Genomic DNA, 72,089 nt, shown 5'->3' with positions numbered 1-72,089 from the left:
GCTATTTGTGCAAAGAATAGCAGGAGCAGTGCCTGGATTGGCCTAAAAGGGTGAGACAGTTGGAAAGAGGAATGGCAAAAGAATTTTAAAAATAGTATTTAAAATAAGGAAAAGAGAGATGACTGCATAAAGACTTAGTGACAAAGCCATAAAACTAGAATCCACAGCATGTGCAGTGATCATAGCTAATACTTAGCTCTTAATACATGCAAGGCACTGTGCTAAAGACTCCACATAGATTACCTTATTTTGCTCTGTGAAGTAGGTACTATTAGTGGTCAAATAAGGCAGACAATGCACACAGTGGTAATCTGCCCAATGCCAAACTCCTTGTAAGGAGATTAGCCCTAGAATCAAATCTGGCAGAGACCATATTTGTAACTAGTAGGCATCACCTGCATTACACACACAGTAAGAGGAGCGAAAAAGCAGAAGAGAATAGCATGAAACTTATCATGACAGTAAGACAGCCAGGACCCTGTCTACCTCTAACTAAGGAACACTTGTCAACTCCTTCTTGTCGTTACTCACTCATAACAATCCTTTTCCAAAAAGAGTGAAAGTGGCTCTTAGTTTGATGTCAGGAGGGGCAACAATAAACCCATATAGAATTTCATTATTGATAATGCTCTCCATACAGTAAATTTAATGATTTAATTATTGGATGTGACTTAGGCAAATACTCTTTATTGCACGTCCAAGTTTGAGAAGCCTATGCTAAAAAAGTTTATTCAAGAAGTCCAGGTAGAAAAAAATGTGGCCCTAGAAATGGAGCCCATAGAAGGATACGCAGCCTCTTGTTTACCTGCTCCCCAGCCCGCAGCCTCCCTAACACAGGAAGAATAAGAGCAGTTAGGTTCAGACAATTAAAGCCACGTAGCAGAGTTGTGTCAGTCAGATATTTGAAGTCCACAGATCAGATCAGCATTTTTTTGGTACCCAGAAATTATGAAAGCCGTCATTGAAATCATGGAATTTATAACCAGTAAACAAATATCCCAAATTGGGTGAAAGGTTTGATAACTCATGTCATCTCTCCAGGAAGATCAAACTATTAAAAACTTACCAATCAGATATATATATATATATATATATATATATATATATATATATATATAATGGAACTAACACAACATTGTATATTAACTATACATCAATTTTAAAAAAAACTTATGGATCAGGAAGAGCTTTACAGACATAAATGTTCCCCATAATTAAGAAAAATTATCTGTTTTCACTGTATTTCCTGGCTCAAAATTATATTAAATTACCTACAAAATGTTAGTTCCATTTAAGTGATGATTCCCCCATTTTGAATCTAAGCAAACAAAGGGTTTTTTTGTTTGTTTTTTGTTTCCTTTTTGGGGGGAGGGGATTATTTTTCCTTTTTCTCTGATTTACCTTGTTCATTTTAGCATAGTAAATAAAAGTCTCTAAGATTTTTAGGTTGTATTTGAAGAAGAAAAGGTTTTTTTGGTTTTTTGTTTGTTTGTTTTAATATCAGAAGTGAAAGGAAGAATGGATATCCCACTATTAACTTTTCACAGGAAATGACCAGTTTAGTGATACACTTTCTCCATTCACTCATGAAAAGTTTATTGAGGGCTTTTTATTTGCTAGACCTTGGAGATACAGATGTAAGTAAGGCAAACATATTCTCTTCACTCATTGAGTTTAGGTTTTAACCAGGGAAATATATCTAAAGCAAGTGTGTACACATATTAATGATTTTTATATCACTTGTAGTGCATATCATAAAGGAGAAGAATAGTATGTTTCTAGCAATGGAGACTGATCTAGACTGACCAGTGGAGTGGAGTATAATATGTTAGGCAAGGCTTCCTAAAGAAGAAACTGTTAATGTAAAATAATGGAGGAAAAGTAAGTGCAGAAAAGGAAAGAGCACAGGCAAAGTCTACGAAGGCCGGCAGGAAGTCGAAGAGGTAAACCTGCTGAAGTGGAAAACAGGAGAAAGTGCTGGTGGAGGAGACTGGTGGACAGACAGAATCATACAGTAGTGACTTAGAGTCACCAGTAATCCAAAAGTAGAAAAGGGGTTGAGTTTTGACTTAAAGACCCCTGTTGGCAACAGTGATCTTAAAAGCATAAGTCCTGTATTGTTAATAATTGATTAATTAAAGAAAAATTTATTCCCTTCCTAGCCCCACTTCCATTTTGCTGGTAATCAAACCAGTGACGAACTTGGAAATGAAAAAAAAATTAGTTGCTAAATGTATTGTGTTTTTGGAGGAATCAATTTATATAAAGTACTTGAAGAAACCTTGAAAGTGGTACACTTTTCGTGCAGTAGAGTTGTAGATATATTTCTTATAGCAAAGAGGATTAAAATTAAAGGCCTAAAACCTGAAATGAGGACAGACTTACCAGAATGCCAGTTGCTTAGGTTTAGAAATAGTACCACTAAGTGCAGAGCAGCTTGAAGAAATGCAATTACTTAAATTAGGATGCACCAGTAGACATTAAGATTTTAGTTTTTTTTTTTTCCTATTAAATAATGTTTAAGAGGCTTCCCTGGTGATGCAGTGGTTGAGAGTCCACCTGCCGATGCAGGGGACATGGGTTCGTGCCCCAGTCCGGGAGGATCCCACATGCCGCAGAGCGGCTGAACCCGTGAGCCATGGCTGCTGAGCCTGTGCGTCCGGAGGAGACTATGCTCCTCAATGGGAGAGGCCACAGCAGTGAGAGGCCTGCTTTTGGCAAAAAAAAAAAAAAAGTTTAAGTGATGAAGGTAGAATATGAGTCTTACCACAAAACTAGCTTTAACTTGACTTTCATCCTGAGAGCATAACAGCCAATTGCACTAACCTGTCCTGCCAAACAAAATGTGCTTGAGTTTTTATCCCATCATAATTAGATATTGTTCCAAGAAAATCCAGAAGTTCTCTAAGCTGGCACTGAGCAAGACAAGGAACATATAAAAACAATGATTCACTCAAAAAAAATGTTGAGAATCTATCATGTATTGACACTTCTAGTTGGTATGGAAGACAGGTAAAAGACACAGTTTCTAACCCCAAGACATTTTGGGAGGACTTACATTTCCTATATGTAAAATATAAGGGATGGCAGGTTATAACAGATGCCATGTAAAAATGCTATACTACAGCAGAAGAGGGAACACTCAACTGAGATGGAAAATGACATAAGCCTCATAGAGAAGGTAGCATTTGGATTCCTTTAAAGAATGAACTGAAATATTAATAACAAAGTCAAAACAATACAACAGAAGCTGTCTTTGTTGACTGTCATGTCCTAAGTGCTTTACATATATTTTCTCATTTATTCCTCACAAGAATTTTTTGAAATAGCATTGTTATCCCCGTTTTACTGATGAAGAAACTGAGGGCAGAGAGACAAAGCAATCTGCCTTAGGTCATAACCAGCACATTTGAATTCAAGCATGTCTTGCAATAAAGCTTGCCTCATTATTTATTTTGCATCTCAGGTGAAGGGTCCAGCAAGGAATAAAGATATAAAAAGTCAAAGCATATTCTGAAATACCAGGTGTCTTATTTGTCAATGGAGCATATGGTTAAGAAAGCAAATCCTAAAAGACCAGGAGTCCTATTTGGCAATGCAGGGGATCTTACAGCAAGAAAAACAAGCTAAAGCTAAACTTTACAGGGCCTTGAATGTCAAGCTAGGGAATGTGAACTCTGATAGAGCATGGAGAAGATTTTACAATCTCTGATTAGAAGAGTGTTGAGATGAGCACAGCATTTACCAGGATTAGTCTAGCTGTGGTAAGAAAGGTGTATTAGAGCAGAAAGGAAACAGAGAGTGAAGAGAACACTTCAGTAGCCCAAGAGAATGATATTCAGAGCCTGAGTCTGGGGTAGCAGCAGAGGAACAGAAAGAGAAAAACATATATATGAGAGACAGAAAAAAATAAAAGGAGAAATAGCAGTGAGAAGCTTTGAAAGGTTTTTAATTCAGGAACCCATCATTTTTTAATGTTTTGGGAGATATAAAAGGTCTCTAAGCAAAAAAGAAAAAGAAAAAAATTCTTCCAGGGCTTTTCCTTTCCATCTAAAGATTCTGTTTACAGAGTAGTCCACTTATTTGTGGGGGAGGGGGAAATGTCCACTGCTGTGCATGCTGGGCCTATGCTGGGCTACCTCATTATTGCTCCAGCCTTTGTGCCTTGCATCTTCAGATGGATGGCTTTTTCCATCATATATCATCACCATGACAGCACAGGGATGATCTACTACAGCAACGCATGGTAACCCTGATGATGTGGATGGTAGTAATAACACAGTCTATTCAGGGAAGCAAATGCAGTGTGTTTTTTTCTTAAAGGTGGAGAGGGGAAAATCGAACTAAAAAATTAAATACTGCCTTTTCAAAGATTCAGAATAACTACTGCAGCGTTGGCAAGAGGCAGTGTGATAAGGCAGAGAGCATAGAGAAATAGAATGCTGTGGCTAATACTGAAATTCACTCTAGGAATCATAGATGTAGAAATCAATTTTAAGATTAAAAATTGAATTGGTAATTTTTGACCCACACTGTGACTGAATCATGTGGATCATGGATCTTAATTAGAGTTGTACGCCCATCAAGTAAAACTCTTGGGTGTGTATAATGAAAAAATAGCATTTAAGTGGTTTTTTTAAAATAAAAGACCGTAAATATGACTTGGAAAAATTATTTTTCTAAGAATTATCTTATTTTCAGTTTTATTTTTCAGACCATGTGAAAATTCCAAGTTCTGATTGATAAATTAAAATATTGTTGCAGCATACCAGTTAAATACTAGCCAGGAAAATTAATGATGCTGTAGGTCTCAATTTTTCCATTTGGAACATTGACAAAAGTCAGATTAATATTTTAGGGTAAAGGCTAGCCTCTTTAATTCAGTCTCCCTGCATATCTCCTAAACAGATTCAGTTTTTCCCTTAGCTAAACATCTTGGATTACTTAATTTTCAGATTTACAGCTCTGGCTTGTAAAGAGTTTTTCTTCCCTCCCTTATACACAGATCGATTCTCCCTGGGTGCTGGTATCTTAATCATATAATCATTTGAGTTGGAAGGACCTATGCTGGGGCACTAATCTATCCCTGTGAATCACAGCAGGATTGATTTTATTATTGCTAAGTCATTCTTGATCAATGGGTATGGGGTTTCAGCCTTGAACCTCTCCAATGATAGTGATTCCACAGCCTCCCCTGGCAGCTGATGCCATTCCCAACTACTTATATTGTTATAACGTTAGTACTTATATTTAACCTAAATTTTCCCTTGTGGAATTGAAGTCTATTACTTCTTGTTCTGTCCTCATTGACTAATGAGAATTGGTCCCTATCCTCTTTATAACATCCCTTAACGAATCTGCAGACAGTTATGTCTCCCCCTAGTCTTCTCTCCAGACAGAACATGCCCACTTCCCTTAACATGTCCACATAGGTCTTATTTTCCTTTATCATCTTTGTGGCTCTCCTCTGAACTCTCTTTATTCTATGTCTCTTTTGAAATGTGATGCTACAACCTAAATGCAGTGTTTCACTGGGGGCCAAAACAAGAGAGGGAAGGGCAGAATAGCAGCTTTTTGCAGTGTATGACAATTTATTTTAACTACTATACTGCCATTCAGTAGAGCTAGTAGAAATGTAATGTATGTAAGTAGAAACTCACCAAAGTCCTGTTAATTACATAAGTTAAAATAGTGGCAAATCCATTGGTATTTGCTTGTATGGTCCTTTGAAGGGTTCAGTGATTGTAGAAGTATTGTTCCATGGTAGAAGCATCCATAAGATTCTCTGAACTTGGATTCTTCTTAATGTCTGACTGACCTCCACTCCCAACATCAGCAAAATAATAATAAACAAAAGCAACAAAATAAAACACTCAACAAATTAAAGTCCTAATTATCATTCACTTTTAGTCTATTTATTATTTCTGCCTTTGTTTACACATGATCAAAATCAAAAAGGAAACCATGCAAGGAAATGGACAAATATATATGTATATTTTTTAAAAGGCAAAATAGTTTTAAGTTTTCCTTTTCTAGTTGGCTATTTATGCATCACTTAGATGCAGACTTATAACAATTTGCAGTGTAATACAGTGGTAACTTTTCCTTAAATGTCACTGCACAAAACAATACCAGAACTCACAGAATCCTAGAATGTTAGATCTGGATGATGTTTTAAAAATATTAAGTTTATTTTAAGTTTAATAAAAACTAAAACCCAGTGAGATTAAAGGATTGCTTAAGATCTACTCTTAAGATTGATTCATTATCTAATAATTTTTTTAAGTGTAACTGTATACTTACTAAGTGCCAGTCAAGGAGCTTAGCACGTGAGATATAAAATCAAATATGAAGTATGTCTTATGCTACTTAGTTGAGGTTACAGGTCCAGAATCCATGTCTCTTGATTCTCATAGTTTATGTTGTGTGACAAAGCCTGCCTCACACTGGTCCAATGACATTCCATTCTTGTCAAAATCCTAGAGGATTAGATTGCCAAAGCTCAAATTCCAAATAAAGATTTCCTCAATTCTATCTGAAGAGAATCTAGTAGGACTAGTACAAAAAGATAGTAGGGCTTGAAGAGTTGTCAATGATCGTGCACTTCCACTATGACTGGAAGATAAAATCTCATTTTGGGGAACATAGTCGAGTCTTCCCACAGACTTAGGGCTGTGCTTTTAAAACCATGTGATTTAGCTCATGTCTCCATTGTCCAGTGTGCACTCTGTAGTTTACACTCAGAGGTCATCTCTGTTTCATTAGAAAGCTCTATATTTATTTAAATGAAGGAGGAATAAGAAGGAAAATCCATACTATAAAAATTAATGTGTATACACAACTTCCAGGTATCTTACTAAAATGCAGGTAATGATTGAGTAGGTCTGGGGTGGGGCTGAAATTCCACATTTCCACATTTCTGAAAAGTTTCTAGATGATAACTTGTCCTCAGGACACAGTTAAAATATAAAGGTTCTGAGAGAATTAATTTAAGATCTATGTTAGCTTGGCTGGATTTCAACCGGTGGAAATATCAATGTCCTGAGGAAAAGTAACTAGGACACAGAACCTTCCCAGGCCATGCAAAGGTAATCACATGATATCTTCTCTTGTTTAATATGCTATTTCAAAAAGTGGCTAAGTAAAATGTGGCTTTTCTATATCTGCCTTAAGAGAAAATTAAAATAGTTAAATATCCTTTCCTTATCTAAGGACAATAAGCAAGGCATAGCAGAATTTGTCTGATTTAATTATTGGCTTTTTAAGACATCATTAGGGTCATTTTTATATATCCCACATAGAGGCTATTCATTGATTTACATTAATTTCAATGTGTTAATTTCTAAATCAGATGAATCTTGCAATTCTTGTCACTGTCACTTTTAATTTTATTGGTTTCATCCATGTGAAAATCACTTCATGATTTTGTGCCATCTGTTATTCTGGATATTTTTACAAGGTTAAAAAAAAAACAAAAAAAAACCTAGGCAGTCAATTTGATCAAGTCAGTCAACAAAACCACTCAACTGGGTCAAAAAAAGATCAATATAATGGGTTATTTTGCTCAATTTCCAAGGCATTTTTCTAAATTTACAAATTGGTTAGTTAAATGAGTTAGATTATCATCCATTCAGACACAAGAGAATGTGCTGTTCTCTGGAGCAACATATTCATGTAAGGACTGGATAGAGTTCACCTAAAAAGACTTCTTAAAATGCTTGATTTCCTTCTCATTCACCCACTTATTCATATCATAAAATGGTAGGATATCTATTGAGTAAGAGATTTATTTTAGTTTTAGTAATAGAAACTGCTATTTAAAAATTGTTCAGTGGAGGGCCTCCCTGGTGGCGCAGTGGTTGAGAGTCCGCCTGCCGATGCAGGGGATACGGGTTCGTGCCCCGGTCTGGGAGGATCCCATATGCCGCGGAGCGGCTGGGCCCGTGAGCCATGGCCGCTGAGCCTGCGCGTCCGGAGCCTGTGCTCCGCAACGGGAGAGGCCACAACAGTGAGAGGCCTGCATACAGCAAAAAAAAAAAAAAAAAAAAAAAAATTGTTCAGTGGAGATTTGAAGTTACTTTGGAAAATATCTTTTTATTATGGGAGAATCATTGGAATTGTAATGAGACAGTGTTTGACTTTACAAAGACCAAGGGCTTTGTAGACTAGGAAGATGGAATCCTGACAAGTCTCCTTACATAGCCCATCATTGGTATAGAGAAACATTTGCAGAAGAGCTAAGGAGCTAAATGATAGAAAAGAAACTCTAATGCCTACTGTTCATTTCATGGGCTCTGTTGGATAGTATTTAAATTAATAATTATAGAAACAGTTTTTAAGACATAATCAAAATCTATGCAATAAACATACTTTAGTAATCCTGAAATTTCTTCCTAACCACCCAAAGAGAGTTTTAAGACTGGATTGAACTTCACATATTTCAGACTAATGTCCCAAAGACCATACACTCCTGAGGAGCAGGTTCCATGTCTTCCTTGCTTAATACAGTGTCGCAGTCTCAGTGCATGCAGACATACAAAATAAATAGTTGTTGAATGGATTATTAATTACATCACAATCTCTTTTGTCAATTTTATTGCCAACTGAAAGGTTCAGGCTTGCCACAGAAAGTATTTATGGTTTTGTTTTAATAGAGTAAGTCCAGAATATTGAGGGACCAAAGAGAGTAGATCCAGGATTTCTAGGACAACATTCTAAAAGTTGGAAAAGAACCAAATGCAGTTGGCATGCTGGGGAACTGGACAAATGACTTTTTTTTCTTCTTCTTCAACATTAGGTATTATAAGAAACCTTGATTCATATTCTTAGATTCATCACAGATATAAAGAAGCCATTTTGATACATATACCTTTTTCTCTCGTTGCCTTTACGAGATTGTTACCAGAATTACTGATGAGGAGGTAACTGTCAGGTGTGGTACTCAGTTGTTTTTCAGTCTCCGCAGTGCACTTCCTTCCACCACCACTCTGGAGACAGTTGTACCTCCATCTACCAGACTAATCTTATCCCATACTTAACTTTGCTAGAAAATATTTTAGGCATCAGAATTAACACTATTACTGTTAGCATTAAGGCATTCTTGTTCTTTGCACCCAAAAGCTGAGAATCATCAGTCCTAAAGATTCCACTTTTGCCTTGCTTTGAGACGTAATATAAATTTTTGTACCTCAGGTCATTTGTTTAAAAATTTCCTTAAGTTCACATTTTTCTAATTACAGTCATAATACATGTTAATTATGTAAAACATAAAAAATATACAAATGTATAAGTAGAAGTTAAAATTTGCCTGTAATTCTAGTAATTGTGCCTGGAACTTTTCCCTTGTACCTAAATGTGTCTTGATAACTAGACTTATACTCCAGTCATGTTAAGAATGGAGTATTGCCTATTCTTAGTGACTGAGAATGGCTCTGTATTTAATCCAGTTCTTTGATCCCTAATCCCCACTAAAATAGCTCCCTGAAGTTGCCTGCTTGTGTCTCTGAATATAAACTGCTTTTAGACTCTCCATCTCCAGATTAAGTTTGTTTTATCTCTCAATTATTACAACTTCTTAAAATTGCCATCCTAGATTCCCACAGCATTCTAATCATGCTGCTTATTAACATATTCTTCTTCCTTCTGAGTAAGTGCCTTAATATGAACAAGAGATTGGAGTTTTGGATTAGCTACAAAACAGATTCTAAAGAATACAGGACTAGCAGCTATATGGAGAAGCCACTACCCCTAGGGCTGATGCAGAGCACCCAACAAGGAACATATCTGCAAGAGGCAGGACACCAGGGCTGAGATCCAGACCTCCATGTAGAGGGTACAGTTGTGGTCTCCTAGAAGGTGGAGAAGTTAGTGAAGTGCTACATCTTCAGTATTTGCTGGAAAGCTACCCATGGGGAGGTTTCACACTTTAAAACTCATTGTGAAGCCATCTAAGTAGGTGCCAGTGGAAACCATCCATGGGGAGATACCAATGGGATTAAAACTCACTGGGAAACCACTCTCTCGGGTGATAGAGGCAGCTACCCACAGGGAGGTGAGGAAGCCTGCCAAGAATATCATACATCAGAGTGCCTACTAATGATGAAGCTTAACATCATGCCAGCTGGTGAGGGAGAAATGTTCCAATATCACAAGCAAGACAATGAAGTGTGGATTTGGAGTTAAGAGAAAATAGATTGGTAACTGAGACAACATTTAAATGCCAGACTCTCCCAATCTGTCCCTTTCTGCTGGCTATTTCTTAAGATATAAAAAAGATAACAGAATAACAAAAGGTAGAAATCTAGAACACCTAAGCAATATTAGATATTGCTATAAATCTAATACAATTTTATTGATCCAGTATTTTGTGGGTTTTTAGGGGCATGAATTGTTTTATATTTGCCTTACTTCTAGCTTTAGTTTATGTATCTTCTCTTATTTTCTTTTCTCTTTGAATGTTTTGATTTGTTAGGCTTTTAAATGTTTTCTTAAATACATAAAGAATGAAATAAGTACATATCATGAATTATTTCAAATTAGATCTAAATGGATATGAAGTATTTTCAAATTAATGTTGAATATAATTTTTCTAAAATCTCCATAACATTTAATGTAAAAGTTAAGAAACAAATTTTCCACATATAATGTTGGTTGTATAGTCATTCATGTTCTTTTCAATTCAGAGTTTGAGACTTTTTCTAAAGTTTGTAATAAATATGAGAAATAACAGTTTCATTTTTTTCAGAATGTAAACATTTCTTATGATTAATTAAGTACAGAAAACAAACAGGAATCTGGGAATGATGGTGGTGGTACAAGACTAGATTTTTAATCTTTTTATGCATTCTCATAAGACCAGACAAAACAACTGTATAAGAAAACTGAAGCCCATGGACACAATTCTGTTCCCAGTTAGAATATTTAAAAAATCAAATGGAACTGTTGTTTCTGTACTAACAACAAGAACAAACTGAAGACAAAAATCATCTAGCTTTTTGTTTCGTTTTACCATAACTGAGCAGAGTAGGAAAAGAGTCTAAAATAACTACCTTCCAGAAGATGCAGAAAGTTGCCTTCCCTAGAAGAAAAGATACCCATAACTGTTTTCAGGCAGATAGAGGAAGGATTGTCTTAAAAGGGGTTAAGGAAAAACCAGCCACACTTTTAGCAGTTGTGTCCAGAACTTAATGTCAATGTGTAGCCTGTCTTGAAGGATTAGCCTCTAGAGGTGCCTGAGTAACAATGTCTGCATCTACAACTTCCCACAGGCCTTCACTGGATGAATAAAAGTTTAGTGAATTTAAGCCTGGGAAAAGGTAAGAGAGTTGAAATAAATTCCTTCCCTGCAATGTATTTCCCCATGTCCATGCATGGGACAGGTCAAGAGATGAAGGAAATCTCTCGGGGGCACACAGCACTGAGTAAAATGTGGTATAGCTCTGAAGGCTAGGGACTCATGGGTAGAGCTGAGAGAAATCCCTCTGAGGCCACCGAGCCTTCACCAAGGACATAAAAATGGCCCTCCAAAGGCTAGGGTTAGGGCAGCAGCATGAAGACAGTTCTCCTAAATCAAATGAAAAAAGCCCAGGGGAAGTTGACAGGGAGCAAAGATAATTCCCCACTAGAGCAAAAAAAGCTGGTATGTAGGCTGTAATGCAGAGAAAGGTCTCCTACAAGTTTGAAAGTTAGTTGCTGAGCCGTAAAGTATAAAGAGATAGGCAAAGTCTCATAAGTACTGAGACTCAAAGCTCTACTGAAAATAAAACCCTGATCCTACCCTCAAAATATTTGAACTGTGTGGTGAAGTGAATCTAACTACAGCTGTAATAAAGCTCAGACTCAGCTCAATAGCAGCTTAGATTGACTCAGCCTTTGGCACTAGCAGCGTGTCAGGAAAACAGCCATGTCCTTTTCTGGAGTGTATATTATTTTCTTCATCCATTTTTTTTACAGATACTGTCCAGCATAATATCACATTATAATACACATAATATCAAGTTATAATATAAGAATATATGAGGGGCTTCCCTGTTGGCGCAGTGGTTGAGAGTCCGCCTGCCGATGCAGGGGACACGGGTTCGTGCCCCGGTCTGGGAGGATCCCACATGCCACGGAGCAGCTGGGCCCATGAGCCATGGCCGCTGAGCGGGCCCGTCCGGAGCCTGTGCTCTGCAGCGGGAGAGACCACAACAGTGAGAGGCCCGCATACCACAAAAAAAAAAAAAAAAAAAAAAGAATATATCACACATAATTAACAGAGAAGAAAGAGTTAATAGAAAGAGACCCAGAGATCTGCGGGTGTTGGGACAAATTGACAAGGACTTTACTATAACTAAGACATATATGTTAAAGGTTCTAGTGGAAAATTGGACAACATATCTGAATAGATGAGGAATTCCAGCAGATAAAAAGAAATCATGGTAAAAAGTGGAGAAAGAGAGTCCTGCTTCTGTCTTAGGGCAATGATCTACTAAAAAAGCTGACCCTTCATGGATAACAATTATAACTTCTGTCAAGATACACATGTCAACTACTGGAGGGCTCTGGAAAGTGATCAAAGCATGTAGACTTTGGAAAAGAGTTGAAAATGGAGTAAGTGAAACGTACATAGTGAGTTATTTGTTTCTGTGGCTCTGCAGTTTGGGTGAGGACAGAGGGAAGCAAAAATTCCAATAGAAAGTTCAGTGTATTTCTGTGTGGAAAATCTATGGGAAAATACCAGATAGTGGGGAAACACTGGAAAGGAGAAAGCCAAAAAAGGAAAGCCCAAATTCTGTGTATAAGCAATGTTCATTCTCAGACTGATGCCTAAAGCATGCTAGAGTGGGACAAACTGAAAGCATTCTTAACAGAGATATGAATCATCACCAAGAGAAGCATGACAGAATGTGAAGTTTAAGCCCAGACAAATTAATTGCCTGCTAAAATAAAAATATCAATAGCAGCAATTATTGAAAGATTACTATAAAATCCAGAGTCAGTACAAAACCAACTAGTCATAATCAAGCTGCTGATCATCAATAACAAAGAATATACTTGAAAGCATCCAGAGAAAAATGACACATTACATATAGGGAGACAATGATTTGGGTAACTGAAAAGTTCTCATTAGATTTGTAAAGGCCAGAAATCAGTGGAAGAGCATCTTTGAAGTGCTGAAGAACTTTTAAGTCATTACCTGTATACGAGTGCAAAAAACTCTCACTATACCACTATGAGTTACAGAGGTGTTTGGCTTAGCATCTTATCTGCCTTGCATGCTAAGCTTCAGAATATAATAAATGTATTAAGATAAACTTTCACAATAACTGGAATCAGCTTTCCAACTTCTAATCTTGTGTCTGCACTTTTCCCCGCTCTCGTCCTATGAGACTTACTATCTACTGCTCACTTCTTTGTCCTTTTTTATTACCTGTCTTCCTGGATTTCTCATAAACCGTTGGCTCACCTCAAACTCACAGTTCTTTCTTTTCAAAATTTGTTCCCTTAATCCTTGGTTTCCTTGGTAGCACTCCAATGTCTTTGGAAAATTTTTAACTTATTTCAACCACTTTTTAAATTGTTCTCAATGAGGACATTGGACTTCATCATTCTTAGAACTGTTATAAAACATAAAATTTTATTGAATGAAATTTAAGAAAAACTAAATAAATGAAAATATAAGTATATACCATAATCACAGACTGAAGCATTCAATATTATAAAGATATCAGCTTTCCCCAAATTCATATTTAGATTTCTAAAATATACGCAGAAGTTCAAAGGCTAAGATACTGTTGGAGAAATAGGAAAAGATCAAAGATATTTTAGCAAGTTTCAAGACAGGGCATAAGATGAGCTATAGTTATGAAGATAGTATAGTATTTGGAACTAGGTCCATGAACTTAAATATTGACTATAAACTCTCTTACATGTGTATGGAAACTTCATTTATGACAGACACTTTATTGCAAGATCAGTCAGAAAGAGGACTTTTCAGTAAATACTGCTGACAAAATTGAATATCTGTTTGCAAAATAATGAGATTGAAATCTTGCACCATACCATACATAAAAAGCAAGTTGAGGTGAATTATAGACCTAATATGAAAGTCAAAACTACTTAACTTTTAGAAAATGATATGAAATAATATCTTAATGACCTCTATCTTGGTATGTTTAATTAAAAAATGAACATGCCAAAAGTCCCAAATTAAGATTTTTTAATCAATATATACCATAATGAGAGATAAAAGGCAAGCTACAACTAGAAAATATTTAAGACACATACAAGGCTAACATCTACAAGTCTGTGAAAAAAGACAACTCAATGAAAAATTGGGCAAAATATTCCAGTAGATATATACAGAAGAGATTCAAATGCTTACTGAACATATGAAAAGGTATGTACTCAATCACATTAGAAATTCAGGAAATGCCAATTAAAACCACAAGTAGAATTTATTTCACATTTATGAGTATGGCACATAGCCACACAACTCAAGTGGCCACATGGGGAAGTCAAGGCAGAGTGTGGACAGAGAGAGGCAGGACCCGGGGCACACGCCTTCATCGGGGTCTGTGCAAGTGCTTTTGGGTTCCTGGGCTAAAGCCAGTTTGGTGAATTCAAACCAGAAAGAGCGAGATTTTGGTAAGTTTCACAGGGGTCCTACTTCAGGGGCACACAAGGAAAAGCCCTGGAAAGTAGGGGATAGAGCTTATCACAAGGGCAGTTGGCAGGTCATATCAGAAACTTGTATTTACTTATGACTCTTCAGGCTGTTATCTAGGGCATGTGCTCATGGGAGTAGCTAGTGTCAGTTCAATGCCTCTGCAGGCTACTTGGCCACACAAAGTGGATGCCAAGGCAGCAATATTATGGAGTAGTTTAGCTAAACTCTCAACGGTCCATCCTGTGATGCCTTGGCATCAAGAATAGCAATCACTAGTGTAACAAATATGTTAAAGGACATAGGTATTGTCTTCCAAAGCCATTGTAAGGCGCATTTAACCAAAGCAATAACGATGATGCCTCTGATGAATAGATTCTACTGCTTGAAATCCTGTTCTCAGTCATTGTCCCCTTGCAGATGTCGAGAGCCATGGGAACAAATCAGGGACCTCAGAGAGTGTGAGGCAGGGTCATGGTGTACAATGGGGGTTATGAATAAGATGTGGGGAGGAGTGGAGGTGGCAATTCAGATATCTGCCATACCCATTAGCAGAGTGGACCCATATTACATCAGGCCATGGGGGGAGTAGACAGCACTCACCGACCGACTGGTCATAGAGATGTGGCATCCCCTCATCCCAGCTTTATTAAAAGGGATAGTAAATAATTGCCTCCTTTGCTCCCAAACAAAATTCTGGAAGGCTCCCTGGTGGGAACATGTGCCCCAGGGAGACAGACCTTTTCGGGATGGCAGATTGATTTTTATCTGTCCACTGCCGCCCTCTGCTGGAGCTGATAGGTATGCAACACTTTCCCTGGACTCCAGGTTGTCGCTCCTTCTAGTAATGCTGTTTCCCGTCATGTAATCTTTTTCTCAACCAGGTATGTACTCCTCCCCTTTGGCCATCAGCCGTTATAGACTCAAATCAAGGTACCCATTTCACCTCCCAAGCAGTTCAATCCTGGGCTCTAGAACATGGAATCTTGTGGAATTTCCATCTGGCTTACTTGCCCCAAGCAATCGGATTTACAGAAAGGCACAATGGCTTACTCAAAGAAATGCTCCTCAAGCTTTTAAACAATAGATGGTTCCCTAAATGGGCAGAAGCTTTACCCCAGGCTGTAATACTGCTTAATTCCTGGTCCTCGGTCCTCCAATCCCCACACACCAACTAGTGGAATTCTCTAAAGATTCTCCTGTTAAAACTGACAGGGGGGCCTCCCTGGTGGCGCAGTGGTTAAGAGTCCGCCTGCCGATGCAGGGGATACGGGTTCGTGCCCCGGTCTGGGAGGATCCCATATGCCGCGGAGCGGCTGGGCCCGTGAGCCATGGCCGCTGGGCCTGCGCATCCGGAGCCTGTGCTCCGCAACGGGAGAGGCCACAACAGTGAGAGGCCCGCATACCGCAAAAAGAAAAAAAAAAAAAAAGAGAAAAAAAAAAAAAAAAAAAAAAAAAACTGACAGGGAACCCCTTTGGCATTAGAGAAGTCATCATTCACATCTGCTCACCAGGTAAATGTTCCCCTTACTATTTTGATTTTTTGGTAGTCTCACCATCTTCCACATACTTGCAACCTGACTGAGGGCAGATTGAACAGTAATAGGCTCTCTTATAATAGAGAGCCCAAAGGGACAAACCTTAATCAAATAGCTTTGACAGCATGATTATACAGATTTTACTGACCGAGACATGCTTTATAAATACTGTACCAATAGACACATCTGGCTTAATTTGTACTCCCTTTAAATTTTTACCTGCTTTGCTTTGTAGGCTGTATGAAGTTCATTTGGGGGAATTTAGTGGAGTTACCGGAATTATGGTGACTTGGGCTCTTGTGTCCAAAGGAGCCAGAAATATCAGGTTATTGCTTTTGTCCTTCCAGAGTGGTAAATGGGCAATTGTCCTTGGGAGGTGGGATAAGCTCTGGGGAGCTGTGAATCCCTAGGGTAATACTCTAGGGGTCTTTTAAAAGGTTATGCATTTTGGGGGCCTTGGAAATACCAGCAAGTTGCCTTATTTCTGTGGTGGTGAGTAGTAGCTCAGATCCTGTACTAAATACTGACAACAGCCAGTCCACCCTTCTTTTCCTACTCTGTAAAGTCTTTAAAAATATCTTGACTCTAGGGCATCCCTGGTGGCACAGTGGTTGAGAGTCCGCCTGCCGATGCAGGGGACACGGGTTCATGCCCCGGTCCGGGAGGATCCCACATGCCGCGGAGTGGCTGGGCCCGTGAGCCATGGCCGCTGAGCCTGCGTGTCCGGAGCCTGTGCTCCGCAACGGGAGAGGCCACAACATTGAGAGGCCCGCGTACCACAAAACAAAAAATACATATATCTTGACTCTTGAGATACATAAAGTTTTGAGTTTCAGTTTTTAACTCTCTATTATCCCCACTGATATGACCTTAAGATTTGTCACTGGAAAGACCTGCAGTGGACTTGTAGGTGGCCGTGTCCCCCTCCAGTGTGTCCCAATTGACCTCACTGGAATTGGGATCAGCCTCCACTAATACAATGATGGCAGGATCATTAGGGCTGGCTCATGGAGCATGGAACCAATGTCTTGACATGCTGGGCCTCTTCAGTGTAGAGCAGCTCCTGGGCTGCTTCTGTGGGCATCTTTCATTTAGGGAGGAAGCTAACTTCCCCACAAAAAGGATGCCAAAACAGCAATATTATGGAGTAAAATTAACCAAGCTCTCAACAAGCCAAAATCTAACATTATCAAGTATCAATGAGAATGGGAAAATAGAAACACTTAAACATTGATGGAAGAAGCATAAATTATAGAAGTCTTGGAAAAATCGTTTGTCATTATGTAATAAATTGAAAATCTGCCTATTCTATACTTAGACAATTCTCTCATAGATATGACTTGAAAATAATTCTGTCCCTGTTCTTCAGGATACATATACAAGATTATTCACATTAACATGTTTTAGAACAGAAAAAAGAAAACTGTAAAAAAGCCCACATATCTACCAACAGTGGGATGACTAAATCAATTATGGCATAGAGAATGCTATACAACAAAAATGACTGAGTCATAACTAAATGTACAACTTGGAAGTTTCTCACCCACAAGTTGAGTGAAACAGAAGATTACAAAAGGCAACAAAACTATGGTTACATTTACATGAATTTAAAATGTATATAAATAAAATTATCAGTAACTCTACAGAAATAACTATCACAAAAATCAAGATGGCAGTTAGCCTTTATGGGGATGGGAGAAAGGCAAAGGGATGCTTCTTGAGTCCTAGCAATTTTCTCTTTCTTGATGTGAGTATTGGTTAAATGAATGTCAGCTTAAAGTTTTACATACCTGTTATATGTATTTTATGTATGTATGATGTATTTCATACTAAAATATTTTTTAAAAGCTAAGGTACTTTTCCTTTGAATAAAATATTGCATGTTTAGTAATTTAGCCTAGAGTTTCATGAGTGGAAAATATATATACAAACATTGCAGCAGTTTTGTTAATGACAAACAATTGGAAACAATATCTATAGAAGAAGTGTTATGTTAACTATTTCATGGTACAGCTGTATTTAGGTTGATATGAGAAGAGAAAGTTTATCTGTGCTGATATAGAAAGATTTCTAGATACAAAAAAATCATGGTGTAGAAACAAATAAGTGTGAAGATGTATTTGTGTATGGTGTGTTTCACTGCAGTTTTTCTGGAAAGATATATCATAATCTGCTTTTTCTTCTCTTCTTCTTTCTTCTCTCTGCCCTTGGAGGCTGGTCAATACAGATTAAATCAATGAACTTCCTTGCACTTTGGATTCTTATTGAATTTGATCAAAGGGGATCCAAGAAATGAAGGAGAGTGAATTCAAGATGTGTGTTCCCTGGTTCCTTCCTCATCTCAGGCTCCCTGAGTTTTGGGAACTGCTACCTCTCCTCTTCAGATTTCTGTTTTGTCTTTTCTCGTTTCCTTACAACTCAGCTACACTCTTGCAAATAGACCCTTTATTAAGCCCTTTTCAAATTATTGTAATTTGATTGTGTAATTTCTTTTTCTTTTTTTTTGCAGTACACGGGGCTCTCACTGTTGTGGCCTCTCCTGTTGTGGAGCACAGGCTCTGGATGCGCAGGCTCAGCGGCCATGGCTCACGGGCCCAACCGCTCCACGGCATGTGGGGTCTTCTCAGACTGGGCACGAACCCGTGTCCCCTGCATCAGCAGACGGACTCTCAACCACTGCGCCACCAGCGAAGCCCGTGTCATCTTTTTTCATGCTGCAACCATAATAAACATTTAGTACAATCATACTAAGGACCATGGTACTATTCAAAAGAATAAGCAAAGACCATTAATTCTATTAAAGAACACTTTCCAAGATATATTGTTAATGGGGAAAAAAGGCAAGTGAGGAATGGTTTAATTCCAGTCATATTAAAGTATTATATATTCAGACCTAACTATGTAAATATAATAATGCTTTGATATACTACCTGGTAGGTTTTGTTTTTTTCTGTTATTTTATACTATACTGTGATTCTTCCCTTAATAGTGGCTAAGAACTTCTATGCTTCTTCATTCATTCAAAATGCTTCACATATAACAAAGTTTTTCTGAATAAACGAGTCAATCTTGGCTTTTGAATTTGAAAAGCCTGAGTCCCTACACACTCATGACCAAAAGAACTCAGACTTTCACCATCCCCCTTCTACTAAAAACATTCTAGGAACTGCAAAAGGATTGAAAGTTAGGAGAATTTGGATGGTAAAAGTTTCCTGAACTAAGGCTCTGTGGTTGCATCTTTTTCAAAATGATATAATTACTAGACATGTTTAGCAAGTCTTAGGAGAGAAGTGATCTTTAGCCATTTCTAGGGAAGTTCCCCCAAAAAACAAGACCTTAACTGATTTCTACTCAGCAGAGTATGAAAGTAATGAAAATACCTATTTAGTTAAAAAACAAAAACAAAACCAAATCTGAGATAACTTTGAAGCATTTTCTAGGACCATAGCATAGGGTTTGGAGTAGTTGTAAGTCTCCCATCATTCATTTGTTCATTTAAAGGACATTTATTGAAGGTTTTCCATATGCCAGACACATTACTAAAGCCTTAGAATATAGCAATGAATGAGATTACTTGCCTTCACAGAGTTTACATTGTAGAGTTGGAAACATATGATAAACACAGTAGAACATAAAACACGTTATATTAGTGAAAACTTCTAAGGGATATATCAAGTATCAGTTACAGAGGAACAAATTTTTAGATAGGGCAGCTATGGAGCATCTCAGTGAAGAAAGTGATTTTTGAATGAACACTTTAAGGATATCTGTGTGAGGAGCTTTGTGAGCAGAAAAAATTAAGAGGCAATAGAAAGGCCTTAAGGTAGAAACACGCCTGGTGGGTTCATGGAACCAGGAAGAGACTAGAGTTCTGGAGAAGAGTAAGCAAGTGGATAATAGAAGAGGATGATGAGTCATGTGGGTAAAGAGACCAGATCACGAGGGCTTTGTAGATCACTGTAAGAACTTAAGCTGCACTTCGGATGAGGGGAGGAATCCATTGGAAGGGTTTAAGCCGAGGATTCGCATATTTGGCTCCTGCTTTAACAATTGCTCTGACTGATTATAAAATGGTCTGTAGGGAAAAGGAAGTTAGCAGGAGAATGGATAAGAGATCATTGCAGTTATTTAGGTGAGAAATGTACCCCGAACCAGAACGGATATGACAGAGAACAAGTAGAAATGGAGAGAACTTGAAAATGAAAATGAGGGGAGGCCTGGGAAAGATCTCAGTGAAATGAAGGTCAAAGACTGGATGGAAATTAGGATTCTTTTGTGGATACAGGTGTGCCCAGGTGACAGCTCTCAGCTCTGCTCTTGATGACTTGATACCAAATAGGTCCTATGACACTACCCCAGATGAAACATTGAGGAATTTAGAACCAATGGAGATTAGGTTTCCAACTGGGGCACTTTATACAATTTTAGTCCAATTACAGAAAATAAAAGTTATTTTTCTTTTATACCTAAATTTGTGAATGGAGATTTATATCTGATATGTGTATGTATTTGTGGTCTGTGTCTAAGACTTTAAAAATGTCTAAACGTATTTTAAATTGTCAGAAATGTTTACCTGATGGTTAGACAGTGGAATTGTTCAGGAAATGAGAAGATCTGAAAAAAGTTGTATAATGAAGGAGAATTTTTATTTTTTACTAGATTTTTACAAGGCTTATGTAAGAGTTTTATAATTTAAAAAGAAAAAGTTTAAAAAACTAAACTATAGTTTTCTAGTATGTGTTGTAATGATTCTATTGCTAGATTTACCTTCTTTAAAAATTAGTATTCTATAAGTGGGTATCACATACTCTGCAGATTTGAATACATTCCAAGTAACTTAGATATTTTTTCAACTAAATATGATTCGAATTTTGCCCAGTTACATGTTTTTCTCATTAACTCTTATTGCCCTGAGCATCCTGTTCCTATTATAATTGTTGTCAGTGACTGAGGCAAAGTAGCTATTGAAATTCAACCCTCACCTTGACACATTCTGCTTTTTCTCATGTCCCTGAAAAGTAGTGAGCCCACCCTTCCTTGCGTGTGCTTCGACTTTGTAATGGCTTCTAATCTCTGACAAGCTTCCCTTTATATCCTTTGCTAATGGTAAACTGTTATAGCTTTGCTGTTTTATACATCCCCTAGATGCCCTTACTAATTATTTTTTTCTCCGAGCATCATTTTTTTTTAACTCACATTTATTCTCATTAGACAATTGCCTTCCTTCTGTTATTCTGTTGCTTTTTTTTTTATCTGCTTCTTAAATAGAGAGGAAATCTAAAAAAGAATAAAAATAATACATTTGCCGAAGAGAAATTTCTTTCTTCTTTGTTTCTTGGGTGAAAAAAAATGTAGGTTTATTTGGTTTTCTTGAAGGACTAGGTTCCCTTTCCTATGCATTGCCTTTCAAGTCAGTGAGACAAGTTTTTCTCATTTTGTACCCCACACCATTCTTGTGACTTAAAACATCAGTAAGAAATACTCATATGGTGGTGAGGAGAATGGTAATTTTGTTGTGAATGAAAAAAATAATAAAGCCATGGGGGGGAAAGGGGTTTTTTGAGCTGCTTATAAGTTAGTACAGTGTGAAGTTTGGATTCTCACTCAAAAGGCCTTCTGGGCCCTTCCAGTCTTTTAGGAGATGGAAAAAGGGGGTAAAAAAAAAAAGAATCTGGAATAGGCTGGTATTATAAGGGTTTTCTGTTACCTAGCCACAATGCACAAAACCTAAGTAGGGTGTAAGGAGTTGGAAGAATCCAAACAACTTAAATAGACTAAAAAATGAGGAGGGTCGAAATTTTTCCTATGTACCTGGCAATGTATGTAATCTTATCCACATATAATATATATATTATATTTTTTACCTCTCTATGGTTATTTACTTTCATTTGAGAGATTCTGAAATAGCTGTTTTAACTTTGATAAATAATATTTAATAATTTTCAATTAATGTAGAAGGCCAAGTAAGAAGATAGTTTCATAGAAGGGTATGTATTTTTTTTAATGGACATTAAATTTTAAAGCCATTTTAGGTGTACAGCAAACTTGAAGGAAAGTACAGAGAATCCCCACATACTCCTGCCTCCCAACATGCACAGCCTCCCCTACTATCAACACCCTCACCAGAGTGCTACATTTCTTGTTAATACAATTGATAAACCTACATTAACACATCATGATTACCCATAGTCCAGAGTTACATTATGGTTCACTCTTGGTGTTGTACATTCTATGTGTTTGAACAAATATATAATGACATCGATCCATCATTACAGTATCTTACAGATAATTTCACTGCCCTAAAACTCATCTGTGTTCTGCCAGTTCTTTGCTCCCTCCCCTCTAATCTCTGGCAACCATTGATCATTTTTACTGTATCCCTTGCTTTGCCTTTTTTTCCAGAATGTCTCATGGTTGGAATCATACAATTAGTAGCCTTTTTCAGACAGACTTCTTTTACTTAGTAATATTTATTTAAGGTTCCTCCATGTCTTTCTGTGGCTTGATAGCTTATTTCATTTTAACACTGAATTCCATTGTCTGGATGTACCAGTTTATTTATCCACTCATCTATGGAGGGACATCTTGATTGCTTCCAGGTTTTATCAATTATAAGTGAAACTGTTATAAATATCCGTGTGCAGGTTTTTGTGTGAACATAAGCTTTCAGCTCATTTGGGTAAATACCACAGAGCATGATTGCTGGATCATATGATAAGACTATGTTTAGTTTTGCAAGAAACTGCCAAACTCTGTTTCAAAGTGCTGTACCATTTTACGTTCCCATCAGCAAGGAATGAGAGTTCCTGTTGCTCCACATCCTTGCCAACATTTGGTGTTGTCAGGATGTTTTTATTAGAACTTCTTAAAGTACATTTATTTTTCCTTCCTCGATGTTAAGTGTTTCTCTCTAGTGAACAGACATTTTTTGTCAGTGTGGAGAAGGGAAAAGAATGAGTGCAGTGTCACCAGCGTCCATGCTGTTGAAGAAGCTGTGGCTGAGCTTAACAATGTCCAATAGAAAACACCAGAATATGTAAATTTGACTGAGTAAAAACACTCACCCATGCTGACTAGTCTCATTTTATTTTATTTTTTTTCAAAATTCAAAAGGTTTATTATTCGTCTGTTAATTCTAATACATGTATTTATTCAGTTTTATTGTTTTAAAATATATCAAAATAAATGGAGAAATTTATACCTATCTTATCTATATATGGAAGAGCAGCTGGTACCCAAGGTGGCACCAACAATCCTAGCAGCTCTTACTTTAAATATCCATAGTAGTCAGCAATTTCCATTTATTTTTCCCTCTCAATGAAAAATTGCAGTTTCCCCAAAGAGGTGTATTTGGCAGCATTCTCACGTTCCTGTAGAGCCCGCCTCTTCATGGCCTCCCACTCTGACCTCTGCTCTTGTTCGATGGGCTTTGACATTACTGGCTCAGGAACATTGGGTTCCCTCCATGGAATCCGTTGCTTGCTGAAGTCTTGGAGTACAAATGGGGTTTGGAGCTTGGGTGGAGACTGGAGCTTAGTCACAGCAGGGAAAACAGGCTCCTGCTGGAGAGAAGTGCAAGATGAAGTTTTGTAGGGTGCAGGCCTAGGAGCAGGAGACTGAGGGACACTAGGCTGGGTATGGTCAGTCCAACCCGGTTGGGTTGGGTTGGTCACAGTTGGCTGAGCTGGTTTGGCAGGACCTGGCTAAGAGGCAGGAGCTGGCTGGGATGAACTGGCTGCAGCAGGTTGAGCTGAGTTAGTAGAAGCAGGCTGGGCACAGTCCACCACAGCAGGCGGATGTGAGGCCAGAGACTGTGGCCTCCAAGGAACAGGTCGAGCTTGAGGCTTGTCTCAGGCAGAAAAAGGCAGAGGTATCAACTTGACCTTCCCAGGAGGAGGCAGCTCATACTGGGATGGAGATGGACACTCTTTTTCAGCACTGCTGTCTGGTTTCTGGGCTTCGACTAGAGTTTTCTCAGGACTCTTACCCTCACGTGGGGTACGCCGCCATGGCTGGATAGGTGGGGATGGCTGGGGGTCTTTAGGGTTGCTTGAATTTCCCAAGACCCGACAGGAAAAGAGCCCAGTTTTCTTATCATTCTTCTCCCCGAGTGCATGGAAAACCTTCACAGACTCCAGCATGTGCATGCCTAGGGACGTTCGAGGCTTTTTAAAACTCTCTTGGATAAGCTCAATTTGCTGTTCCTTTCGCTTCATCTGGGGAATTGTTGGCTTCACTTCTGCCTTGACTTTGTTCCCTGACTGCTTATTCTCTTTAGCCTTTTTTCTTCCTCTGGTACTTGTGGTCTCTTCCTGACCGTGGCTCTTAGTTTTGCTGATCTTTCTGGATGCAGCTTTCTTCTCTTTTTTTTTAAATAAGTTTCTGCTTTATAACAAAGAAAATCAGTTATACATATACATCTGTTCCCATATCCCTTCCCTCTTGTGTCTCCCTCCCTCCCACCCTCCCTATCCCACCCCTCCAGGCGGTCACAAAGCACTGAGCTGATCTCCCTGTGCTATGCGGCTGACTCCCACTATCTATCTACCCTACGTTTGGTACTGTATATATTTCCATGCCTCTCTCTCTCTTTGTCACAGCTTACCCTTCCCCCTCCCCATATCCTCAAGTCCATTCTCTAGTAGGTCTGTGTCTTTATCCCTGTTTTACCACTAGGTTCTTCATGACATTTTTTTTTCTTAAATTCCATATATATGTGTTAGCATACGGTATTTGTCTTTCTCTTTCTGACTTACTTCACTCTGTATGACAGACTCTAGGTCTATCCACCTCATTACAAATAGCTCAATTTCATTTGTTTTTATGGCTGAGTAATATTCCATTGTATATATGTGCCACATCTTCTTTATCCATTCATCCGATGATGGACACTTAGGTTGTTTCCATCTCTGGACTATTGTGAATAGAGCTGCAATGAACATTTTGGTACATGTCTTTTTTGAATTATGGTTTTCTCAGGGTATATGCCTAGTAGTGGGATTGCTGGGTCATATGGTAGTTCTATATTTAGTTTTTTAAGGAACATCCGTACTGTTCTCCATAGTGGCTGTACCAATTCACATTCCCACCAGCAGTGCAAGAGTGTTCCCTTTTCTCCACACCCTCTCTAGCATTTATTATTCTAGATTTCTTGTTGATGGCCATTCTGAATGGTGTGAGATGATATCTCATTGTAGTTTTGATTTGCATTTATCTAATGATTAATGATGTTGATCATTCTTTCATGTGTTTGTTGGCAGTCTGTATATCTACTTTGGAGAAATGTCTATTTAGGTCTTCTGCCCTTTTTTAGATTGGATTGTTTGTGTTTTTGATATTGAGCTGCATGTGCTGCTTATATATTTTGGAGATTAATCCTTTGTCAGTTGCTTCATTTGCAAATATTTTCTCCCATTCTGAGGGTTGTCTTTTGGACTTCTTTATGGTTTCCTTTGCTGTGCAAAAGCTTTTAAGTTTCATTAGGTCCCATTTGTTTATTTTTGTTTTTATTTCCATTTCTCTAGGAGGTGGGTCCAAAAGGATCTTGCTGTGATTTATGTCATAGAGTGTTCTGCCTATGTTTTCCTCAAAGAGTTTGATAGTTTCTGGCCTTACATTTAGGTCTTTAATCCATTTTGAGCTTATTTTTGTATATGGTTTTAGGGAGTGATTTAATCTCATACTTTTACATGTCCCTGTCCAGTTTTCCCAGCACCACTTATTGAAGAGGCTGTCCTTTCTCCACTGTACATTCCTGCCTCCTTTATCAAAGATAAGGTGACCATATGTGCATGGGTTTGTCTCTGGGCTTTCTATCCTGTTCCATTGATCTATCTTTCTGTTTTTGTGTCAGAACCATACTGTCTTGATTACTGTAGCTTTGTAGTATAGTCTGAAGTCAAGGAGCCTGATTCCTCCAGCTCCATTTTTCGTTCTCAAGATTGCTTTGGCTATTCGGGGTCTTTTCTTTTTCCAAACAAATTGTGGAATTTTTTGTTCTAGTTCTGTGAAAAATGTCAGTGGTAGTTTGATAGGGATTCCATTGAATCTGTAGATTACTTAGGGTAGTAGAGTCATTTTCACAATATTGATTCTTCCAATCCAGGAACATGGTATATCTCTCCATCTATTTGTATCATCTTTAATTTCTTTCATCAGGATCTTATAATTTTCTGCATACAGGTCTTTTGTCTCCTTAGGTAGGTTTATTCCTAGATATTTTATTCTTTTTGTTGCAGTAGTAAATGGGAGTGTTTTCTTGATTTCACTTTCAGATTTTTCATCATTAGGGTAGAGAAATGTCAGAGATTTCTGTGCATTAATTTTGTATCCTGCTACTTTACCAAATTCATTGATTAGCTCTAGTAGTTTTCTCATAGCATCTTTAGGATTCTCTATGTATAGTATCATGTCATCTGCAAACAGTGACAGCTTTACCTCTTCTTTCCTGATTTGGATTCCTTTTATTTCCTTTTCTTCTTTGATTGCTGTGGCTAAAACTTCCAAAACTATGTTGAATAAGAGTAGTGAGAGTGGGCAGCCTTGTTTTGTTCCTGATCTTAGTGGAAATGGTTTCACTTTTTCACCATTGAGGACGATGTTGGCTGTGGGTTTGTCCTATATGGCCTTTATTACATTGAGGAAAGTTCCCTCTATGCCCACTTTCTGCAGGGTTTTTATCATAAATGGGTGTTGAATTTTGTCAAAAGCTTTCTCTGCATCTCTTGAGATGATCATATGTTTTTTTCCTTCAATTTGTTAATATGGTGTATCACATTGATTGATTTGCATATATTGAAGTATCCTTGCATTCCTGGAATAAACCCCACTTGATCATGGTGTATGATCCTTTTAATGTGCTGTTGGATTCTGTTTGCTAGTATTTTGTTGAGGATTTTTGCATCTATGTTCATCAATGACATTGGCCTTTAGTTTTCTTTCTTTGTGACATCCTTGTCTGGTTTTGGTATCAAGGTGATGGTGGCCTCATAGAATGAGTTTGGGAGTGTTCCTCCCTCTGTTATATTTTGGAAGAGTTTGAGAAGGATAGGTGTTAGCTCTTCTTTAAATGGTTGATAAAAATTCGCCTGTGAAGCCATCTGGTCCTGGGCTTTTGTTTGTTGGAAGATTTTTAATCACAGTTTCAATTTCAGTGCTTGTGATTGATCTATTCATATTTTCTATTTCTTCGTTGTTCAGTCTTGGCAGGTTGTGCATTTCTAAGAATTTATCCATTTCTTCCAGGTTGTCAATTTTATTGGCATAGAGTTGATTGTTGTAATCTCTCATGATCTTTTGTATTTCTGTAGTGTCAGTTGTTACTTCTCCTTTTTCATTGCTAATTCTATTGATTTGAGTCTTCTCCCTTTTTTTCTTGATGAGTCTGGCTAATGGTTGATCAATTTTGTTTATCTTCTCAAAGAACCAGCTTTTAGTTTTATTGATCTTTGCTATCATTTCCTTCATTTCTTTTTCATTTATTTCTGATCTGATCTTTATGATTTCTTTCCTTCTGCTAGCTTTGGGGGTCTTTTGTTCTTCTTTCTCTAATTGCTTTAGTTGCAGTGTCAGGTTGTTTACTCGAGATGTTTCCTGTTTCTTAAGGTGGGATTGTATTGCTATAAACTTCCTTCTTACTACTGCTTTTGCTGCATCCCATAGGTTTTGGGTCATCGTGTCTCCATTGTCATTTGTTTCTAGGTATTTTTTAATTTCCTCTTTGATTTCTTCAGTGATCACTTCATTATTAAGTAGTGTATTGTTTAGCCTCCATGTGTTTGTATTTTTTACAGCTCTTTTCCTGTAATTGATATCTAGTCTCATAGCGTTGTGGTCGGAAAAGATACTTGATACAATTTCAATTTTCTTAAATTTACCAAGGCTTGATTTGTGACCCAAGATATGATCTATCCTGGAGAATGTTCCATGAGCACTTGAGAAAAATGTGTATTCTGTTGTTTTTGAATGGAATGTCCTATAAATATCAATTAAGTTCATCTTGTTTAATGTATCATTTAAAGCTTGTGTTTCCTTATTTATTTTCATTTTGGATAATCTGTCCATTGGTGAAAGTGGGGTGTTGAAGTCCCCTACTATGAGTGTGTTACTGTTGATTTCCCCTTTTATGGCTGTTAGTATTTGTCTTATGTATTGAGGTGCTGCTATGTTGGGTGCATAAATATTTACAGTTTTTATATCTTCTTTTTGGATTGATCCCTTGGTCATTATGTAGTGTCCTTCCTTGTCTCTTGTAATAATCTTTATTTTAATGTCTATTTGTCTGATATGAGAATTGCTACTCCAAGTATCTTTTGATTTCCATTTGCATGGAATATCTTTTTCCATCCGCTCATTTTCAGTCTGTATGTGTCCCTAGGTCTGAATTCGGTTTCTTGTAGATAGCATATATATGGGTCTTGTTTTTGTATCCATTCAGCCAATCTGTGTCTTTTAGTGGCGGCGTTTAGTCTATTTACATTTAAGGTAATTATTGATATGTATGTTCCTATTCCCATTTTCTTAATTATTTTGGGTCCATTATTGTAGTTATTTTCCTTCTGTTGTGTTTCTTGCGTAGAGAAGTTCCTTTAGCATTTGTTGTGAAGCTGGTTTGGTGGTGCTGAACTCTCTCAGCTTTTCCTTGTCTGTAAAGCTTTTAATTTCTCTATCAAATCTGAATGAGATCATTGCTGGGTAGAGTAATCTTGGTTGCAGATTTTTCTCCTTCATCACTTTAATTATGTTCTGCCACTCCCTTCTGGCTTGTAGAGTTTCTGCTGAAAGATCAGCTGTTAACCTGATGGGGAATCCTTTGTGTGTTATTTCTTGTTTTTCCCTTGTTGCTTTTAATATGTTTTCTTTGTGTTTAATTTTTGACAGTTTGATTAATATGTGTCTTGGTGTATTTCTCCTTGGATTTATTCTGTATGGGACTCTCTGTGCCTCCTGGACTTGATTAACTATTTCCTTTCCCATATTAGGGAAGTTTTCAACTATAATCTCTTCAAATATTTTCTCAGTCCCTTTCTTTTTCTCTTCTTCTCCTGGAAACCTTATAATTCGAATGTTGGTGCATTTAATGTTGTCCCAGAGGTCTCTGAGACTGTCCTCTGTTCTTTTCATTCTTTTTTCTTTATTCTGCTCTGCAGCAGTTATTTCCACTATTTAGCTTCCACATCACTTATCCATTCTTCTGCCTCAGTTATTCTGCTATTGATCCCATCTAGAGTATTTTTCATTTCATTTATTTTGTTTCTAATCATTGCTTGATTCATCTTTAGTTCCTCTAGGTCCTTGTTAACCGTTTCTTGCATTTTGTCTATTCTATTTCCAAGATTTTGGATCTTGGAAATAGAATCGTGGATCATCTTTACTATCATTATTCTGAATTCTTTTTCAGGTAGACTGCCTATTGCCTCTTCATTTGTTAGGTCTGGTGGGTTTTTATCTTGCTCCTTCACCTGCTGTGTGTTTTTCTGTCTTCTCATTTTGCTTATCTTACTGTGTTTGGGGTCTCCTTTTTGCAGGCTGCAGTTTCGTATTTCCCATTGTTTTTGTTATCTGTCTCCAGTGGCTAAGCTCGTTTCAGTGGGTTGTATAGGCTTCCTGTTGGAGGGGACTGGTGCCTGTGTTCTGGTGGATGAGGCTCGCTCTTGTCTTTCTAGTGGATGGGTCCACATCTGGTGGTGTGTTTTGGGGTGTCTGGCCTTATTATGTTTTTAGGCAGCCTCTCTGCTAATGGGTGTGCTTGTGTTCCTGTCTTTCTAGTTGCTTGGCATAGGGTGTCCAGCACTTAGCTTGCTGGTCGTTGAGTGAAGCTGGGTGCTGGTGTTGAGATGCAGATCTCTGGGAGATTTTCGCCTTTTGATATTATGTGGAGCTGGGAGGTCTCTTGTGGACCAATGTCCTGAAGTTGGCTCTCCCACCTCAGAGGCACAGCACTGACTCCTGGCTGCAGCACCAAGAGCCTTTCATCCACCTGGCTCAGAATAAAAGGGATAAAAAGTAGAAAGAAAGAATTATTAGAAGAAAGAAAGAAAGAAGGAAAGAAAGGAGGGAGGGAGGAAGGAGGGAATGTAGGAAAAAAGAGAAAGAGAGAAGATAAAGTAAAATAGAATAAAGTATGATAAAATATAATAGTGTTATTAAAATAAAAAAATAATTATTAAAAAAATTAAAAGAAAAAAAGGTTGGATAGAACCCTGGGACAAATGGTGGAAACAAAGCGCTACAGACAAAATCTCACACAGAAGCATACACATGCACATTCACAAAAAGAGGAAAAGGGGAAAAAATCATAAATCTTGCTCTCAAAGTCCACCTCCTCAAATTGGGATAATTCGTTGTAAAAAGAGGAAAACGGGGAAAAATAATAAATCTTGTTCTCAAAGTCCACCTCCTCAATTTGGGATGATTCGTTGTCTATTCATGGATTTCACAGATTCAGGGTACATCAAGTTGATTGTGGAGCTTTAATCCACTGCTTCTGAGTCTGTTGGGAGAGATTTTCCTTTCTCTTCTTTATTCTCACAGCTCCCGGGTCTCAGTTTTGGATTTGGCCCCGCCTCTGCATGTAGGTCGCCGGAGGGCATCTGTTCTTCGCTCAGACAGGACGGGGTTAAAGGAGCAGCCGCTTCGGGGACTCTGGCTGACTCAGGCTGCGGGGAGGGAGGGGTACGGAGTGCCGGGCAAGCCTGCGGCGGCAGAGGCCGGCGTGACGTTGCACCAGCCCGAGGCGTGCCGTGCGCTCTCCTGGGGAAGCTGTCCCTGGATCCCGGGACCCCGGCAGTGGCGGGCTGCACAGGCTCCCCGGAAGTGGGGCGTGGGCAGTGACCAGTGCTCGCACACAGGCCTCTTGGCGGCGGCAGCAGCAGCCCCAGTGTCCCACGCCCGTCTCTGAGGTCTGTGCTTTCAACCACGGCTCGCGCCCGTCTCTGGAGCTCCTTTAAGCAGCAATCTTAATCCCCTCTCCACGAGCACCAGGAAACCAAGAGGGAAGAAAGAGTCTCTTGCCTCTTCGGCAACTCCAGACTTTTTCCCGGACTCCCTCCCAGCCAGCTGTGGTGCACTACCCCCCTGCAGGCTGTGTTCACGCCGCCAACCCCAGTCCTCTCCCTGTGCTCCGACCGAAGCCCGAGCTCAGCTCCCAGCCCCCGCCTGTCCCGGCGGGCAAGCAGACAAGCCTCTCGGCTGGTGAGTGCTGGTCGGCACCGATCCTCTGTGTGGGAATCTCTCCGCTTCGCCCTCCTCACCCCTGTTGCTGTGCTCTCCTCCACTACTTCGAAGCTTTCCCCCTTGGCCACCCGCAGTCTCCGCCCGCAAAGGGGCTTCCTAGTGTGTGGAAACCTTTCCTCCTTCACGGCTCCCTCCCACTGGTGCAGGTCCCGTCCCTATCCTTTTGTCTCTGTTTATTCTTTTTTCTTTTGCCCTACCCAGGTACGTGGGGAGTTTCTTGTCTTTTGGGGGGTCTGAGGTCTTCTGCCAGCGTTCAGTAGGTGTTCTGTAGGAGTTGTGCCATGTGTAGATGAATTTCTGGTGTATCTGTGGGGAGGAAAGTGATCTCCGTGTCTTACTCTTCTGCCATCTTCCCCTAGACCTTACTAGTCTCATTTTAAATTAAACACCATGAACTTCAGGTGGGCCCATGGTGCTTCTGGACTACCCTACTACAATTCTCCGAAACTAAGGAAAGTTTCTCACTCTCCCAGATAAGTATTTTAAACCTCCCCTCTATTTTGAAACCCCCGACACCATTTCCTATTTCTCTTTCTCAGTCAAGGACATTGCATCTTAGTTTTCTGATTGCTTAGAAACAATCAGGGGAGAAATTTTACATTCTCCAGTCATCAAGTGTAACACCAATCCTCATCTGAATGCATATACCTAAATTCCTCTCAGTTTTTCTAGGTGAACTGTCTATGCTTGCATATAAGGCCACATTCTCTTTTAGGCATTAGAGTACTTTTCAGATATTCAAGGATTTTACTTCTATATGTGTCCCTGTTCTCTCTATCTTGAATCATCAGTTTTTCCTATTCTGATAAGTCTTTACAGGTAGTGTGTGTGTGTGTGTGTGTGTGTGTGTGTGTGTGCGTGCGTGTGTGTATATATATATATAAAATATATAATATAAATATATATAATATATATATTTCAAGTATATACATATACTTATATATAAGCATATATATATATATATCTTTACAAGATATATAAAGCTATATGTTATATAGGTATATATTTCCCATCTTAAACAAAACAAAACAAAACAAAGCTCCTCAGTCCCACACACATGCCATTTCAACTACCCTGCCCTTTTGCAGCAAATTCTTAAGAGAATTGTTAATAGTAGTGGTCAGTTTTCAATTCCTCTTTTTTCCTTCTCTCTTGAACCTACTCCAACCTGAGCTTCTAGCTTTATAGCTTCATGAAAAATATTCTTTTCAGAGTCAATGACCTCTATAATGCCCAGCCCAATGGTCAAATTTCAGCCCTCTTTTTGTGTAAACTATAATTAACATGACACAATCTCACTTTCTTGAAATACGTTCTGCATTTGGCTTCTGCTTGTCTTAACTCTCTCTTAGTTTTCTTTTTAACTTAATGGCCGCTCCTTTTCAGTCTCATTCATGGCTTATCTTATATCTATCAGACCTCTAAAATTTGAGTTCCCAGATCTATGATCTCTTTCCTTTCCACTCAATACTTCTTTTGTTATCTCCTCACTACTTTCGTATCTCTACCAAATTGTTGTCAGATTATCAGAGAAATTGTCTTGGACCACACTATCTAAAATAGACTTCTATCCCAATCCCATCACTCTCTCTCCTCTTACAATCTTTAGTGTTTTTTTCTTAATCTCTTTATTATTCATCTTAACACTCACCACCACGTTGTGAGTCATTCTAGAATATAAACTCATAGACTATATAAACTATTATTTACTATTGAATCATTTGATTTTTTATTATCCCCTGGCCTATAGTTGTCATGCAATATATATTTATTGAATAATTAATACAGTATTTGCTGAAACATCTTCCCAGACTTCCTTGAGTCTTCATTGAGTATAAGAGTCCAAGCAATCTGGAAAATGTTGCCCTGTTTTCTACTCACTCAAAAATGTTCCTTTTTCTAAAGAAGACAATTGCTCACGACTGCTCTGGTAACCATCTTTAGTGAAGATGGTCATTGAAATGGGCATCAGCCTGGTCTCTCACTATTCTCCTTTCACCCACTAGAAGACATTACAAACAAAGGGGAGAGCAAATGATATGGAGACCTGATGACCCAGATACTATATGTGAGACTCAAAGAGCTGTGACATATGGGTGCTTGTGATCACATGTTTTATTATTGCTAAGGACACCTAAGAACCACTTCCCTAGACCAAAGAGAAGATCTTATTTATGGCATAAGTTATGTTATGAGAACTTCAGTACTTGGACAGTTCATTGTTAGGGTTGAAGGAACACTGAAGAGGTCAATGAACACAGATTGTAGCCAGCCAGATGTGGGTATAGGAGATGGTTAGAAAAGTTTAACTCAGACCTAACCCATGTCTTCATAGATATCCAAATGGTTGATTCTCTGGTAGTATCTCCAGGAGACACAGCCCTCACAGGACAACATAATCATGTATGTACTCATCACCTAGGATGTAAAAACCAAAAACAAACAAACAAAAACAAACAAATAAAAAAAGACTGAGAAGATGAAGATGAAATTTAGAGGGAAATGACTCAGGAACTACAGATCAGTTTAAAGTAGAGTGTCCTGGAGCAGCTGAAGAGTCCTGGGAAGTTTCTTTCTCTCTATTAACCCCAATATTTCTTTATTCATTCACTCAACACATAATTATTGTTCATCTATTATGTGTCTGGCATTGTGTTCAGACACTGGGAATAGAGAAAATAAAATATGAACAAAATCTTCTGATTTTAAGGAATTTACTTTCTATTGGTAAGAACAGACAATTAAAAATAATCTCATTATTCTAGATGAAGACAAATGCTAAAAAATAAAACAAAGCAGAAGTAGAGGGATGGGTGTGGAAATGTGTGAGGAAAAACCTCCTTACAACTAACATTTGAGTGGTGACCTGAAGGAAGAGGGGTAGTGAGCCATGTGAATAAATGAGTGAATAGGATTACTACATGGAACACTAAGGCAGCTTAGGGTAATGTCCCACTGACTTGTAATTTTTCACACAACAACTCCTCTATTGAGATAGTTCATTAATGATAACAATGTGCTGAGAAAAAGTGGTATTAGAAGTTTTACTTTTATTGTTCTTGGAAGTAAAATCTTCAGATGGCTACATGTAGAAAATATTGGTTTCTGGAGACTCTTTAGATGCATAGAGCCATGATGTAAAGTAATATATCTATGGATCATTTTCTTTGTTACCTTTCCATAAAATGAACTTCTAATCATTGTCAAGCTGAAATGAGGCGTTGTATCACCACTGACATATGATTGTGTTATATGAATTCAGGTATGCATATTTTCAGTAATGGATATATTTTCTGCTCATAAAATAAAAGGGAACATTTAGGGAATATATTAAAAACACAAGAAATTTGTTTCCATAAGCCTACATATAGAGAGAGATCCAAAGGTTTAAATTACATCATCAAGTCTGCTCACTAGCACTGTCTCTTGGCTTTGCTTTCTTATATTGTGGCTCTATTTTCAAGCAGCCTCTTTCTCATGACGACAAAATAGTTGCCATCAGCTCTAGCCTTATATTCTACTTCTCAGTGTGCTCAGTAAAATAAAAAGAACACTTCTTCCTTGTTAACTCCAACAACTGTCTAAGAATTAAGTCTCAGGCTCTGATTGCTCTGGCTTAGATTTTGTACCCATCTCTGAAACAATTACTATGGCAAGGAGGTACAGTGCTTCAACTGGCTGGAAATATATGCACTTAAGATAAGCTACATCAAAATTCTTGGACTGAGAATGAATTACTTTTGGTTCCAAGGGAAACCAGGTGCTTTTACTGGAAGGGTTAATGTATGTTCATATTCTTACCCTTGGTACATTATATACAGAACACTATTCCCCAGAAACTAATGGGCCCAAAAGATTCCCCTCTCTCACCACCCCCCTCTCTCACATACTCACACACAAACAAACACATACTACCATCTCCCTACCAGCATCCCTTTACTATCTCCCCATTTGTTTCTAGGAATGGAAACATATGATTACATGTCAAAATACATCTAATTTAAGGGTGAGAATGGAAAAGGGAGAGTATTATCATTATGAGTTCTTCAATATCTCAGCCCTCAAGTAGTAAAGGAACCATGCCATAATTTTTGGTAGTTGTAATTCTGTCTGAATAAAGAGTATATCATGAGGAACTAAATGTTTTTATAATTACTTTAACACCAAAAATTTAAGTAATGAATATTTTATTCTGAGCCATAGATTAATACTACCCACCATTTGATTTTAACCTTTGGTATGTATGTCTAGCAGCAAACTGATGGTAAAAGCCTTACCAAAGAGCATTTGCTCCCCTTCCTCTGCCTTTTCTTCAGATTCCACTGGTTAGGAGTTCATTCCTTTAAGACTGCCCTTCCCCCCACTTCAGACACCAGTCGCCAACCCAGACTATCACCTGTGCTTCTGACCAACTGGCTACAGATTGGAGGTTCCAACATTTACCCCTGCCACCATCCCCTGATCTTGGACTTCAGATGCCAATCACAAGTCAAGGTTGTTACCTGTACTTGTGACTGACCAGTTGTAGATCCAAGGTACCTTTGACTTCCTCCTTGGGTTTGATTACTTTGCTAGACTGGCTCACAGAAAAGCTTTCTCCAGTACCACAGTTTAGATTATTTACTGTTATAAGTTTCCCTAGTCCCCTTACCTCTCTTCTCAAACACACAAATTTCATGTAGGCATGAATTGGGACTAAGATGTTCACCTCAGTATTGCCTTAATTGTTCACCTCAGGGGCTTAATCAAAACTAGTTGAATAAATATTAAAAATTAATAAATTCAAGAGACAAATATGACAGTTATTTTTCTTTACCACAGACTCCCACACAGCTTCAACACTATAAGGGTCATTTTTGCTGGATCAGTGGTGTTGAGCAACATCAAACCCCACGGCTATTCCAAAGTGCTGTGGTAACTGGATGGCAAAGTATGGAATAGACTTAGTATCTGGTGGGATAAACTCATGGTAGACCAGTGACCCCAAATGCAATTCCAGGCAATGGGGAGATAAGGTGATCATGGAGCCACAGGAAGTAGGGTTAGTATCCAACACATGCCATCCCAGTCGGTATGGGTAGTAGACATGCCAGGGTGCATGGCCTTAATCCTGAGCAGATACGTGATGCTTTCTGAATACTCAGTTCATAATTTGGAAGTACTTTGGAAAGAATTGGAGTAACTCTGAGTACATAGAGGCAGAACAAACCCTGTTTGAGTTATTACTCATAATATAGCTTCATGTGAGGGCAGGAATTTTTTATTAATTCCAATTTCTTTATTTTTTCTTTTTTTTCCAGTTTTATTGAGATATAGTTGATATATAACATTGTATAAATTTCAGGCATACAACATCATGATTTTATATATTAAAAATTATTAAATGACTGCCACAATAAGTTTAGTAAACATCCATCACCTCACCTAGTTACAAAGTTTTTTCCTTGTATTGAGAACTTTAAGATCTACTCTCTTTACTTTCAAATATACAATACAGTATTGTTAGCTATAGTCACCAGGCTGTACATTACATCCCAAGAACTTATATCTTATAACTGGAAGTTTCTACCTTTTGACTTCCTTCACCCAATTCTCCCACTATCTCCTCTACCCCTCAACCTCTGCTTCTAGGAGCTTTTTTTTTTTTTTTTTTTTAGATTCTACATATAAGTGAGATCATAGAGTATTTGTCTTTCTCTGATTTATTTCACTTAGCAGAATGCCCTCAAGTTGCATCTGTATTGTTGCAAATGACAGGATTTCCTTTTTATTTTTTAATAAATTTATTTATTTATTTTTGTCTGTGTTGGGTCTTCGTTGCTGTGTATGGGCTTTCTCTAGTTGTGGCAAACAGGGGCTACTCTTTGTTGCAGTGCATGGGTTTCTCATTGCAGTGGCTTCTCTTGTTGTGGAGTATGGGCTTTAGGCACATGGGCTTCAGTAGTTGCAGCACGCAGGCTCAGTAGGTGTGGCACACAGGCTTAGTTGCTCCATGGCTTGTGGGATGTTCCCAGACTAGGGATCAAACCCATGTCCCCTGCATTGGCAGATGGATTCTTAACCACTGCGCCGCCAGGGAAGCCCAATCGCCTTATTTTTTTTTTTTTTTTTTTGAATTTTTGAATTTTATTTTATTAATTTTTTAATACAGCAGGTTCATATTAGTTATCCATTTTATACATATTAGTGTATATATGTCAATCCCAATCTCCGATTCATCACACCACCACCACTCCCCCCTGCCACTTTCCCCCTTGGTGTCCATATATTTGTTCTCTACATCTGTGTCTCTATTTCAGGGCAGGAAATATTTGACTTATAGTTTTCTCTGACTTCAGTGTTATAAACTAGAATAACCAATTTCAATTCTAATCCCATTTGCCTTGCAGTTACCAAAAAGGAAATTTCTCCCAGATTCTAACAATAGGTTTGCTGTTATTTCTAGTTCCTAGTTTTCAGAGTGGTGTGTTTTTTAAACTTTTTTTTTCTATGATTGCCACTTTCTTAAACATTATTTTTGACCATGCAGTGGGGCATGTGGGATCCTAGTTCCCCTACCAGGGATAGAACTCGTGTCCCCTGCAGTGGAAGCACTGGAAGTGCAGAGTCTTAACCACTGGACAGCCAGGGAAGTCCCTCTGTCATTGCTATTTTAGATGAAAGTTAAGTGAAATTGCATTCAGCAGACAATGGTTATTGTTTTTATTTTCCTCATTATATAAGTATTATAGACTCTTTGTAGAAATTTTAGAAATAAAGTAAGTAAAAAGTTAATAAGAATCACCTCTAATCCCATCACCAATATAAAGTTAATAAGAATCACCTCTAATCCCATCACCAATATTTACCATTCTTAATATTTTAATCCTCCTCTTTTTTCATAAACACGCAGTAAGACTGGGAGAAAATATTTTTGAAAGTCACATCTGAGACTGTTTCACAAAACATACAAGGAACTCTTAAAACTCAACAATAAACAAATAATCCATTTACCATACGGGCAAAAGACCTGAACAGACACCTCACCAAAGAAGATATACATATGGCAAATAAGAATATGAAAAGATACTCAACATCATATGTCCTCAGGGAATTGCAAATTAAAACAACAATGAGATACCACTACACATCTATTAGAATGGACAAAATCCAAAACACTGACAATGGTGAATGCTGGCAAGGATGTGGAACAATGGGAACTCTCATTAATTACTGGTAGGAATGCAAAATAATACAGCCACTTTAGAAGACAGTTTGGCAGTTTCTTACAAAACTAAACATATTCTTACAATACAATCCAGCCAACACACTCCTTGGTATTGAAACCGAGAAGGACCCTGTGGGGCTTCTGAGCATGGAAGCCTTTCTCTCCCCCATTGTTGACTCCAGGCTCCATGACCTTCCCTGAGTTCCAAAGGGCAGATTCTAACCATGGCTAATCTGGGAAGGGAAGGGATAAAAAGACAAGGGAGGGGCACCCAAGAAACAATAGTGCAGCCTTGGGACAAGGTCCTGGTTCCACCTTGAGAGATACACATAACAATGTCTTTAAGCTCTTTAAGATGTCAGCATTTTTCCTATCAGAGAAAGACCACCTGAAGCTACATTAAAGGAACTAGAGAAGCTCATCAAGAAGATTACCTCAGACCAGATTAGAGGAGTGCAGGCCCTGCACACACCATAATTTTATCAGCAACCTCACCCTTGAACCATTGCTATAAAACTCCTCATCAAATCCTGCCAGGTTGGGACACATAGTTTTTGAGGGCAGGAGCCTGCTGTGTCCCCCTTTGCTTGGCAAGGCAATAATGCTATTCTTTTCTACTTCACCCAAAACTCTGTCTCCAAGATTCGATTTGGTACTGGTACACAGGGCTGAGCTTTCAGCATCAGTATTACCCAAGTAAATTGAAAACTTATGTTCAGATAAAAACTAGTAGATGGATGTTTATAGCAGTTTTATTCATAATTTTCAAAACTTGGAAGCTGTCAAGATGCCCTTCAATAGGTGAATGGATATATTTATTGTATATATCTAGTTTGTACATATCTACTGTAATCCATACAGTAGAATATTACTCAATGCTAAAACAAAAAATGAGCTATCAAGCCATGAAAACACATGGAGAAAACTTAAATGCTTATTACTAGGTGGAAGAAGTTGATCTGAAAAGGCTACAAACTATGTGATCCCAACTATATGACATTCTGGAAAAGGCAAAAACAATAGAGACAGTAAGAAGTTCAATGTTTTAATGGGTTAGGGAGGAGGGAGAGATGAAGAATTGGACAGAAGATTTTTATGGCAGTGAAACTATTCTGCAAGATACTGTAAAAAACTTAATAAACAGAAACTTCAACTAAATAGAGTTGAGAGGCCAGAAGGAGAGCTGGCATGCCCTGCAAGTATAACAGAGCCCAACAGGAGGAAGAAAGACTCATCTTTCCTGGCAAGGGCTTGGCCAATGAGAAGCCATGGACTCTGTATACTAGAGCACTGCCCACTTCCTTTTCCCCTCTATAAAGTGTTCTTCCCTTGACATGAGGAACTTACCCCATGGTTGCAGATCCTGAATTGCGATTCTCTGATGATTCCTAATAAACACATCTTTGTTATTTATTTTAGGTCAACAGTATTATAATTGTGAATATATGTTATTTTACATTTGTCCAAACCCAAAGAATGTATACTACCAAGAGTGAACCATAATGTGAAGTATGGGTCCTGGGTGACAATGACGTATTAATGCAGATTCATCAATTGTAACAAATTTATCACTGTGGCATGGGATGTTGATAATGGGGATGCTGTGCATGTGTAAGGGCAGCGGGTATATGGGAAATCTCCGTACCTTCCACTCAATTTTGCTGTGAACCTAAAACTACTCTAAAAAATAAGGTCTATTAAAAAAAAAAGAAGAAATGAATTTCTGCTATTCACTACAACATGAATGAACCATGAAAATATTATAATAAGGGAATAAAAACAGACATAAGAGGACAAATATTATGATTCCACTTACATGAAATATATAGAATAAGCAAATTCGTAGTGACAGAAAGTAGATCAGAGTTTACCAGGGACTGAGGAGAGGGGGAAACGGGAAGTTATTGTTTAAGGTGTACAAAGTTTTTGTTTGCAGTGATGGAAAAGTTTTGAAAATAGACAATGAGGATGGTCACACAACATCATGCATATAATTAATCCCACTATATTGTACACTTAAAATGGTTAAAATAGCAAATTTTGTGTTATAAATATTTTACCACAAGAAAAAGTTTTAAAAAATTTTAAAATACAATGAGAGGGACAGTCAGACTCTGACATGTAATCTAGAATTATTTGGCAAGATAATACCATAAGGAAAAGTCATGTTTTCCTTAGGATTTTTAATTCTCTTTTTCTTCTATATATTTTTTTATTGTGGTATAACATTTATGTGCACAGTTCGCTCAGTTTTGACAAACATATGGACTCTAACCATTACCCTGTCAAACTATATAATATTCATATGAAAAATTTCTATTAAAAATTCCTTTCTGAAATTTTCCAGTCAAACACCACCACCACCATTGGAAGCAACTGCTCTTCTGTATTTTTTTTTCCTGTTCTGTTTTGTATCACAATTGCTTTAAATTTCCTTTTAGCATCCTCATTAGCATGTCAGCAACAAGACAGACTTGAAGGTTGTTAAGGCAAGTTTAAGTCAGGAATAAATAGGATAAACTGTAAAGAAGTAAAAGAAAAGCCCATCTACTTCTTGATGGTCCAGGGGCACTATCCACCTGGGATGTGGCATATTAAAAAAAAATTTGGTGCATGACTGTTGCCAAGAAGAGGAAAGCACTGAAGTTAGCCCTCCTAATCTACTATAATATATGACTCCATGTCATATATAGGATTCAGAAATAGCTCAGAGTCTGGATGGCTTGTCAAATATAAGATAATGGAGTAAAATATATCTATATAAAAGGCTACTGAAAGGGCTATCAAAGCCAAGGCAAAACTGAGAGCAATGCTTGACCTGAGGGGATCAACAGTGCTACCCGGAGCCAATGTGAAGCCCGATGAGCTAAGGAGGATGAGAGAAAAAACCATTCAAGCCAAGAGAAACAAAAACAGAGCTTGTAGAGTCACAGAGTTCAACTACAAGTGGTAGTAGAGCAGACTGACCCCAGTGAGCAGGTGCCATTGTCTCTGAGAAGAGCAGATGTTGCAGCCAACGTACAGCAAAGAAGAGCAGTAGGACTTTGGGAAGGAGATGCTTCTGCTTTGTGCCACAAACCCACATAAGTATTTCTTTCCTTCTGATCACCTAAATATCGTTTAAGGTAAGAAGTGGCCAAAAGATATCCATCTGAGACACTGTCTAAGGGCTTGTTTAATAGAAAACAAACTTATGGGGAATTCCCTGGTTGCCTAGTGGTTAGGATTCCAGGCTTTCTCTGGAAAAGTTCAATCCCTGGTCAGGGAACTGAGATCCCACAAGCCTTGCAGCACAGCCAAAAAACCATCAAACATAAGGATACCAAAGGGGAAAGGAAGGTAGGGGGAGGGATAAATTAGAAGGTTGGAATTAACAGATACACACTACTATATATAAAGTAGATAATCAACAAGGACCTACTGTATAGCACAGGGAACTATTCTCAATATTTTGTAATAACTGATAAGTGAAAAGGATCTGAAAAAGAATATATATGTGTGTGTATATATATATATATGTATGTGTGTGTGTGTGTGTATATATATATATATATATATATATATCTGAATCACTGTGCCATACAACTGAAACTAACATGGTGTTGTAAATCGATTATACTTCAATAAAAAAAGAAAATAATCCAAAAAAGAAATATATACTTTTAAAAGTCAAAAAAATAAATAATAAAGGGGGCTTTCCTGGTGGTGCAGTGGTTGAGAGTCCGCCTGCCGATTCAGGGGACACGGGTTCATGCCCCAGTCCGGGAAGATCCCACATGCCACGGAGTGGCTGGGCCAGTGAGCCATGGCCACTGAGCCTGCACGTCCGGAGCCTGTGCTCTGCAACGGGAGAGGCCACAACAGTGAGAGGCCCGCGTACCACAAAAAAAATAAAAAAATAAATAAGTAAATAAATAAATAAATAAGAAAGACTTGTTTAAATCACTGGCAACATATTAGACATTTAATTTAATTATCTCCTCTGCTAACCAGTGATATGGGAGATTGGAAGGAAGGCCAGATTAGTTACTGACAAAAAATAAAATAATTCTATTTTCTGTGAACATCTGAGTAGCTGTGTGAGTTAAATTTGTGGCCTGCTGCCATTGCATTTAAGGGCCAGGTTCAATAAAAATTATGAACTCTAGCTTTAAAAATTGCGGTCATATCTAGCAAAGATGACATCACCAAACTACTTAAATTGTTCCTACACTCTTTTCTGAACTACTGTTTGTAGTAGAAATTTTGAGCATTCATACTATTCTCGGGCTTATACCCTGGTTATTTTCACTTAACATTATGCAATGAAAATTTTACATGTTTAAATATTCTCTAAAAATATATTTTTTAATATCTGTACAATATTCAAATGGATTTACTGAAATGTGTTTACATATTCTCCTATATTTGGACATGAAATCAAGTTTTGCAATTATAGGAATAATACAAATGTATAGCCAGTTTGTACTATATCTCTAAATACTAATTTAGTATGTTTTTCCTAAAATTGGAATTTGTGAGTCAAAATAGATGAAGATTTTAAAAGTTAGCATATACAGCCAAATTGCTTTCCAAAAGCTCTGTGAAAATTTATACAGCTACTAGTAGGAATGAAAATGCCAATCATAGAGAGTACCCTTGCCAGGATTATATAATATCACTGTGAATCTTTTCTAATTTGACAGGTCAAACATGGTATCATCTTTAATCAGAACTTTTTATTATCATTGAGCAATAAGATGATAGATGGTTACTGGAAGGCACCAGCAAAGATCTACTTTCTGGACCTGGAAATCCTAAGGATGCCATTTAGAACAGGACCACAAGTTCTGGATTTTAATCTAATATTGTTCTAGGGTTCTGTTTACTTAGAAGAACATTCAATGGTCAAATTTTGTAAAATGGACTATTTTTCTTTTTCAAAGTATAACATTCATTGCCCAGATTCTAGGTCATTTAATGATACATTTTTTAAAATGGGGCTTGATTTATGTGAATTACATATCTTTTGAAATAGCTTGAATATTACTATTCTTTCATTCAGGGAACACTTTTTTGTCACTTATGTGTCAGACACTATGTTATGTGCTGGTATGTCAAACATGGCTTCTGTTTTCAAGAAATTCATAGACTTGGGGGCGGGTATAGGAGAAAGCAGGAGACCTGTGAATATATAGTCAACTATAGTATAATTCCCTGAATATTCATTAGAAGTAAAGAGAGTTATGGACTTATAATAAAACAATGGAGTTTGAATCTCAAGAGGGAAGTTTACCTCTACTTCCCACTGAGAAAATCCAAAGGCAATTTTTCGAGGGACAACTTAAGTTTATCAGCTTTTTAGGGCTATTCACATGGAGGGAGATTTTAAGATTCACAAATTACAAAAATTATATCTTTATTGACAAATATTACTTTTTTCCTCTTCTATATTTTATGAAACAAGCTTATTTACCTCTTCACAAATTAACTTTGATATGTGTCATCTTTTTTTTTATTACCAAAGCCACATTGGTGATATATTATCCAGATCACTTTGCCTTACTTCTATTTCACTTGGATACTCTTTGAGTTAGTCTGTACCTTGATTGCTGGAAACTTTACTCTAGGCCATAAGTATCCATTCTCATAGTTTTAAGGGAGCTGGCTATGCATTTTTCCTATAGGTGTATATTTGTGATTCCTGCAACTTGACCACTGATTCTATCACTTATTTCACCTTTTTATAAAAAAGTTATCAAATTATTATGATTTTACATCATATCTCAAGAATGAAATGAACAATAACTAAATTCACATTAAATTTCTTCCCTCTCTCTCCCTATTCAAAGTTCCATCATGGAGACTCTGTAAGCATCCAACACTGTTATTTGTTGAACAATTTTCAAGTGAAGTTGTCTTCAATAAATAAGACTTTATTTTCAAAATAAAGGAAAAAATGAGAGTACCCTGTAATACTAAAGGTTTCATAAGCAGAAGATTTCCTCTTTACAACAAAGTAATTTGGGGGAAATTTTGCCTTACATTAAGATTTAAAATATTGTTCTGCTTGGGGGACATGAAAATTGAAATTGGCCTTAATGTGTGGATTAAGCAGGAATTTTTTCATGTAGGTGATAGGCAGTTCAGGAACAGAGGTCTGTAAGTTCTTGTTCTGTTAAGGTGCTGGAACTATTAAAACAGGGAGGAGGCATGGGGCATTACATCAAACCTGAAGCGCTGTGAGAGACAATGTGAAGGGTTCTGAAGTTTGTAATTGCTGACTAGCTTTTCTCAACATTTAAAAAGTATGAACAGTGGGAATTATGTACAATATCTTGGTACAAACTCTAGACAGTAAACACCTTAAAAGAAGGCCCTTCTCTTACATATCTCTTTTGAACTGATGAATTAACTAGATATTTTTGTTTCCTCATTTTTTGTTGCTTCTTTGTTTGTCTGACAAAGTTCTAAATATTACAGACACATATTTCCCCCAAACTTTAAACTTCCTACACTCACAGCAGTGGGAAGTGAAAGTGCAGGCCCAGTATCTTCCTCTATCTATTTTAAAGCCCTTAAACCCCAAAACTGTGCGCTCAATCAAGGATGTTAATTGTATGAGAATCAGAAGATGGCATTTTCTTGAGTTGATATTTCATTAGATCTTCGTGAGAGTGAATGGAAAGGGTGGAGAATGACCTAAAAATGTAGATTAGATTTGTCTGGAAAGGTAATGAACTTCTAAGTGAGCATAAGCTAAATTCAGATTCCTAATAAAATGGAAACAAGCCAGTTTTTAGCACTCGCTAGCAAAATTTTGTATGGCTCCAATCTTTATTCATTTCATTCTGCAAAATGTCTATTCTGACATATCTCGGAGTCTTATGTTTAAAAAAAATAACTAAGTCCTCTAAATTTTATATATTCTGTCATAGGAAATTTAGAAAAGAGTATCTTCATCATTTATTAATTATGTTTAATTTGCATTTATATTACTAATATAATAACTGATAGTTATTGTATAAGCCTAATTTATAAGTGATACAGTGTGTGATGAATGTACATATTTTGGAAAAAATGAATGAATAATTATGTTTATGATTTTGATATGTATATTACTATTCTAATCAATGTAAAAATGGACTAATTTTTTTATATTTTTAAATATTTAAGGACACTAATAAGAATAAAATTTAATTAGAAGTTTAGATTACTGTTGGTAAGCTATAAAATTACCTTTGCAAATGGATAATAATTGACCTTTATATATTAATATCTTTGAAGAACATGAAAAAAATACTGTAATATATACTAATAAAAAGAAGAGAAAAAGCTTATAATAATATAAGTTGTTAACTATAGCTCTCATTTCAGTAGAGCTATAGTTAAAAGCTTATATTATTAAAGCAATACTTAAATTAACACAGGATGCAATAAAATACTAGTGCAACCATATAATTTGGGCAATCCTATAGAGTTTATTGTTCATGAGAATTAAAATTGTTTCACACAAGAAACTTAGAGGTTAAGATCAAGGCATATTTTATAATAATTGATTTAGTAATTAGGATGATTTTCCCTCAAGGCTCTGCTGGTTTTTGAAGAGAAATGGGGTATTCACATAAACTTGGTTAGAGGGGGACTGTGGACGTGTACTGTTGTCTATTCCATATGAGTGTGACCTGTTTCTCACTCTCATTTTGATGGGAATAGAAAGGATGCATTCACCAAATCAACAATGCTACATCATAATGGAGTTCCACTGAATATAAGACTCCACATATTACCTAGTCTTTGGACTACTCAGAAAAAGTGTTTCATCCTCATCGTCATATGAAGCTAGGGTTGCTGCTAGAGAAGTATGACAGAAAGGAGTGTGCCTGGGACTGTGGGAATTCACATGAGCCTCTCTTTTTGCTTCTGTGATCAGTGATTAACATAAGGACAGTTATAGCAAGTGTAGCCTGATAATGTCAAGGCAACCAAAAGCTCAGACCTTCAGGGTGAAAACTGGCTCACCACACCATGAAAGCAACCTAGACCAGTCTAAGAGCTGGGTCAGTGTTTGGGAAATCTGATTGCATAGTGGAGGGAGAGGGTGATAAATATCAATTATGGCCTCAAGACCAGTTGCCATAATAGAGACTATAACTTACCTAAAAACCTTCCTGTTGTAAGTCTTTTTCTTTCCTCAGAGATCTCAACTAGGCATCACCTTGAAGTGTCAGTAACAAAGTGGTTTTCAGTTACAGCATAAGTTGATCTGAGTAGTGCAAGAAGTTGCCTAACAAATGCATGTTCTTATTTAAAAAAGAAGAGATGCTTTCCCTCCCAAAGCTTACATTCTAACAGAGAAAGGCATGATCATTAATGACAGTGTATCTTTATCTGAATATGTAAGCTTCATGAAGAAGACTATTTTTTCTTCTAGATCTAAGTATGGCATATGGTTGTCACCTAATATTTTTGAATAAATGAATATTGACACACTCCTGATTATAACATTCCAACAGCTTCATATTATTTTCAAAATTAAAATTCACAAACTCCCAACTATGGTGCAGGAGGTCCTAAATGATCTAATACCTGCGTACTTTTCCAAAAATCATTCTCTCTCTCTTCCTCTCTCTCTGCCCCACCCCCTAAACACACACACACCCCTCTATCTCTTTGTACTACTGTTCAGCCACACTGGCTTTTTTGTTGTTATTTTCAATCACACCATACTTGTTCCAAACTCAAAGCCTTTATGTGTAGGTGTGAGACTAGCTTAGGTATGTGAGGTATGTGTAAGTATGCTCTATTGCCTGTGAATTTTATTTCATAATGGAATTTTTATAAAATGCTGGTTATGGGGCTTCCCTGGTGGTGCAGAAGTTGAGAGTCTGCCTGCCGATGCAGGGGACACAGGTTCGTGCCCCAGTCCGGGAGGATCCCACATGCTGTGGAGCAGCTGGGCCCGTGACCCATGGCCGCTGAGCCTGCACGTCCTGAGCCTGTGCTCTGCAACGGGAGAGGCCACAACAGTGAGAGGCCAGCGTACTGCAAACATAAAATAAAATAAAATGCTGGTTATGAAAATGTAGTGTTGAGTCTAACAGTATGAGAGCCACTGACAAAGGGAAGAACTTTCTTAATAGTGTTGTGGTTTCTCAAAATGGCTGTTACTGATATTCCTCAGAAAGAAAACAACTACAATTTTCTTTGATTTATAAGGCAGTGTGTTTCTGTAAAAATTTCATAAATGTTAAATCCATGCCAAAGATACTTTGAGTTTATTTCTAAAATATCATTAAGTCCTTGGCTCAATTTACTTCTAGATTCAGATAATTATGCACAGTTCTTTCATTTTCAGGTATGTCCTGTGGGAGCATAAAAAGGGCATAAGGAATGAGACACAATTCTTCACTGTGTAGGCTGTCCACACATGGCAGAGCGACCACAATGCCAGGCCTCTGTTTACTCGATACCAACCCTGCTGCTCCCCAGTAATGGTGACAAACAAAAACACCCCTAAGAGGCAGATACCCTTGGAGAATTACCACCCAGTCCATCCAATAGCTTGTTTCCCTTCCTTATTCTGGTCTCTGTTCAAATTTACAACTCAGAAATGTGGCCATCTAAATAAACTAAGCTATGGCTATAAAAAAATACCCCCTCTCTCTTTCTGAAATAGAAACATAAACATAATATAGATCTGATATAGATCCAATGGTCAGTCCAAATGCAAGTAAGGAAATCAATGAAAAGAAGATGACTAAAAGTCGCTGGTGTGATGGAGGTAAACCCCCAGAGAATATGGTATCATCATAATGAAGGCCCCAGAACCACCTGTGAGATCCTGTCCACTTGGAACTTGAATAAGATTGCTCAAAGGATATAATTAGTCTTTATAATTACATAGTCTTCTGAATAAAAAAAAAGAAACAGCATTGTAACTAAGAGCACCAATTTCGAAATCAGACATGCTAAAGTACAAATTCCCTTATTAAGAACTTTACTTGGAGAAATTCTGACGGGAAGAAAACAATTTAGCATAGATTACAAAATATAATCTCATAATCCAGTTTTGTTAAAATTTGTAGAGGACAATTGGGGTGGAAATAAGTAATTAGAATATTGGGTAAAAGAATAAATGTTGCCATTTTATGTTCCAGGATTTTTCTATTGGATTTCTAGAATATAAATCAATGAACTAATTTCAATTATACATGAATGTATTGGATTTGTGATATGTCAACTTGTCTGGACTGAACTACACTCCCCCAAATTCTGTTTTCAGGTCAGGGTGGCCTACAAATGTTTCAGGTTAGAGTGGACTACAAAGGAAGCAGTTGCTGTTTTAAAGCAACATACGTACATCGTCCCCAATTATTCAATCTAAAATTAATCTGGGTGATGCTGTGAAGGGATTTGGTAGATATTTTGCTAAAGTGAGTTTTATGAATACCCCCTTTGTTGGAATCTGAGTAAGAATAACATACGTTCATTTATTCAATTAATACATGTTCATTGAAGAACTACTTGGTGTTGAGCACTTTGATGAGTCCTGGAGTTGTGAGGAGTTCTGGGGTTATGGCAAAAAACAAGAAAGATTACTGTTTATCCTTTCATAGATGTTTGAATTATTGGTAGATAGACATTAAATAAATATTCAATTTGAAATAGAAATGGCAGTAGAAAACTAAGCTTAATTCAGTTTCTTTGTAAACAATTTAAATCTACTCTGGAGCACCTAGAGTTTCCCTAAAATTGATTTTTTTCCCTCACTTCTGCAGCCCTTATCTACTGTTGTAACTTGTATTTATTTGTATATGGGACATATCCCTGTATACTTATTAGATTTTAAGTTAACTACAATGTAAACTTAATAAGTGAGGAGAATTCGTTTTGTTACAGCTAGATCCCCAACTCACAGAACAGTACATATTACATAAAAGTGCTCAACAAATATCTGTTGAATCAATAAAAGACTCACCTACATGTTTATGTCCTTCTTTGAGGGAGAATCTGGTTTGCACATCAATCACCAACCACAGCTACCTTGTGCTACTTGGATTCGTTTCTTCATATGTATCTTAAGAGCATTTTTAAAAATAATTTTGAGGGAAATTTAAATTAACAATGTTAATGAGATGAACTACAACCACCACTGCTGCAACTCCAAATTACTCAAGGGCTCCAATCATGTTCTTTTTTCGCTCTCCAGTTTCTAAATGTCCTTAACCTTCATCCCTCTGTTAGCCTGAGTGTCTTTCCTGACATTCATCCTTTAGGAGTCTGAGCCCCTTGTCACTGCTTTTTCCAAGTCAGCATTGCTGTACTTGTCTTTTGACTCTGTAACTGAGCAAATGAGTAAAAGGTATCCAAGTGAATCATCTAGATGCCAAACATATTCTTCCTTGTCCCCATGATGCAGCATCAGGTCTAAATCACCCTAATGATCAGGGTCAACTACTTCTACAGAGATGGTGACTTTTCTCTTTGCCTGCTCTTCTCTTGGCTCAATGGCCCCAGAGTTCCCAGATGGCAATTTTAACTTATAATTCAGGCTTTTTTTTTTCTGTGCCTCCCTGGGTGGAAATATTCCCCTTTGGGAACCAGGGTCTTCAAACATGCAGAACCCAGGGATAAAGCACAGGAAGTCCTATGTGGGTGTCTGAGAGTGATGGTTAGCAGAGCTTCTCTTTCTTCTGCTACTAGATTCTCAGATCCACGTTGTCTTCCTATTGGGGACCCAGCATAGATAAAGATCTTTGGCTAAAAGTGTATATTGCATCCTGAAAGATGGTTTTCTCATTCTTGCACAGTATTGCCTCTGGACTGGTACTTCAGTTGTACCATTATTGAACTGTTCCAACACTCTACGAGGTGAAGCTTCTGGTTATTTCAGCATTGATGCAACCCATAGATCCCACGATCATGGTCGCAGTTTTTTAACTTCTTTGCTGAATAGTGGGGACTCTGATTATATAAGATCCCCTGCTAATAGATAAAGATTTTGTAAGCTCCGATACAATAGGTTGATTGAGACCTTGCAGGTAAAATCAAAAACAAAAACAAAAATAAAACACCAAGTCCATTCCTGGAATAGAGCCTATTCCTGTCTGAATAAACTGCTATTCCTTCCATGGATGAAGAAGTACAATGTGATGTGTGACCAAGTGACCCATTATTATCTGCAAGGGATGCTCCATGGAGCAAGTTAGAACGTTTTTTTGTTGTTAGAACATTTTTTTCTTGTTAGCTTGGTATAAATTATTCCCAACATTACCAAAGATGTTGGTTAAAGATTAGGGACTGATGTAGTTGTAGTAGATGATATGGCAGCTTCAGCTACTTGTTCATGAATTTTGCATATGACCTCTAGTTTCATTTGTGCTCACCTCCACTTGTAGCCATTTTATCTTAAACTATATTGTTGCTGAGCCCTCTGATCTTCTAAAGTGGTGTATTTGACAGAACCTAGCTTATGCTTCTCACTTGCTGCCCCATTTCTGCCAGTGCCCGGTAGCAACTCAGGAGTTTCCGTTAAATGGTTTCTAATTATGAACCACAGATGGCATGCCACAGAGCACCCAAATTCCTAGGTGTTGTGATTCCACCAGAGAGGCTGTAAACTCCACTGGGTATTTTTTCTCACTATCAATATCTTCAATACCGTAGGATTTGCTGAGTAATATTATTTACACTACAGCCAGAATAAACTTCAGAGCCCTCTCATGCTTCAGGTCCCATTCAAAGCTGGAAGCCTTTTGTGTTACCCAGTATATGGTTTGGAGTCATATTGTTAGGTGTATAATTTGCAGTTTCAAGAACTTGAAGAGGCCTATTAAGGTGTTGTTTTTCCTATTTTGTGATGAAAGGTGCAAGATGCAATAATTTGTCTTTTTTTTTTTTTTAGTTTTCTAAACTTTATTTTATTGAAGTATAGTTGATTTACAATGTCGTGTTAATTTCTGCTCTAAGCAAAGTGATTCAGTTATACATATATATATGCGCATTCTATACATATATACACATTCTTTTCCATATTCTTTTCCATTATGATTTATCACAGGATATTGAATATAGTACCCTGTGCCATACAGTAGGACCTGTTGTTTATCCATTCTATATATAATAGCTTGCATCTGCTAATCCCAAACTCCCAATCCATCCCTCCACCACCCCAGGCATTAGTAGTTTTTAAATCTCCCCCTGTAATTCCAACATGAAGCCAAATTTGAGAACCTGTATCCGACCAGTCCTTCTCAAGCTCTAATATTCATACAAACCACCTACGGACCTTGTTAACATGTAGATTCTAATTAAGTAGGGGTGAGACCTGAGAGTCTGCATTTCTAAAAGCTCACAGGTGGTGCTGATGATGTTGGTCCATAGGTCACACTGGATTAACAAGGTCCCAGGGACTTCCCTGCTGGCACAATGGATAAGACTCCATGCTCCCAATGCAGGGGGCCTGGGTTCGATCCATGGTCAGGGAACTAGATCTCACATGCATGTCGCAGCTAAGGAGCCAGTGAGCCACAAGTAAGGAGCCAGCCCACTACAACAAAGACCCGGCACAACCAAACAAATAAACAAATACTAAAAAAAAAACAAACAAGGTCCCAGAGAAGCTGGGTGGGATATCAGGACTTCCAATGGGGTTAAAAGCCAAGATGAAGTGTGGCCAGGTGCAGGGGGTGCTGTGAATTGTGTCCCTCCCCATCAGTTCCAGCCTCTTCTAGGGTGCCTTCCTGTATGATAGAGATAAGGAACCTAAAAACCACATTTCCCATTGCATCTACGACTCTGCATCTGATTCCCATTCCTCCAATCCTAAGTACTCAGGTGTATTTGAACTCAGGACTGAGCTAAGTGGGGGAGGTGAGAAGATAAGAGGCACCCATCTTGCTCTGTGGATGGTAGCAAGTGTTCTAGAGCCGGGGTGGGGGTGAGGCAGGCTCCCAATGCAGCAGAGAATAATTTGTCTTTTATTTTATTTTATTATTATTATTATTATTTTTGTGGTACGCGGGCCTCTCACTGTTGTCGCCTCTCCCGTTGTGGAGCACAGGCTCTGGATGCGCAGGCTCAGCGGCCATGGCTCATGGGCCCAGCCGCTCCGTGGCATGTGGGATCTTCCCGGACCGGGGCACGAACCCGTGTCCCCTGCATCTGCAGGCGGACTCCCAACCACTGCGCCACCAGGGAAGCCCCCTCTCTTTTATTTTAGATGCAATATCCCAGCCTGCCCTAGATCACTAGATGTTTAAAGAGTTTATCGGCATGCCAGGCTCCTGAAATTTTGTAGAGTTTATTCCAACACTCTGATGCACCTATGCCTTACCAAGGCTTCTAACATACTAACCATTTCTTGTTTTTCTATTCTAATTAGCTCGATGATATCAATATAATGGATGCAAGTGATCCAAATGGTTCATATTACCCATACTATCTTATGACAGAAAGTAGGAGTGTTAACATAGACTTGGTTAGAGGGGGACTGTGAATATGTACTGTTGTCCATTCCATATGAATGTGAGCTGTTTCTAATCCTCTTTAGATTACATAGGAATAGAAAAGGTGCATTCACCAAATAAATGATCACATCACATGTACTTGAAACTTGGTTGTCTGCTCTAGGAGTGGTGTGATGACTGCAATTGGAGCTAATATTTGGTTAAGTTCGCAATATTCTACTGTCATTCTCTAGGATGAATTGGCTTTTGCAAGGGCCACGGTTTTAAATTAAATTGAGATAAAAATCATTACTACCACCTTTGTATCATTTATTTAGAAATAATGTACAACCAATGTGCCCATTTATTGTATTTGACAAAAGCATACACTAGTAAAATCATCATCACAAACTGTAAAAGGATCTCATCATTCCCCCCAAATTCCTTTATACCACTTCTTGGTTAACACTCTACAAATGCAAACCTAGGCACCATCAACTACTGTACTGCTTTCTATCACTTTAGATCATCCTTTCTTAGAACTTATTTTATATTTTGTTTCTTTTTCTCAATATAATGTCTTTTCAAATCCACACGGGTTATTGCCAGTATTAGTACATCTCAAATTTACACAAATATATTTTGATTAAAAAAGAACAAAAAGTAATTTGTTTCTTTTAATTTCTGAATAATATTCCACAATATGGATATACCACAATTTGGTTATTTATTCACCTGTTGATGGATATTAGGTTGCTTCCAGGTTTTAACTATTAAAAATAAAGCTGCTATGAGCATTCATATCTGTCTTTGTGTCAACATGTTTCACTTCCTTTATAAATATCTAGAAGTAGAATTTCTTTTTATGTGGCGATTATATAATTAACTTTCTAAGAAACTGCTCAACTCTTTTCCAAGGTGGTTGTACAAGTTTAAATTCTCACTGGCAATACATGAGTTTAAGTTTCTTAGTATTCCCTCCAAAACTTGGAGTTTTAAGATTTTAGTCAGTGAATGTGAAGTAGTATCATATTATGCTTTTAGTTTTTATTTCCCTAATGACTAATGATGTTGAGAATTTTTGTGTGCATCATCTATATGTCTTATTTTGTAAAGCTTTTCTTCAAATCGTTTGTTGTTTATTTTTTTAAATTTGGTTACTTGTCTTCTCATTATATATTTTGGATATAATTACTTTGTCAGATATATCTTATCCCAGGCTGTGTCTTGCCTTTTTATGTACTCAATATGGTTTGTGAAGAGGTGAATTTTTAAAGTTCATTTAATATTTTTGTTTGTTTTATGAGTTGTGCTATTATTTCATAAGAAAAATTGCCTCCTGCAAATCCATGAATATTTTCATCTATATTTGCTTCCAGAAGTTCAGTTTTTATATTTGTCTGTAATAATCTTTCAGTTAATTTTTGTGTATATTATAAGAAAGGATTTTAAGTTCTTGATTTTTCCAAAGGGCTATCTCATTGTTCTAGCACCATTAGTTGGACAGTCTATTTGAATTAAAATTACCATTGAATTTTCTTGGTAACTTTGTCAAAAATCAATTGACCATATATATTTGTGCCTATTTATAACCTTTTTCTTCCTGATACATATATACACACATTTACAACAGTTCCACACTATCTTAATCACTGTGACTATGTGGTTAGTCTTAAGTAACGTAAGTACTCAGATTTTGTTATTCATTCATGTTATTCATTAAAAAGTTCTCTCAGCAATGTTGGAGTTTGCAATGTGATGGGCTTGCTCATCTTTTGTCAGACCACCTTCAACAATTTCACCCACACTCTCCTAACCCTTGGACACACTTGGACAAGAGTGGACACCCTTGTCTTATTCCTGATTTTAGAAGAAAAGTTTCAGAATTTCACCATTGTGTATAATATTAGCTATAATCTTCTCATATATTATCTTTATTATATTGAGGTATGTACTTTCTATTCCTAATTTGGTGAGGTTCTATGAAACTTTGGTGAATGAAGTTGAATTATGTCAAATGCTTTTTTCCTCATCTATCAGAATGATCATATGATTTTATCTTTCCTTCTGTTGATGTGATGTATCACATTTACTGATTTGCATATATTGTGCCAACCTTGCATTCCATGGATAAATCCAATGTGATTATGGTGTATGAGTCTTTTACTGTGCTGTTGAATTGGTTTGCTAGTGTTTTGTGAGAATTTTTGCATCTATATTTATCAGGGATATTGACCTATGGCTTACTTTTCTTGTAGTTCCCTTATCTGTTTTTGTTATCATGGTAATACTGGCCTTGATAAATGAATTTAGGAGTGTTCCATCCTCTGAAATTTTGGAAGAGTTTGAGAATGATTGACATTATTTATTCTTTAAATGTTTGGTAGAACTAATCAGTGAAACCATCTGGTCTTGGGTTTTTCTTTGTTGGCAGGTTGCAAATTACTGATTCAATCTCCTTATTTGTTATTGGTCTATTCTGATTTTCCATTTCATTATAATTCATTCTTTGCAGGTTGTGTGTTTCTAGGAATTTATCCATTTCTTCTAAGTTATCCAATTTGTTGGCTTACAGTGGTTCATAGTAGTCACTTATGATCCTTTATTTCTGTGATATCAGTGGTCTTCTCTTTCATTTATGATTTTATGTATTTTAGTCTAGCTATAGGTTTGTCTGTTTTGTTTATCTCTTTAAAAGCCAGTTTAAAAGAGCTGACTCTTGAGAAGGTGACTTCTTCATCATCATAAGTATTCCTGCAGATTCCACAGATTTCATGAAGGGGATAAAGTAAAGAGGGATTCTTTAGATAAAGAGTTAGGCTAGATGGCATCTAAGATACACTGTAAGATTTTATGATTCATTTGTATCAGTGTCTCATTTTTCTGCCATCTCTCTTTCAAACAAAATAATTACTTTCCCTTTGTCACTCTGTTTTAGAAATGGTATGTCTTTTATTTATGACAAGTAAAACATAATGTAGGGCTTCCCTGGTGGTGCAGTGGTTGAGAGTCCGACTGCCGATGCAGGGGACGCGGGTTTGTGCCCCGGTCCGGGAAGATCCCACATGCTGTGAAGCGGCTGGGCCCGTGAGCCATGGCCGCTGAGCCTGCACGTCCGGAGCCTGTGCTCCGCAACGGGAGAGGCCACAACAGTGAGAGGCCTGCGTAACGCAAAAAACAAACAAACAAACAAAACCATAATGTATACTTGAGTCCAAAATTTTAAAAACAATCAGCAAAATACAGCTAAAATACAAATAGAAAAGAAACTCACCAAAGAGTTACTGATATCAAAACTTAAAATTGGCATGGAAAATTTTTACCAGTTTTAAGGGCAAGAATAATTTGCTCAGAAATGCAGAAGCCTTATTTATTTCACAAGACGTAATGAAATTGAGGTAGAGGAAGAGAGAAAGAAAGCAAAGGCAGACAGGCTGACTGCTGCTTTTATCCTTGACAATCTCACTGCAGGGTGTGGGCCAGAATTTTATCTATTTAAACTGAATGGTAAGTTGTTCTGAGGAAGATCTATAATGCATAATATGTTGTAAATCCTCCACCTGCTGCTTAGAAAATTATAACCTAATAAAAACTGCTTGATACATAATCTGGCACCCCATTGCTTAATTGCAGATAGAGAATACGTGGATAGAAGCAGATTACTATTATTTAACATTTAGTAGGCACCCACAGTGTACCTGATATTCTATAAAACATGGATGAATCCATCGCTTCTTAATATCCAACTTCAGTTTCAAGCAATATTATGTGCACACACAGAACACTTTTTAAAATATCATTCATGCTATATGCTTAAGCCCCTCATATATGTACACTTTATGCATTTTATATGTATACATACATACAAAATATACATTTAAAAATATCATCCCATACTATATACTTATACATGCTAAATGCATAAGCCCTTCTCTAATCCATACACACACACATTAATAAAGATTATGGCAAAAATAAGTGGTAAAAATGTAGGTAATTAGAACTAAAGATGACCAACAGAGCAGAGTTGCTGAAATTGGAAAGTATAAGAGAGAAGAGCACAAGAAATCTGTTTCTCTTCAAATAACTATAATCAATTAATATTAATTAATTTACCTAACTTTCATGGGGCTCTTCTTTCAGGCTATACAGACATACATATAGATATACATATAGATATACAGATATATATGTATGTGCATGTGTTATGCATATATAATATTTCATTTTGTATTGGAAGAAAGTAGAATAATGTAGAAAGGACAAAAGGAATTTAAAATATCAGGATGGAGGGGTGATCATTTATTCAATAGTTTAGGTAACATTCATAAGACTAAGTGGTTGGAGTGATAAAACTTAGAAGGGGAGGGATTAAAATGATGAAAACTTATTTTACGATAAAATAGTGTAACATAAGTGAAAACTCTTCACTGCTATCACATTTCTGTTTTGTGAATTCTGTTCCTATTATCCAAGTTTTCTTCGTTTCTCATTATCTTCACCATTTCTAAAACTAAATAATGACTCTGTAGCTGCAAACCTCTGTGTCAAGTTTTTGTTAGGGTTAGGGGAAGTCTGCATGTTAACACAAAAAAAATACTCACACGCAGGCATGTGCACGGTTCTCATTTCAATTTTCAGCACTTTAAGTTGATTTCCCCTGAAGGGGCATTTCCTTCCACATTAATTCCAACAAAGTCAGTTCAGTATTTGCTGAGCACCTACGCTGTATCACGTGTTAATTAGGAGCTTAGGATATAAGAAGAATATAAAGAAGATGATAAAAAAAGACCCTGCCTGTGAGGAATTCATAACCTAAAAGAGGAGACAGAAATATTAATGAGAGATTTGAGGAGTATGGTAATAAGAGTATTTATAAAATGCTTTGGGGGACATGAGTGAACACCTGATTCTACCCAGAGCTCAGAGAAACTCTCCTCTGAATATAGAAATCAAATCTATTTTCAATGAAGAGTGTAAGAAGCAACAAGTGAGGCCCTTTTAGATAATATTAGTTACAAACTATTTATTTAGTAACTAATCATGGATTCCCTTGTGATGTTTTCAGTATTGTTATTTTGTATAGTTTGATACTTTTGCCTGTATTTATGCCCCATTTCCCCAACTCTAGAGCAAGCTCCCCATGCCTTGCACACAGCCATTTAGCTACTGGTTTCATTTCAGTTGTAAAACAGAAAGCCATTCCTATGTCTGCATTGCCCCTCCTTGTCAATAAGGCACTTTCTTGTCTGAGAGCCCAAAGCACTTTATAATACCTTTAAGAAGAACTTATCACTTTTCTTTTAAATTGAGGTTTGTATATCTGACTCCCCCAAACTAAGTCCCTTGAGGCCAGGGACTAGGTCGTATGCTGGGCACATAGGTAGAGTTGCTAATTTAGCAAATCAAATGCTGAATGTCCAGTTAAATTTGAAGCTCAGATGAATATTAATTTTTAAATATAAATGTATATCAAATATTTCATAGAGGGACTTCCCTGGCAGTCCAGTGGTTGGGGAGCTGGGATCCCACAAGCCTGTCAGCCAAAAAACCAAAACATAAAAGAGAAGTAATATTGTAACAAATTCAGTGAAGACTTTAAAAATGGTCCACATCAAAAAAAAATTTTTTTAATATTTCATGGACATAAATTATATACTTAGAGTAATATTTATATTTATACTAATACTGATACATTTATACTCGTATTAAAATTACTCATTGCTTATCTGAAATTCAAATTTAACCAGGCATTCTGTATTTTATTTGACAACCCTACTTGGGGATGACCCAGAAAGTATCACTGTGGCACATGAAAACATTTTTTTTCCTTTTTGTGGTTTATTTAGGCTGCTCATCACATCTCTGCTGATGTGGAGAACGAGGCAGATCGTATTACTGTCACTCTGCACATGAAAGGAGTTCTTGGACTTACAGGTATGAGAATCTCACCAGATGAGACCCATGGGAAGTTTGGGCTGGATCCACAGCAGGCGGTGCAACAGCTGCGCTGAGTGTGTGCAGGCTCAGTGTGACCGTCAGCTTTGAGCCATGAGCAGGTCTAGGAGACTATGGGGAAGCAGAGGACATCTGGTAACCTTCAGCTGCAGAGAGAGCCATAAAGAGTTTTTAGCACAGTGAAACCATTTGATATCCATCTTCCTTTTTTAGGAGAGAGGTTTTAATAACTCAGTTTTCCTCTTTAGAGATTATCCAAATTTTATCTTTCAAGGGATGCCGAATCTGACAATTTAGGAGGCAGTGCCATACCGGGCACAACAAACACAGTACTGGAGTCACACAGTGGGTGTGGGTCTCAGCGCTACTCTCACTAGTGGTGTCCTCAGCTTCAAGAGGGCACAGGGGGGCTTCAGCTTCACCCTTCAGATGATTGCATTTGCCCTTCCCTCATTTTTTAATATTATCCAGAGATATATAAAATGCAGTTTCAAGCCCTGTCTTCCAAATGTCTTGACACTTTTAATACCTCCCCGTATGGAATTCTGAAACCACTCCTGCAGTTGTGAGTTCCTGCACACAGTCACCTTCTTTGAAGCCCATTTTCCACATCTGTCCACTGAAAACCTTATCACATCCAGTGTATTTAAATATAGTAGACGTGATGCACCTGCCACACATTAAGCATTTGATAAATGTTAATTCTTAATACTATGTTTGATCCATAGCCAGCTTCTATGCTTTACTTTGTTTCTTCTCCGTTTGTGTGAGCTTATTCTCACTATAGGTTCCCCTGTCACTGCAGCTTAGTGTTCACAGAGATTCTTCTCTTCTTTTGAGGTTTCTGTTTATGTCATCATTAGACTGCCTACTGGATATCTCCTCTTGTGTGAGCCAAAATTCCTCTCATTTCAGACAGAATAAAGAGATTAGTATTGGGGGAATCTAATTCCAAGAATTCAGAGAGAAGTGCAAAGCGAATAAGTTCATACATATTTTTAATATTTGGGGAACTCTGATAACTGTGACTGACCACACACATTAACACCCGCCAGATGCTATAGGCACAAAACATTGTAGTAGTATGTTTGCATTCCTTTAATGGGAATCCTCTATAATATGGTTTTACAAATATATGTTTAATATGTATTTGCTCTTCACTTATTTTCTCATGCAGAGTATTATAAGACAAGGTGTCAACATCAGAGATAAAAATGAGACAATTCCACAAAGGAAAAAATAACCTGTTGCTTTATAAATGCCAGTGTAATAATCACATCTGAGGGTGAGGTGCTTCTAAGTTTCCCATCATATTTCATGATCCGTGATGGTGCTCCAGCTATGGAGCTGTTTCTGAAGTCAGTGGGCATTTCATACTCATCTGATTTGCAAGAGACTGAGTCCCTGGGGCTAAACAACATCTCACTTGTGAACTGGCTTCAGGGAATAAAGAATCTTACATCTCATTTCAAGACAATAACCATCCTGGTGTGTGATATGGGACAAGGTATTTGGCCTTGTTAGGAGAGTTTTCTTTCCTAGTAAGAAATAGGGAAATGAATCCTGTTGATCTTACTGCAGTGATAACTTTTACTATGCTCTGTACTGTACATGCAAATTTTTAGAATGATAAATACAAGGAATTCTCTAAATTTCTTAAGTCTTAGCCATGAACAGGGATCTACTCTAACAAGTGGTTAACTACTTATCTTCTCCTATTTTTGTAGAGCCCACATTTTTTTAGCCCCTCTTGATAGACGTATTCATTCTTATATCATTAATTAGAAAGTAACACTTGAACACAATGAATGAACACTTTATTATGTTTTATTTAATTAGTTTTAAATATTACCAAATAGAAAATGCATCTTATGAACCTTCCAAAAAGTGGAATGTTTTCTTAGAAAAAAATTTGCATTAGTGGTTTACTGTATTATTTAATAAATTTAAATAAGTGCATCACAATTCACTTGACTGAATATAGGTATCTATACTACAAGCTTCTCATCATATATTTTCTTCCATCTAGGAGAAGTTTATATTTATTTCTTCTCTGAAAGGGTAAAACAACAGTTTTGTGCCTTGTTTTTCTCATCTATAAATTGAGTGCAATAGTAACATCTATTATATTAAACAAAGATAAGTGAAAAATAATTCAACATGTAAGGAGCATAGACTGGTGCATGGCACATATTAAAACAATGCAATTTTAGCTCTAATTATAATTTACCATCACCCCGTGAAATCCCACTCCATTCTTGGAATCCAGCTTAAATGACTTTACCTTTAACAGGACATCGATTGTTCCAGGTTCCTTGGGACTCTCTGCTAGTCACAGGACACTTAAAACAATTCTCTACATTGTAGTAATTGTGTACAAGTTCTGTCATATGTCTCCTGCTAGAATCTGATTTTCGATGGTTGGTTTATATCTTAATTATTTCAGTACTCTTTAAAGGCTTTTAAGGAGTATTGAAATAATTAGACAAATACCCTGTACACTTATGTAGTTGAATAAATGAACAAAATCCAAGGTAAGACATGGATGCCTGAAGTTCAGTCTGGAAAAACCTTCAATCCATTAAAAGTTACCATAAGTTGAAAACAAGTTTATGTCTATTTGGTTATGTTAACTCTTATGAAAAATTAAGTAAAGCTTAGTTAAGTTTTCTTACCTGATCTTGGGGACTATTCCTTCAAAGGAGTCCAGATTTGATTGAATTAATCTGTAGAGAAATTTATGCTTCAGGGCAGAGCTAATAAGTGATGGAGCAACCAGCCAGGAATAAGTGGAGTTTAACAGCTGGATGGTCAGGGAAAGAAAGAGTCAAAGAGAGCGCTGCCAAACCCACTGTCATCACAGTGTGACTGAGGACAAACTGAAGGCTGCACCTCTCTGAGGAACAATATAAGAAGCTTAACACTGTGAAGGAGAAATAAACTTCACTAAAATAATGCAGCCTGTCATTAAATAATAAATAACCAAACAATTATAACAAGCTCCAACTGGGGGATGGGAGCAGTCAGTCCCCACAGTCACTACATTCAGTTACTACTACCCAGAGCTGCTATCCAGAGTTGCTTCAGGCGCCTAGCACAAAGCAAATCTGTTAACCAGGATCTTCATAGTTCATGGCTGCCAGACTAAATTTTAACCTCTTAACCATGGAAGTTACCAAAAGAATCTAAGTGCTCACCTTGCTTAGGGTCCCACACCCTCCTGAGTCTTGGCCTAATAGTGGTTGAATATCATGGCAGCTATATAATATCCTATCTTTTAAGAAGAAAAGACATCTTAAAAATGTCTTCTAGGGCTTCCCTGGTGGTGCAGTGGTTGAGAGTCCGCCTGCCGATGCAGGGGACACGGGTTCGTGCCCCGGTCCGGGAAGATCCCACATGCCGCGGAGCGGCTGGGCCCCTGAGCCATGGCCGCTGAGCCTGCGCATCTGGAGCCTGTGCTCCGCAATGGGAGAAACCACAACAGTGAGTGGCCCTCATACAGCAAAAAAAAAAAAAAAAAAAAATGTCTTCTAATACTTCTTATTGTCCTTGATGAGAAGGCTGGTTTAAACTATCTAGCTGGCCATTAATGGAAGCAAAAATCAAGTGATTAATTTGTACTTTTATAAAATCTTATTTTGAGAAATAAGAGTCATGCATATACTTTTTCATTAAAAAAGAATTCTTCTTCTTCTTGGAAATGTACAGCAGAGAAACTATAGTTAATAATACTGTATTGCATATTTGAAAGTTGCTAAGAGAATAGATCTATTAGATTCTCACCACAAGGAAAAAAAATGGGTAATTATGACTGGTGACACGTTAACTAGATTTATTGTAGTGATCACCTCACAATGTGTACAAATATCAAATCATGTTGTACTCCTGAAACCAATATAACGTCATATGTCAATTATACCACAAAAAGTAAAAAAAAAAAAAAAAAAAGTGGTTCTTCCCAACTTTACAAAAGCAAAAGAACTTTTTCAGATTACATTCATTCAATTAAATACATGCCTTGGTCTGAGAAATCATTAATGCTCCCCTGGAACTACCCACACTCTTTCTGGCATTTATTACACTGTTCTCTCTTCTTAAATTTCTTATTGAAGCATAATGTAAATATAGACACACGCACACACACACGTAAAGCTTGATGAATTTTTACAAATTGAACAGACTTAGTCACCAGCATCCAGATAAAAAAACAGACCTTACAAGACCCCAGAATATCCCTCATTATCCCTGTCATTATTCCTTGCCAAGTGTAATCACAATCACTGTTTTGAGTGAAATAGAATACATTAATTTGGTCAGTCTTCATAGTTGATTAAGTGAATTTAGAGTATGTCCTTTTTTTGTGTCAGCTTCTTTTGCTCAACATTTAATTTTTGATATTTGCCTACTGTTGTATATAGTGATAGATTGTTTATTCTCATTTTTACATTATTTTCCATTTTGTGAATTTGTCACAGTTTATACATTTTACTGTTGATGAGAATTTGGACAGTTTCTAGTTTTTGCCTACATGTATATGAGTAAGTGTGTATATGTGTACATTTTTGTTGAGTATAGACTTAGGAGTGGAATTTCTGATTCACAGAGTATGCATACCTTCAAGTTTAGTAAATACAGTTTTCCAACATGATTACAAATATTTACATACCTTCATGGAGTGCATGAGCGTCTGGTTGCTCTATTTCCTCACACAAACTTGGTGATTTTTTCATTATTTCATGCCATGCCTGTGAGTTTAACGGGCATTTCCCTGATGAGGTTGAGAATTTTCCATACATTTAAAGACTATTTAAATATTCTTTTCTATGAAGGGTCTGCTCAGAGTTTTGCCCATTTTCTATTGGGCTGTTTGTCTTTATCTAAGTGGTTTATAGGAGGTCTTTGTATATACCTGGATATAAAGATTTTGTCAGAGATATATATGTAATATATAATATTATATATATCAATAAATATAACAATATATCTGATAAACATATAATACATAATGCATAATATATATTATTATATAATCATAATTTAGATAAAATACATAAGTGCATTTTATATTTTTGTCATATATATATTATATATTTGTAACATCTTTTCCCAACTTGTGGCTTGCCTTCACTTTTTAATATTTCTTTGATGAAGACAAGTTTTAAATTTTACTATAGTCCAATTTGTTATTTTTTGTTTTAAATGTACTATTTGTGTCTTAAGACTTTAACCACTGGACTGCTAGGGAATTCCTAAGACATTTTTTTCACTCCAGGATCATAAGACTATTTCTATTTTGAAAAAAATGTTTATTGTTTTACTTTTCATATTTATATTTGTAATTCATAATGATTTCATCTTTGTGGTATGACATAACAAGTAGTCAAGATATATATTTCCCTAAATAATCTAATTGGCTCAACTTCATTTATTAATAGAGCCAGCTTTTTCCCACTGCATCGCAATGTGGCCTTTCCTGTATATAAGGTGATTCTATTTAGATGGGCTCTTTTTGCACTCTCTGTTTCGTCCATTGATTAGTTTTTATATCCTTAATTACATAGCTAAATATCAAGTCTTTTCATCTGGTATTGTATGTCCTTTAACTTTTTTCTTCTTCTTCAAGATTGCTTTTGCTGTTCTTAGATTTGTATATTTTCCAAATAAATTTTAGAACTAATTTGCCACTTCCACAGATAAATAAAACTTCTGGGATTTTGTTAAGATAATGTTGCATCTAAAGATTAGTTTGGGAAAGTCTGACATTTTTAACATGAAATCGTGTAATGCAGAAACATATTATATATCTAAATTTGTCTTTTTAAAATTCTCAAAAGTGTTTTGTTTTTCCATTTAGAGTTCTGCACATTTTATTAGATATATTCCAAAGTAATTGGTGTTTTTTAATGTTATTATAAATGGTACCATATTTAAAATTTTATTTTCTATTTGTTTACTGTTAAAATGTAGAAATATATTTGATTTTTACATATTTAATTTTACCTAGAAACTATGCTAAAATCATTTATTTATTCTAATAGTTTTAGATTCTCTTTGATTTTCTCAGTACACAATAATTTATGCATGTGTAATTAAATAATGACAGGCGTTTGTGATTGTTTTGGCATCTCTATTTCATGCTGTACTTCAGCTAGAGCAACTGTACTCACCTGTTTTTCATCTTCTTCCTAGGGTTGAAGTGTTATCTGGTACCTCCTTATGGAAATGGTAGAGGCATAATATATAAGATTGCCAAATAAAATATAGGATGCCAGTTAAATTTGAATTTCAGAAAAACAATGAATAAATTAATATAACTATGTCCCATAATTAGTATAGGGTTATTACACATTTTTAAACTAAATCTGTCAATTTTAATAACAGAGAAATTAAAAACATGCAGCACCTCTTAAGGCATACTTTCATGTTTATCTCATTTCTACTGGCCAAATAAAGTCACATGGCTGAGCCGAGGGTAAGGAGCAGGAATATTCCACCTCTTTAATAGAGAAACTGAAAAGTAACTTGCTTAAAGGCATAGGTTCGGAGTGAAGGCTTGGGGCCAATAACCCAATCAGCAGCATAGCATATTGAACAAAAGTTGGATTTAATGTAAAAATACAAATATTTAAAGAATTAAAACTAACTGAAATGTAAAATAAAATTGTATTTTATTTGTAAAATAAAATGTAAAATAAAATTGAAGTCCTCAAACAGTTGAGGACTTACCATGAGCCACATGTTTTCATGTATGTTCTTTATTTAATCATTCTAACAACACCTTTGTTTCCTTTTTTAGGTAAACAAACTGAAGCTATTAGAGATATAGTGACTTGCTCAAGGTTAAATAACTTTTTACAAGGAAGAATGGTTCTTTTAAATCTCTGAGTCCAGAGTCTATCCTTTTCTACTCAAAACTCTAGCTTGGAAGTGAACAAAAATATTTGGAGTTCATCTAGAAAAAAAAAAATTCTCTAGCAAAGTATAAAGAACAGTGGGATAATATAATCTCATGGTTTGTTAAAAAGGTGGGGAATAGCTTTCTCAGTGGGAAAAACAGGTAAATAACAGAGTATTTATGTCAAAAGGAGAAAGTGGAAACCTTTGATTTGTAGATTTAGTATAGTAAAGATCTAAATATTTAAGAGAAGATGTACCAGTCTATCTACCTACTTATTTATTTTTGCAGAAATTCCACTCCCTGGTTTGTGTAGAAAACCTCACTCACAAGGCCACAACTTTGAAGATGAATCGCCAGATTCACTGAGTGTATGCGACCTATGTGATCACTGTTTCCAAAATAGGTAGGCTTTCTCTTCAGATATTTTAGAACCCTATTGTTTTGTAAGTTTATTCTTGAAGAATTTTGAGGCTTATGCATTTCAATAACATTTTCTCCCCTTCTGGCCTACATAGACAATAATATAAATAACTATTTTATAGTTTTTATGTGCTTTACCTGTTATATAGCACTCCACATTAATATTTGGCCTGCTAAAATAAGTGGAAATTAGCAGAGAAGAAATATGAGGAAGAAAGGGCTTCATGTTGAGTAACTACATCAGATATGGGTGTTGAAACTATGCTTGACTGTTCAAGTATATGAAAACATGCAAGACCATCAAAGTCATAGGATCTAAAATTGATTAAGCAATAAGAAGCTTTACCCTCATTAATATTTCAAAACTCACAAATGGATAAAAAATTATTTAATCACCAGGTCAAAATGAATATATTCTTCATTTTAAAAATGTGTTTATAAGTGCTTCTGTGACCAGATAATATAAACTCTGAATTCTATAAATATCCTGAGGGAGCAATGAATTATTACTTTGTATAAGAACTATGGTGAAAGTGCAATTCTGAGAATAATCAAAATATGATTTATCAAGGCACAAAAAGACAGGATATCTAAACTTCCAAAGGAAGTCACTGTCCTAGGTGTAAGCTGTTGCCCTGTCAGAAAACTAACAAAGAATCTCAAAATGTCCCGTTAGACAACGTTATTACAATAATATAATAACAAAAATGGCTACTGTGTATTGAACTTTTATAAGCCAGATGTTGTTAAATGTTTTATATACCATATTTAATTTTGTGATAGCCATTTTTCATATTTTTATATCTTTTGAATAGATTCTTCTAAAAATAGATGATCTCTTACAATCTTTGTGTGCAAAACAACAATTTTCTACTCAATATTGCCTGCACATGTGCAAACTTGGTCATTGCTGCTCAAATTTGTCTTGGTTTCAACCCACTTATTCTACCACACAAGTTAAGCTTAATTGCTATTTTATGTCAATATTATGACATAGTACGAGTGTGTTTCATGTTTGGTAATTGCAATCATTGTTGCTTTTGCTGTGGTCATCCATTTACAATGCTTGGTGTCAGTTTATTTATCTCTTGTAAAAATAAAATACAGTGTGTGTGTGTGAAAAAAAAGAATAGTTTTGGAGATTTTTGAAATCTATATGTATTTCTATATCTATATCTGTATCTATTCAAACACACAGTGTGTATCCTTTTGCTCAATATTTTATCTGTGACATTCATCTATGTGGTTGCATATACTTATAGTTAATTCATTTTCATTCTATACAGATTCCATTGCACAAGTATGACATTTTTTAATCCATTTTACCTTTGATGTACCTTTGATTCAACGCTGCTATACGTGTCTTATACATATCTTTTGGGATGCATGTGCATGCATTTTTGTTGGGTAAATATCTAGAAATGGAATCTCTGGCTCATAAGAAATAAGTATATTCAACCCCAGTAGAATATGCCAAATTTTTGTTTTCCCTAAATGGATATACATACTTACATTACCACCACAAGTGTGTTAAAGGTCTCATTGTTTCACATGTCCATCAATATTTACTCTCATAAAGCCTTTCTAATGTTGGTCATTCTGATAGAAGTATAATGAGTTCTCACTGGAATTTAATTGATATTTCCCAGATTGCTGGTGAGGATTAGCACCGTTTCACTTTTTGGTTGACTATTTGAATAAACTATTTTGTGAAATGCCTGGTCAAGCCTCTTGCCAATTTTTCTATTGAGTTCTCTGTCATTTTTCTATTAATTTGAATAACTTTGTATGTATTCTGAATATGGGTGCATTTTGGTTATATTTTTTTCAAACATCTTCTTGTATGTTCCAGGGTGCATTTTTCACTTGCTTAATGATGTCCTCAACTTTCATTAATATAATCAAATAGAGAAAGAGTTTTTGATGGTTAGTGATATGGGTATCTGGCTTATTAAGATACCCACCCTGAGATCTATATTTTTGCCTTTACCTACCCAGAGATCATAAAAATATTTTTCTATGCTATCTTCTAGAAGCTTCATTGTTTTAAATTTCATATTTAGATGCACAATACAAATAGAATTGATTTTCTGTGTAGAGTATGAATTGTGGGTCATTTCATTTTTGATATCCAGTTGACCCAGCACCATTTACTGAAAAAATATTGTCCTGAAATGTAATCATTGCTGTAAGTCAAGTGTCCATATTTGCATGGGTTAATTTTTTCATTCCCTATGCTTTCTCATTATTTCATTATGAAAATTTTCAAACATACTGAAAAGTTAAAAGAATGGTTCATTTAACATCCATATGTTCACCTCTTAGATTCTACAATTTAAAAAAATTAAAAATTAAAATATAAATGAGTTTTAAAATTTACACTGGGTCAAGAAATTGAAAAGAAATATGTATGCAGATGGGCATAGATACGAAACAGTGTGTGCAGATAAACATGGAAATGAACTCTAAATGTGATATTCATGATTGAAAAATTCTCCAGAGAAATGAGCACAATTCCATATTTTCTTGAAAAGCCTCAACAAAATGCTTTCAGGATCTAAAAAAGGAAGATACTCATAACCTCAATAATCTCTGTTATGTATTATTTCTGAGCTACATAAGGATTGCCTATCATAAACAAGGAGTTATAACTAAAAGGTAGGAATATTGCTGGATTCCTTAAAAAAGATGAGGGAAACTTCAAATAAACCAAGGGTAGATATGATTGATTTTTCTATGGGGCAAAACCATCATTAAGACATTAAACATCAATTTGTCAGAAACTTTCTATGAACTTTGAACAAAAGTTGCTCACATTTCCAGCATTCTGTGATTGAAATGAGAGGAAAAACTAAAATTTTATGTTTAGATAAACAGTAAATTGCCAGCATCCACAGTTCCAGAACAAGTGTTAATAACGTGGGGGAAAACCCTAGGGGTAACAGTGCATCATTTCCTTCAGAAATGCTTCAACACCAGCACTTTCGATGGTACAGAGAACGATACTATGATTTAATAAAGCAAAAAACAAAAGTGCAACAATATGGACATTGATCAATTTGAGTTTCAAAGTGACTTAAAATAGGCTCTGAAAATGGTACATTTTGGTAATACCTAAACCAATGTATTTTTCTTATATTTTAATTTTACTATTTTAAAAAACCTTAGAAATATCTTTACATATGTACAATAGAAAATAGAAAATTCTAAATTAAATAAAGAATTATAGTTTTTTTCTTGTTTAGTGACACTAAATAAAGTGATACTAAATAAAGGTGACTATTAGAATAAATAATACATTAGATTTGGTGAAATATAAGTTATTTAAATTATTCCTCAAAATTTTAGTTATACATGTTAGTATTTTCAGTTTATATATGAAAAAACTGAGTCTCAGAGAGTCTTGGTACCATGTCAAATGTCACACAAATCATTCTGTGCCTGAGAGTAACTCTAAAGACTTTTTTGTTGAAATGTTGGCTGTCTTTTATGATGCAATCAACTTTCTACACATTTCTGAGGCTCAATTTCTTCAAGTATAAAATGAGAAAATTCAACTAAAAATACTATAAAGCTCTTTCCGCTGCTGACATCAATGGTTCTGAGGAAAACCCAAGCTATTGTCCAATGTCAAATGCAAAATAAAGGAAATGTTTGTAAGTAATGCTAATATTAATTCAATATGCAATTATGGCTCAAATATCCAATTGTTTCTCCAGAATCATCTCGATTAAATTTAGTATGTTTCACATACTCTGTACCCCTTAAGGTGATAATGAGCCTCATACATTGTAATCTATAGTAGAAAAAAGAATTTATTTTTGTTTGTCCTAAAATCAGCATTATGGTGTAGAATCCATGGATTTCATGAACAAGTTTTCTTTCCCTCATCTATACCTTTAATTAATTTTAAATTTCAAATATAGAAACTCTCAGCTTTTATTTTTTCTTTTGACATTGACTAATAGTTTTTTATCTTTTCAGTCATAGACATTCAAAGAGAATCTCTAACATTTGGTTAATTTTCCCTAGAATATCTATAGCTGTATTTTAATGTCTACAGCTACAATGAACAAAGAGAAAGGTTTGTAGGTGTGGTGAATCTCCATTTGATCTATGGATTATATATATATATATATATATATATATATATATATATATATATATATATGTATTTTTTTGCTCCTCTTAATAACTTGGCATTTGAGCTAATATCTTTAAGAATCAGGTTGCAAACAAACCAAAACCTTCTGAACAGAATGAGACTTCATAGTCAATCACTTTAGTACAATTTTTTTTCTTTTTTCTAAATGTGTTACTTGACCCTTGTGGATCCAGTGTGCCTCTGCAATATTTTGACCAGTCAACAATCTTCTTCTATCTTCCTGTGATTTATCCCTGTTAGCTTTGAATGACACCACCTGAGAGCTGAGAATTGGGAAATCATTCCACCCATTTTACTACTTCTCCATCCAAAATACAGTAAGATATTTCAGAGATGTAATTTTTCTTAGTTTTTTTAACACAGTCTCATCTGAGAGATGTTAAATGAAGTCAGAGAAATGAAATAATTTGACCAAAATGTCACAGCTGTTCTGTAGTAAGCTTGTACAAGAACCATAGCTCCAAAATATGAGTTCACTATGCTGTGCTGATTATTCCAAGTCTGATTATTCCATCTTTCTAATCACTCTTATTATATTAGCTTCCTGACCTCTAACAAGGAATCTCTTTCAATACCATTAAAACTCAGTTACCTCTTTTCTTTGCAATTGGACTTTTAAAGAAACCTGACAGTTCAAAAGACTATCTTGAAGAAGTTGAAAACATAGACTTTGGAGTCAGAAATACATTGAATCAATTCTGGGTTACTATGATATGAGCCTTTTCTAAGTCATTTGTTTTTTTTTTAATTTATACAAGGGAAAATAATATCTATTTATAAGATGATTGAAAAAAATGTATAAGATATATGAGACTATATATCTTAATCCTGGGGCATACCATGAGTTTTTAATAAATGTTAGTAATTTTATTATGATTGAGAAAATGAATGGATTAGAGCAAAATGTGAGCAGTAAAAATGACAAGGTGAAAAAAATCATGAATACTTATTCTTTTTATGTAACTTTTCCAAATACTGTATAAAGTCATTATAATAGTGAATAACAAATAAATCAATACAGTTAAATTGTAGAGAGAATAAAGAGAAAATAACTAATTCTTCCAGGTTCTCTGAGTTGCCTGTGGTGATGGGGAAGTCTGGGAAACTAAACAGTTTTACTCTTGTCACTCATCACCCCAAGGTCCATCTTCCTGACAAATAAGCACAGAAGAATTAAAACAACAGACCAAAAAGCACAATAAGATGCACTACATATCTATTGGAATGACTACAATTTAAAAAGACTTATACCAAATATTGGTGAGGATGTAGAGCCAGTAGAATTTATTTAATTTTCTGGTGGGAATGTAAAATGATACAACCACTGTGGAAAACATTGTGTTAGTTTTTATTTTTTTAATACCAAAGTTACACATATTCCACTTCTAGATATTTAACCAATACCTAGGAAAAAGGTATTGGAAAAAACATATCCATTTAAAGACTTGCACAAAAATGCTCATATCATCTTTATTTCCTACAGCCTAAATGGAAACAATACCAATGTCCATCTACAGGTGAATGGATAAACAAATCATGATACATCTATACAATGTAATACTGTGCAGCAATAAAAAGAAATGGACAATTGGT

The 72,089-nt window shown here is 36.6% G+C and overlaps 1 pseudogene; it reads right to left on the bottom strand.

The window, feature by feature from the left end:
• Positions 1-23,450: 23,450 nt before the first annotated feature.
• On the bottom strand, positions 23,451-56,784 carry LOC132488220 (uncharacterized protein C2orf78-like; annotated as a pseudogene).
• Positions 56,785-72,089: the final 15,305 nt, after the last annotated feature.

The sequence above is a fragment of the Mesoplodon densirostris genome, chromosome 1 (genome assembly GCF_025265405.1).
Source record: "Mesoplodon densirostris isolate mMesDen1 chromosome 1, mMesDen1 primary haplotype, whole genome shotgun sequence".
Taxonomy (NCBI): Eukaryota; Metazoa; Chordata; class Mammalia; order Artiodactyla; family Ziphiidae; genus Mesoplodon; species Mesoplodon densirostris.
Note: the sequence above shows the minus strand (reverse complement) of the source record. Positions and strands in the feature narration are given on the sequence as shown.